The sequence below is a fragment of the Peromyscus eremicus genome, chromosome 2 (genome assembly GCF_949786415.1).
Source record: "Peromyscus eremicus chromosome 2, PerEre_H2_v1, whole genome shotgun sequence".
Classification (NCBI taxonomy): domain Eukaryota; kingdom Metazoa; phylum Chordata; class Mammalia; order Rodentia; family Cricetidae; genus Peromyscus; species Peromyscus eremicus.
The window spans coordinates 104360609-104432379 of NC_081417.1; the positions used below are offsets into that span (position 1 = coordinate 104360609).

A 71771-nucleotide genomic window follows, 5' to 3' on the forward strand; every position below is an offset into this window, starting at 1 on the left:
TTTCCTCAGCGACAGATGTGAATGGTATTTGTTGAAAGGAAAGGATTCCACAGGATATAGATTTATTGCCTTGTAAAAAATATGAACCCAATTTTGTATTTCATTCTTTATTTTAGCATTTTTTTTCTGCTCATTTTTTCAGCTTATTATATTTCCTTCATTCTGATTATTTTTATCATTCAAGCATATTTCTTACAAGGCTGGAGTGGGTTTGTTAGAATATTGTGGTTTGGTTTCTCTTTTTTTTCTTTTTTTTTTTTTTTTTTTTTTTTTTTTTGAGAGAGTCTTACTATGTAGCCCTGGCTGTCCTGGAACTCACTCTGTAGACCAGGCTGGCCTTAAACTCAGAGATCCACCTGCCACTGCCTCCCAAATGCTGGGATTAAAGGCATGCACCACCATCGCAATGCCAACACCACTGTTGTCCCTTTTCTGTTATGTACAAAGAGGGAAGCCGCGAGTCCCCTTGGTGGGTAGACTGACTTTTCTTGAACCACACACCCCCACACAGAACGAACAAACAGCACTTGACAACTTGTAAGGGGGTGCCTCATTTCTCAGAACAGTACAGAAAATGGTTTCAATTTTGCCTAGAAGTACACGTCTTCCCTGAAATGTAAGCTCTGTCACTGAGAAAACCTGAGCAGGCTAGGAACGAGTCCATCGTCTTCACAGACGTGCCCTGCTCATGACAAAGGGAGAGCCTGAAGGGCAGTCTAGTCCACCTCAAGCTTCTCCTCTGTCTAGGGATCTTTTATGTTTGTAGGATTCAACTTGTCTATGTAGAGCCTAGACCTGCTGCACAAATTTGTTAAGATCCCTGCTTGTCTATGGGCCATAAAGCTCACTGCATCCTGCATGCTCTGCAATGAGTCCACACTGAGTAGCAGCTTTCAATGGCCCAATAGATCCAACAGCAGGGATGGAAAACTACTTTCATCCATCAGCTATTCTCAGGCTCCCGACGTTTTTTCTATTTCTGAAGTAAGTTGATTTATTTATTGTGTGTGTGTGTACATGCCTTCAAGCATGTATGAGGAGGTCAGAGAACAGTCTGTAGGATTTGCTTCTCTCCTCCCACCTTGTGGGTTCTGATATCAAACTCAGGCCATCAGGCTTGGCAGCAAGCTCCTTTATCTACTGAGCCATCTCACCACCCCATCCTGACCCAATCTTTCATATTCCTTTTTCCATTATGTTTTAGTTTTTAGTTTCCGAGACAGTGCCCCACTATGCTCCGTTGGCCACTATGTGGCCTCATACTTACAATCCTCCTGCCTCTGAATGCTAGAATCACAGACCAGCACCAGAACACCCAGCTTCCATTGTATCTTATAGATAACCTAAAGTAGGATGGTTGTAACAGGGAAAAAAAAAAAAAAGCTTTATATTTTGAGAAAACTTAGACCCAGAGCAAATAATGATAAAGAGTCTATACAGCTTCCGGGAGCGTCCATGCTCACAGAAGATGGAGATACTGTGAATGGAATTGCACTGGTGTTGCCTTAATGACACAAACATTAGCTCTCACCTCAAAGGGAGTATGAGAATTTATTTTGGATCCAAGCACGAGTGGCCATGGCAGGGAACCAGATTTAGTTTAACCCACATATCGTATTCCAGGACAGTGACAGTTTCGCTAAGTTTTCCTAGGGGCAGAACAAAGAAAATCATAAAGGAAAACACTGAACACATTTGTGAAAACATCACATAGGTGAGTGGAAGTCTGAACATGCTAGTTGATGATTCTCAGCTTTGGGGATGGGTGGGACTAGCTTTGTACATTCCAAAAAGATGGACCCCACATAGGCACAGGGTGTTAAGGCACACAGAAAGTTAGGCAACAAATACTACTTAAGTGGATCAAGACAGCCCAAAATAATTTGGCTCTGAGCCTGCAACTTTCCAACTCTCCACAGTCACAGAAGTTCTGATTAGTCAATCAGCCTTGTAGAATGTTATGTAGGCGGTACTTTTTCTCTGGAACTTCAGTGAACACTGGTGAAAGGAAGAAGAGTGTATTTCCTTCCTTGACTCCCATCCCCACCACAGAGTAATTTGTAGTATTTCTATATCTCAGGAACCACCCTTAAGATAGCTGTCAGATGAATTGCTAAATGGTCTTATTAATAAAAAAAAAAAAATGGAGCCAGATATTGGGGTTAAAACTGAGAGATCAGGGGAATAGGACAAGCCATAGCCAACCTCACCTTACTGACTCCTCAGCCTCCAGAGACCTACTTCCTGTATACCCACACTATATGCCTTTCTGTTCTGCCATCTCACTTCCTCTCAGCCCAGATACATCACCCAGGGTTGGAGAGATAGTTCAGGGGTTAAGAGTATCTACTGCTCTTGCAGAGGTAAATTCTGTTTTCACTACTTATGTCAGATGGTCCAGTCACCTGTAACTCTGCAGATTCTGCAGACATACACATGCGCCGAGACACACACACACACACACACACACACACACACACACACACTTAAATAATGAAATTAAGCTTTAAAAAAAAAATGACAGCTGCCTCTCAGCACTTTGTTTAGGGCAGTTTATTCCATCAAAGGCTATGATGAATTATCCTAGTGGGAAAGGGATGGGGCCTCTGAGAATGAGTGAGTATCCAGGGAAAAGGTCCCTGAGGATCAGAGTGGGTCCTCCTAGTATTGCATCATGGAGACCCAGGTTCTGATTCTGAATCCTGCTGTATTGTATGCTGCCCTGGCATAGGAAGACTTATTTTGATTTTCTGTTTGTTATATTGGGCTGAGGACTGAAGCTAGGACCTCCTTGGATGCTAGATAAACACTCTAGTACTGGGCTAAGTACCAAGCCCCCTTTTTACTTTTTGAGATAGGCTCTCAATATAGCTTAGGATGGCCTTGAACTTACTCTGTAGCCAACCCAGACCTTGAATTTGCCATACTCCTGCTCCGACCTCATGAGTGACCGAGATTACAAATCTGCACCACTAGGCATTGTAGGAAGTATTAAAAATGCCCCTTCTCTAGTAGTACCATGTTGGGTGTTGGGCAGAGTCGTGTCTCCTTAAAAGCTTCCCGCCAAACAGAAGATGGATAAACTAGTTTGTAAATCAGAGCGCAGGGGGCGGGAATCTCAGCTAGCACCCTTCAGCCTCCCTTCGCCCACCCAAAAGCCCGGCTGGAATGCGGCAGGGCCTGATGTTACAGCCCAGGCCACCGAGGCAACCAATTCGGTGCAGAGCTGGAAGTATTGCACCACTTCACTAAGTTCTTATGAAAGAGTTAAAAGACAAAGTGCCAAGCACGTCCTCGGTGGTTTCATTTCTACCTTGATCATGGACCCGCCATCACGCGGTAAGATAAGAGAAGCACCGAGAACCCGAAAAGTCCGCAAAAGGGTCGGGAGGCGGGAACCTGATTTGAGGAGGAGGGTACCAGGAGAGCAGCCAATCCCGCGCTCCCGGGGAGGAAGAGGAGGAGCCAGGGCCCGCGGGCCCCCCACTGCTCACTCCCGCGCTGCGCCGGCCCCGCAGTCTCCTCCCGGTCCAGCGCTCCGGCTCGCGGAGGACTCCTCTGGTGCAGACATGGCCTCGGGCGCCGCCTGCGCCGCGGTGAAGGTGAGATCACCCCACAGACTGCAGATGGGTCCGCCCTTTTGCCCCTCCGCAGAGGCCGCGCCTCGGGGCTGTGTCCCCAGCCCGGGACACCCCCATCCCCGGCACAGCGGAAAGGTGCAGGGGCGCGGCGCTCGCCCCCAGCCCACTCCCATGTCCCCAGCCTTTGGACTCATCTGCAACCCGGGCCCCACGGCGGTAGCCGGTGCTCTGGCGGGGGGCGATGGGTGAGCTGCTCCCCGCCGCCACCCTTCTTCAGTACCACTCCCCTCTGGAGATGCTCCAGGCGGGAGCTGACACGTGGCCCGGCTGCTGCGCTTGTCCCTCTAGCCTTGCGGGATTCGCGCTTCCGCTCTCTTGACTCGGCCCACGTGGGAGAGCTGTGCATTTGCTCTTTTGCCTGCTTCTGGTCTCCCCCCTACCCTCCCCGCGCGCGCGCCCCAAACTTAAATTTCCCTTAGCTTTGTTTTATCCAGCTAGTGTAGAGCTATGGTTGCTCCAAGACTTTTCTAAATACTGAAAAGGAGTGCAGACCTCGGGTTAGGGCCGCTCCCGCCTGGAGGCCTCTGTGTTTAAACGGCTTTGTAACCTTGAAAGTTAGAGCTATTTTCTCGGGCCTTGGGTCCCCAGAGAGCTCGACACAAGGGATTCTTGTACGCAGGGAACCGCTGGCCAGAAGAGAGCGTGAGTTCTGAGAGTTGCTTGTGAGCCTCCCCTGGGTCTTTTAAACACATCCTGATTGAAGGGTGGAGAGTGAAAGAGGAATCGCAGAGAACAGGAAAACTGGTGGAAAAAGGCTAAGTCCTTTCTAGGCTGTTTATTATTAGCCAAGAATCAGTTAACTTCATTCACTTTAGGAATTTCTGGCCGCTGGCACAGGAAGTGCACCGTTTTCTCCACCGCATCTGGTTGGATTCCCCGCAGCTCTGTTTGATTGCCTTGGAAGAGGCAAATCTCTGCAGTTAGTGTGCTGCCAACCTGGGCTTGTATGCTGGGGCCTGGCAGGGCTTCTCGAACCACTCAGGAGAGAGGATAAGGATGCTGCGCTCAGACTTACCGCCCAACTTTTTTTTTTTTTTTTTTTTTTTTTTTGCCATTTTGAAAAGGATTGTTTACATTTATAGAAAGCCTCCTGAAGTAGGGATTTTACTACAGTGTGGTCTGGGAAGGCTAGAATTATGTCTGGATTGGGCATCTTTGAATTTTTAGGAGTGGAGATCATTTTTCCAAAGGTATCATAAAACGTCAGCTTTATGCCTTTCCCTTAACACCATAGTAGGTGTGGGCCAGATATAATCATTTTACCTTGACTGAAGAATCTGTATCTTGGCATGTAGAATCCAAGAAACCTCCCCGGGGTATAGATTTTTTTTTTTTTTCATCTCTGACCCACAATGTGAGTAAAACCAGCATAGCTGGCTGGTACTTCTCACTCAGCCCAATCAGGATAATACTATCCATGCAAGGACCAGCGTATCTCAACAGAAAGAATTTGCTTTAATCTGGTTAATATTCTGCCTGACACACCGTTTCCCTGTAAAATGAATGTGGTACACTTAAGAGCAGAAAGAGCTATGTAAATATTGAATGATATGTATTTTCTTTTATCTTGGCAAGCTTTTGAAATAAAGCTTAGAGATATAAGTGGTTCTGGCAATGCCTGCTGACTGCTCTCCCTGAGACTGGGGCAGGTGGGAGCATTGCTAGTGAGAATTCAGGATGCCTCCACCATAGTCCACAAACGGCTCAAGCAGTGCCTTATCTAGAAAATAGGAAGTACACACTGTTATGCCCAGATCTCGGGGACCCCCAAAAGACCACCATGGAGACCGAATCCTGTATGTAAAAGCAAAGAGCCTTTATTTCAAGCTCTGGAGCTTGGTCCCTCTGTCTGTCCGACACAGTGGTGAGAGCAGAGAGCCCTGAGCTCAGGTGGGGCAGAATTTTTATCATAGCCGAGGTTGGGGTGAGGGGATTTCCAGGGTCCAGGAACCTGATTGGCTGACAATTATCTAGGGGTATCTGTAAAACAAAAAATAGGTGTGTGCTAGACTCAAGGGCATCTGACTACCTTATCTAATGGTTGGAATGTTTGGGATGTCAGACACTTTCTCATCCCTGGGTGGATCCCTGGGTGGTGTCAGCTTAAGGCTTTTCCTGGATCTGGGTGTTGCCTGCCAGTAAGCCTGTCACAGAAGCTGTGTCTAGGCCGCTATGCCTGTCATGGCTGCTGTGTGGTCAAGCTATTTGGGGGCCCCTTCACACCCACATCCAGAGCAAAATAACCTATTCAAAAAAGTATATTGTAAGGCTGGAGAGTGGCGTGGGTCAGTCTCTATCTAGAGTGCTTGCTACCAAGTGATGAGAATGTGATTTTGGACCCTCAGCGCCCATATTGGGGGGGGGGGGCAAGACTGGTTACAGAAGCCAGCATCTACAATCCGGGCACTAGAGAGGCAGGCATGGGTAGGTTCTTGGAGCTTGAAGACTGGCTGGTCTAGCCAAATTGATGAGCTCCCGATTCAGTGAGAATGCCTGACTCACTGAAAAATAGATTTCCATTAACTGAGGGAGACACTTGATGTCAACCTCTGGCCTGTACACACACACACACTTGAATATGTGCACAACACCCTCGCAAACTATTTTCTCTGCATATCATCCGGTAATAGTGTTCTTACAGATGTGAAGCTGAGGCCCAGAAAGGTGAACTAAAGTTTCCCATATAAACAAACCCTGCCTTTTTCTGCTGATACAGCAGCTGCACCTGAATCTACTGCTGTTTCCGCCAGTAATTGTGACTCTGCAGTCACTGGCCGGCCCCAGAGATCCGCCTCCTGCTGCTGCCACCAAATGTAGTTTTTAACTAAATCTCTATCGTTCTATTTACCGATAGTACTCACCTCAGTAGTCGGAGGTGGGGTGAAAACCTGCTAGCTCAGAGAAGTTGAAGAGCGACTATCTGTCTGACCTTCCCGCTGAAAGCACGTCCTTCCTCTCCATCAAACCAAAAAAACGGCCACACTCCAAGTCCCTCCCTACTACTTCCTGTGCGCCTCTATCCTTCCAGACTCCCTCTGACTCTGACTACCTTCTGTCAACCAGTTGCTGGCTCTGCCTCCTGACCCAAGGTTGATTTTATTCAGTTAACACAAATGCATACTCAGGGTTCTCAGTGTGATCGAATGTCCCGTGACAAAATCTAGATAATGACAGACCTAAAACCTGGCCTTCCCGTTAAGTAGATGTGAGACATTTCTCAGACCTGACACGCGGTCTCTGCTTTACTGTCTGAGTGAAGAAGGCATCCTACCGTAGGACATAGGCTGGCCACCTCTGCCAAAACCACTGGGCGTTTTCCAAGTGTGGGTGTAGGAGGCACATTTGTGTCTGGCCGGAAAGGTCTGCACCATTTCATCTGGTACTGAGAAGCAACAGTTTGATTAGGTACAGCAGTAGGACTATTCCCACATTGGTGTTGGGGGCCCAAACTCCGGGGCTGGAGAGTCCTGGCCTCCTATTGTAATGCCCCCACCTTTCTGTCAGCGGTGTACGCTCAGGGCTAATCACGCCTACTTGGAGAGTCGTTAGATTTAAACACAATCACACGTTGCACACCCAGCTCGGTTCTTGTCCCATTAATGCCAGCCCTGGTACCGTCCTTTGTAAGATGGAAATATTACCAGGGGCTCGAGCTTCAAGTTGATACCCTAGGTTTAAGAGATACAAATAGTGTTCAGATGAAAAGCCTCTGGTTTTATGTGGACAGTATGATGTTCGGCATCTCAATGCAACCTAGCTGTCTACTGTCTACTGGTAGAATCCTACCCAAAAGTACTTAGCTGAAAACGTGCCAAGCTCTGGGAATACATATAGGAGTGAAACAATGTCTCTGTTTAAGTTTATCTTGCATTGGGGCTGAAAGATTAATATGAGTGAATTAGTAAGAGTTATGGAAGGGGGCCAAAAAGGCCTTTAGGCGGTGGTTTTTAAGCTGTGCCACCAATATGGTTGTTGGAGGAGATGGGGAGGTTGGAGGTGATCAAGTCATAATCCTAGAGCTTCCATGGTGGCAACAGCATCAATCCGGCCTTGAGCGTCACATGGTTTGCCATGTAAGAGACCATCTGTGAACCAAAGAGCAGGCTCTCCCAGACACTGAATTGGCCTTCGGGCCTGCAGATTGTGAGAAATGAGCTTGTAAGTCTGATTTTTATTATAGCAGCTTGAGCACATTGAAGACAGGCTTAGAGTTGAACTGGTGATAAAGAACCTGAGGTTACAGTGGCCAGCTAGGGCTTAGGAAGGTCTGGGGAAGAACTGAGCATGATGGCCTTGAAATAGAAACCTCTATGCTTGTGATTACGAGAATTAGCTGGGTGTGGGCCTTCAGGATATAAACCAAGATAGAGAAGTTGGATTTGCACACGCCTTTAAACCCAGCACCCGGGGCTGGAGAGATGGCTCAGGGGTTAGGAGCACCAACTGCTCTTCCAGAGGTCCTGAGTTCAGTTCCCAGCAACCACATGGTGGCTCACAACCACCTGTAATGAGATCTGGTGCCCTCGTCTGGCCTGCAGGGATATAAGCAGGCAGAACACTGTATAAATAAATAAATAAATAAAAGTACCGATATTATTAAACCCAGCACCCTAGAGGCAGGCACAGGCAAATCTGAGTTTGAAGCCAGCCTGGTCTGCATGATGAGTTCCTGGTCAACTATGGCTGCATATTAAGACCCTATTCCAAAAAGAAAAAAAAAAAAAAAAGATTTTAGATTTGACTCTAAATGCTGTGGAAGCCATTTAAGGATTCTGAATAGAGAGGTGGCATCTGATTTATATTTTTAAGTGATTGTATGGCTGCCCTGTACAGAATGGCCTGTACTGGGTGAAGGACTACATCTGGCCAGAAGCCATGGCACTTGTGGTCCAGTCTAGGCTGGCAGCCATAGAAGCAGTGAGGCTCTGCAGGCAGAATAGAGGCAAGATGTGGGCAGTATAGCAAGAGAGAAAGGGGCGTTTCTGTGCTGACTTCCAACCCCAAAGGTGCTGAGGAATCCTTTTCCGAACAAAAGCAGGAAGGCTAAATAAGAGATCCCTTCTGCTGAGATCCCTTCTGCTGATCGGGGGGCTAAAGCATGGGGTGTGAGGGGCCTCTTTACTGTGGCAGGAGGGTAGCTGCTGAGTACATCCATGTTCTGGGAGGGTGGAAGATAATGGAGACAGTCTTAATGGTTCCTGCATTTGTGCATGCCCCATGAAGCAGCCATGGGGGGAGGCAGGCCATAGATTAGTAGCTGGCATTGTCCAGGAAGACTTCAGGGAAACATTGTCTAGCTTCAGCCATGGGCTGGTGTTGCCCTTGACCATACAGAGGGCAAAGCAAACCTTTGACATCCAGAGAGGGGGTATTTGGAGAGCTGCTTCGGTGATCTGTAATGCCTCTGGCTAGTTTCTGCTCAGGGAGATTAGCAAGTAATGTTAGTCATGTTAGCGTGATCGAGAGGGAATAGGGCCCCACTGTAGGTCGCTGGAGACTTCAGACAGTGGTGTAAGGGAGATGACAAGTCAGAGTGTCCTGGTTTGGAAGACGGCCTTTAAACCTCTCCTTCAGGCTTTCTCAAGCATGGGTGGCACAGGTCTTCTGTAGGATTGTCCTAAGCTTTACAGCACACAGAATGCAACCCCATCCCTCCCCAGAGTGCCAACAGGCCCTCCTCCCTGTCACTGTGGCAGCCAGACTCTCAGGCGCCCCCAGGAAACCTGTTTCATACTTGGTTAAAAGACCCCTGGGCTACTGATAAGGAGAGGTAAAACATACCCCACACACACACTGGGAGTGGGGAGGCTTGTACCTGCCTATGTAAAGAAAAGCGGGCCTAAGTTGCCTTGAGGAAGTTACTTTGGGTGTGTTTTGCTGTGAGTGATAGAATATGGAATAGGAATTATTCTCTTTTTTTTTTTTTTTTTTTTGTTTGTTTGTTTGTTTTTTTGGGGTGTTTTTTTTTTTTTTTTTTTTCCGAGACAGGGTTTCTCTGTGTAGCTTTGCGCCTTTCCTGGGACTCACTTGGTAGTCCAGGCTGGCCTCGAACTCACAGAGATCCGCCTGGCTCTGCCTCCCGAGTGCTGGGATTAAAGGCGTGCGCCACCACCGCCCGGCTTTTTTTGGTTTTTTGAGACAGGGTTTCTCTGTGTAGCTTTGCGCCTTTCCTGGAACTAGCTCTGTAAACCAGGCTGGCCTCAAACTCACAGAGATCCGCCTGCCTCTGCCTCCCGAGTGCTGGGATTAAAGGCGTGCACCGCCACCGCCCGGCTAGGAATTATTCTAATGCAGTAGTACATTTGATTTCCATGCTGGTTCTACATTCTAATTAAAAACTTGGCCCACATAGAAAAAGTTGAGTAAACGGACAACATAAATATTTATATGTGACGGTCCCTAGATCCTTAGCTGTGGTTTTCAAAGAATGCAGTGCATCCGCCTCATCTGGTACTTTGTTAGAAATGCAGTCCTGGGCCTCAGCCCAGTTCTACTGAACCATACATACATTTATGGTCCAGCATATTAAATGTGCACTGACTTTCAGCCCTGACGTCAGGAGCTTTGGGAAGTATGGACATGGTTCTTTCTCATGTTCTCTGTGGCTGCAACAGGATTAGTTCAAACTGAGTGCCTTCAAACGCCAATGTATTCTCATAGTCCAGGATCACAAGTCCAAAATGAGTCTTAGATCAAGAAGTCAGTAGGTCCGGCTTCTCTTGCAAGATCTCATGTAGGAAGAATCCATTGGCTTGACTCTGTAGCTTCTGGAGACAGTCTCATTCTTGTCTCCTAGCCCTACAGTCACACCCTCTATCATCACGTAACCTCTTGACGTCCTGTCGTCAGAACCCTGGAGTCCATTTAGGACCCATCCAGACAGTCCAGGGTAGTCTCCCATCTCATCTTAATTTATTTACATGGAATAACGTTTATGGGTTCTGAGTGTTGAGGTGTAAGTATGGGGCAGGGGTCTCATAGGTTCTGGGGGTTGAGGTGTAAGGATGGCGGCAAGGGTCTCATATCTCTTTAGAAACCTCATGTGTAGGGTTAGGTTTAGGCTTATGCTGTTCGGAGATGGAACGCATAGAAGGTTAGCCTTGTTCTGGAAGTTGAATCATGTTGTTTACGAGGGCATTGGAACTGCAGACCTTCCCGTTTTTTCTTCCTTGCTGCTGTGAGCAGTTTGACTCTGTCCTCTGCACCCAGATGCTCTCTGCCTCACCACAGGCTCAGCCATGGGGCCAACTGACCACAGACTAAAACTGGGAGCCAAAGAAAACATCTCCTCAAGGTTGGGTTTTCTCACGTGTGTTGTCTCTCAGTGCCAGAAAGCTGGCCAGCTAGCGAAGGGGTCATTATTATACAGCCTGCCACACTCAACTAGCTCATACTAGAAATTCGTGTTTGAAGCGGAGCCACATACTAGAATCAACCCACAAGCTTTGAATAACATCTATGCCTTGCCCCATAATCAGATCCTCTGCAGTTTGGGACCTGACTTTGGCATTTGGGGATACTGATAACCATCAGCTGAGTAGGGAGGAACTTAGGCCACACTATGCCCTTGTTCCGCAAGCAAGAGAGTTGGAGCGAATATGGTGAGCTTTGAGGAAAATGCTCCCCAGAAACTAATAATTGATTTCGGGTGTGAAATATATGTCGTCGTCGGGGTATCTAGAGGCTTGTACATTAAAGCCATGGCTGTCCTGATCTTCCAGGCCATCCATACTTCTCTGACTATAACACCTGCATTAGGTTACTAGGATGGCCTCAGCAGAGCTCGGTAGACCAGAAAGCCTGAGCAACAGACACTACCTCCCAGTACTGGAGGCTGCAGAAAGCCTGAGCAACAGACACTACCTCCCAGTACTGGAGGCTGCTTGTGACAGATAACATGCCAAGAAGGTTGGTTTTTGTTTTGTTTTCCTGTGGAAATCTTCCTTGGGTTTTGGATTTGGGATGGCCCACATTTTCCACATATTTTGACAAAAAATCCTCAAAGAGAATAAGAGATATTTGAGCCAAGATGAGTTATATTTACGTTGCCCTAAAGAAAACAGATAAATGGTTTCATGAAGTTTATTTCATTATAGACTGTAGTGAAGTCATAATGGAGGCATTTTTAAAATGCTTTGGTGGGAGCTCAGCTTAAGCAGCTTACAGCAGAGCAGGAAGTCTCTCAGATTCTATCTGACGTCCTTAGCTTCAAGCTGGTAGAACTTAGTGGTCTGCTGAATTAGTAGATTCCAGAAGGTCTGTCCTGCTGGTAGCTAGGGTGTCTGTTAGATAAGACACGGGTGGGCAAGAGGACCAAAGGTTCGGCCTGAGATTTGACTCAGGATCTGCAGTATCCCAACTTTTTACAGTCCAGAAGTTCTAATGATTCATCAGCTAGAGCTACCCGTGACATGATCCCTTTGGTTCATATTGCAGATTTTGTACAGACCTCCCAGGCTGAGGCATTTGGCCTCTTGGTCCCCATGAATCTGGGCTTCGTGGCTTCTATGGGATCTTAGAAGACCACACACATGTCCAGGTTGGCTTAGTGGTGAAGGCTTCGGTCAGCAGTGCCTGCCATATTTGTTGGTGGTAACCAAAGCTTCAGGCGTGAAATCCCAGATCCTGCCCTGGCTGTCTTTCCTCATCTTGAGCTTGAGGAACTCAGAAGCCTCCCATCTTCCTGACAGCTGTTCTGTCTGTGGTGTTGGAGAGTGCATCTGGGGACATCTGTGAGGCAGGACATCCAGGGCTCAGAAGGATGGCTCCTGAGACCAAGTGGGGTAGGTGAAGCCCCTGGTTTTTAGGTACCAGAGGAAGTGCATAGGGTAGGGAATAGCAGGCACCTTTCCCACCTTGACACAGATTGGATAGGAAACATTTCCTGTTTCAGATACAGGGAAGTAGCTGTAAGGTGCGGCCTAGCAGGCATCTCCAGCCTTGCTGGAAGCAGGCATTCTTTTTGAGGTGACTGTGCTGGAAAATTGGGGCAAATGACAAGCAGTGAGATGTATCCCTGTTTCAGAACCTTGTTTCTTTTTTTTTTAATTTTATAATTAATTTAATTTTACGTATCAGCCATGGATTCCCCTGTCCTTCCTCCTCCCACCTCCATCCCCGCCCTCGCCTCAATCCAGCCTCCATTCCCACCTCCTCCAAGGCAAGGACTCCTCTGGGGACAGAACCTTGTTTCTTGTAGTAAAGACTTCCTGGGTGTACAGAGTTGACCCATCAATTCTATCTCAGCACTTGAACCCATTTCTTAGGCTTTCTATCTAGAGTTGCCTGGACTTGGGACCTGGCAGGGTCTTACTGCTTCCTGAGTGTGGATGGAGCTATAAACAAGCTCCTTAGATCAGTGGTTCTCAACCTGTGGGTCACCACCCCTTGGGTTGCATATCAGATATTTATATTATGATTCAAAACAGTAGTAAAACTACAGTTATGAAGTAGCAAGGAAATAATTTTATGGTTGAGGGCCACCACCTGTATTAAAGGATTGCAGCATTAGGAAGGTTGAGAACCACTGCCTTAGACGCTCACCTGGCTATCCAGAGGCTCTGTATAATGTGGTCTGTAGCGTGTTCTCTCACCTTGGGCAAAAGCTTGACCTGACCAAGGAAACCAGTTTTTTTATATCATAGAGACAGTGACTCTTTCTAGTAGACTGAGCTCCAGGAAGACCCCAGGGGGATATTGGGAGTTTAGCACACGGTGCTTAAGTGGGAAAACAACAGTACATTTCTTTCATCATTTGTAAGTGGGGCTAATACCACATGGCCTGTCTAACAGTGGCAGTGAAAATCGGATAAGGGGAGCCCCGTGAAACACTCAGTCCTGGCCTGTGGTGTAGCACCACCTGTGTTTGGGAGCTCCATCAAGCTGTACTTTGCCTATACAACCAGCAGATGGTGACATTGGCCACATATTGCCACTGCAGGCCTCTCTCCTCAAGGTTCCGTTTCCTGGTGTAGCAGTCTATTCGATTGCTACTCTGGTTTCCTGTGAGGTGTGGGTTTCCAGTAACAATGTGAGGCAGCTGAATGACTGGGTGGGCTTGTCTGTAGACTGCTGTAGCTTCCTGGGCGATTTGCTTTCATTCAGGTACTGTCCACTCCTTGCTGACCGGCTGAATTGCCAACTACCTAAGGCAGGGCCCTCATGCAGCCAGGAGGGTTTGGACTGAAATTCAAGCTGGGAACTAAGGGAGCATGAGTTTCAGGAGCTAGCCTGTTCAGTTGCTGCTTTCATGCCGTACTAACTTGTCTTCATTCTGAGGGGGATTGCAAAACAAAACGAGATCTGTTTGGCCTTCGAGCCTGAAGGTTCAGGGTGGACTCCAAGTCTGAGATGCTGTGGCTCAGGGACCCTCTTGAAATGATGGAGCAAAGTGGTCTTAAGTGAAAGGTCTGAGGTGTTTTTACTTGTTTGATTTTGACTTTTGTTTCATGTTGTGTAGCTCAGGCTGGCCACAAACTCCCAAGAGAGCTGAAGACAACCTTGAACTTCTGGTCCTCCTGCCTTCCAGCCTTCTTTATGCATCAGGTAGCTAAATTCCCAGAGTCAGGTGATGGTCTTTTCACATGTTGCTCTTTCTGTTGCCCAGTGTGAGAACATGGGCTGGACGGTGTGTTAGCCAAGCTATGTGAAGTGGAGAGGCCACACCAGCCCAAGTGCTAGGGTTTTGTAAAGCAGAATGATTTGTGTGTGTGTGGTGTGTATACATTTGTTGAACTGAAGAATTTAAGTAACTTGCATGTTTTAAACAAATAAGTGTTGTTGATTTTTAAATGCCAGTGTTAAATTTTTACCTGTAGTGAGTGTTCAGTTGATATAAAGTACAAAACCTGTTGTAACTTCAAGAATGTACCACAAGGTGGCACCAACGTCAATTGTCTTAGCCACCAGGAAGTGTAATTCCGCCATTCTATAGCAGAATTTCACAAATTCTTTATTTTGGAACTTTATTCTCTGGAGTCAGGAACTTCTATTTTACTTTGTAGAAATTTGATTCAGTGACAATATGTTTGCGCCTTTTCATTTTAAAAAGTGCTGAGGTTTTCTCTGAGGTTTCTCCTAAAGCCTCACATCATAGCTGTCTATTGACCTGTTTAAATCCTGTTTTCTGTAGGGGGTACAAAAGAAAAATTTCCTAATGATAATGTTGCTTAATTTTTTTTAAAAGATTTATTTATTATGTATACAGTGTTGTGCCTGCATGCCAGAAGAGGGCACCAGATCTCGTTATAGATGGTTGTGAGCTACCGTGTGGTTGCTGGGAATTGAACTCAGGACCTCTGGAAGAGCAGCCAGTGCTCTTAACCTCTGAGCCATCTCTCCAACTTCATGTTGCTTAATTTGAATATTAAGACTTTACTGTTTGTCTTTGTGTTTGTTCTTGTTTGTTTCCTAAACTTCGAATTAGATCAACTCAGTTTTTTAAGATTTATTTTTTATGTGCGTTGGTGTTTTGCCTGCACATGTGTCTGTATACCACATATGTACATTGTCCTCAGAGGCCAAAAGAAGGTGTTGGATCTCCTGGAACTGGAGTTACAGATGGTTGTGAGGCACCATGGGATTGCTGGGAGTCCTCTTAACTGCTGAGTCATCTCTGCAACCCTAGATCAACTCTTAAAGAATTAGATTTCTTTCTCTACTTTTTCCAAGAACATGAATTTCTAGATAATCTCAGGAAACTGAAATAAAATGCTTGAACTTAAAACTACTTTTGAATTGCATATTTTTTGTTTGTTTGGTTGGTTGGTTGGGTTTTTTTTGTTTGTTTGTTTGTTTTTTGTTTTTTTTTTTTTTGGTTTTTCAAGATAGGGTTTCTCTGTAGCTTTGCACCTTTCCTGGAACTCACTCTGTAGCCCAGGCTGCCCTCGAACTCACAGAGATCCGCCTGCCTCTGCTTCCCAAATGCTGGGATTAAAGGCGTGCGCCACCGCCGCCTGGCTTGAATTGCGTGTATATATATATGTGTACATTGCTTATTTTTATGAATATTTGAATTATGCAGTATATGAAATACTGTCGCTGTATCTGTGGACACATGAATAGCAGTTTGGTTTAGTGAAAATATACATCAGGGAGGGCTTGTCATGTCACTCGTCTTTACCTGCATTCTCTCCTAGTTCTGTGAGTGGTGCCATAAAAAGAGAATTTCTTGCTTTGTATCCTGGTGAAATAAGAAGAAACCATCACCAAATAAACAGACCTAAGTTTTTATATCATGCTTTCTTTACTCTATAGTAAATGTGGTAAAGAAACAACCTTGGTCAGTCTTTCTACAACCACGTTTGGGCTCAATTTCCAACCTAAAAGTAATTCTGTCTGTAATTCAGTTGGGAGTAAATGTGATGCAGTGGAAAACAATGTCCAATATTTGGCTATTTATTTCTAGAGTATAGAAGACCATCAGGCTTCGTTGTTGTTATTTTGTTGGAGGTTTTTGATTTTGATTCTTTACTTCTCTTTTTAATAGCAGGCATTTAAATGTTTTCTGATCAGAGTCCCTTTTTTGTGGGGTTTGGTGGAGGTGGACAGGGCCTGTGACTGTGGATAACTGTATTTGCATAAGATGCAGCATGACCAGATGTGACGGCCTTCTTCCTTCTCCTTTCTCCCTTAGATTGGAATAATTGGTGGAACAGGCTTGGATGATCCAGAAATTTTAGAAGGAAGAACCGAGAAGTATGTGGATACTCCATTTGGCAAGGTGAGTGTCCGGCCAACAGTGTTGGCTTTGGCATTGCTAATTACTGGCTTGATTTTAAGTCAAGAAGAGTAGTTGGTTTTGTGTGGACATCCTAGAGACTGGTCCAGGCTGAGGGCCCCCAGTGCTGCCACTGGGTTTCATCAGCTGAGTTGCCCATAAGGGTGCACGAGGCTACTGTTTTAATGACATGGCTTTTGAACACACAAGGGGCTGGCTTCTCAGTTTGCATTACTAGAAATCAAGATGCTGGTTTTAAATTCAAATCTGTTTCTAATTTAGAGCCCAGGTCACACCACAGTAACTTAGCAGACAGGCTGGTGGCAGGTAGGATGAAGAGTCGTTATGAAGTGGTATCTTCTGGCCCAGATGAGTCCTGGGATCTGGAACACAATGTTAGGATTGGGAATAAATGGATTCTAGGGAAGGCTGGCTTATTTTCCGACCGGGGCCAGGTGAGGAGGTATCTACATTCCTAATTCCACATCGCCTCTTCCAAACAACACTGGCATTCCCCCCTCTGAGAAGGGCTTGCATCCTGGCCCAGCCCTCCTTTTCAGCTAAGTTCTTAGCCTGACCTGGGGTTTTCCAAGCCCTTTCCCATCTCACCCTTAGCCTCAGGGTTGGTTCTCGGGTTTTTCCCAGCATCTCTTCAAGGCATCTCATGGCCTTCTTTAGCCTGGTTGCCGCAGTAGGCCGTTCTATCGCTGAGCTCCTGGTGCCCCACAGTGACCTTTTAGCTTTTGACTCAACATTTCGTGAACCTTTCAAATGCCCTTGACACGTGTAAATTTGATTAGTCTACCATCAGAGTCTCCTGGAACACTTGCAACAAAGCCCCTGCAGCCTTTCATAGCCTGCGGAGTCCGTGCTGGCAGAGAGCTCAGTCAGTACTTGTGGATGATGATGCTGATCAATAAAACTTAAGCTCCTTTCCCTAAGCTGTATCTCCAAACTCCAGAATTCCACCAGTTTGTTGTGGTTTCAATGACTCAGATTTTTAAGAACTGTTTATACGTGTTTTAAAATTACTAAGCTGCGACTGTTTATTTTTTATTGCATGCAGCCATCTGATGCCTTAATTTTGGGGAAGATAAAAAACGTTGACTGTGTACTTCTTGCAAGGTAAAGTATTTTAAATTTGTTGTTGTTGTTGTTTAATATTACTACTTCAGAATTTAAAGCCCATAAACAGGTAATAATGTAGGTATGAGATAGGTGTCCTCAGAGTCAGACCATGTTGGTCCCTTCTGAGACAAGCTCGAATTATAAGCATTTAGGAAATCAAAGATCTCATTCCTCTCTTTGGTTTGGAAAATAGGTCAGTTGAGTGACACTGAACCTCCAGTTTCTGTTCTAACTACAAAAATATTTCCTTTGTTAATTTTCTTTCATTCCAATTATCAGATAAACAAGATGCTTTGTTCATGACATCCTTGTCTAGTGGCAGTTACATTTTGTGGGGAGGAGGTCTCAGTCCCTGAACTAACCTGGATGACTTCTTGTGCTTATACCTTTGTTCCCTAAACAGGGCTAGTGGTAGAAGCTGCCGCACAGAAAGCAGCAGGGTTAGGAATTCCCCTGACCCCGAGTGGCCTCCACTGCAGCTAATGCAATAGCAAGCAGGTTCTCGTGCCCACAAGGTGGCACCTAGTCACAGGAGTGCCTTCTAGAAGCTATCCTTAGCTTAATGTTGGGGAGCAAGTCTCAGGCGGAGCCACACAAGATGTGTGGACTCTATAGGACATGAAAGGGGGACCTAACAAAGCTTCGTCCACCACGGTGATGTGGAAAGTAGGTTCTTGGGAGCCAGCAAAACGAAAATGTAGTTTTAAGTGGTCCCCTGCTGTGCGTTTCTTACAAGTCTCCTTTCTTAGTCATTACTGGAGAAATGCCTGCTTTTCTTTTCTTTTCTAAAGCTCAGGGAGGAAACAGTTGTTTAAATTACACAAATGTCCAATTTCTTCTGAAAAATCTGCTGAGAGCTTTGGAGGCCAGGCCCTGAAAAATATATGTATCTCTGAATGGTGAGGGCTCCTACTTTCTTAGAGGCTGTCTATGAACTCAGGGTGGAAACCTGAGGTGCTGGGTTAGTCCGAGGTTTGTTAGTTATCAAGAGAAGACATCAAAAATTCTTTTTCAGTACAAAGAGGATGATAGTGAGGTGTTATTTAACAACTCTGTAGAGCAGGTAGATATTTCATTATGTTTTATTAATGGGGGAAAAAATCCTGGCTCCGAGTGGGTTGGGTGACTTTGGAAGGTCACAGGGGAAGTAAATGAGAGAGCTTTGAGCCAAAATGGTTGCACTCCAAAGCCCAAAGTTTTTACTTAAATGCTTGGATGTATTTCCACTCTTGTAAATGTGACTACTTGAATAAATATTAATAATACGTGTATAGGTGGGTATTCAAATACATATGCATATAGAATAGATTTTAAGTGTTCTTTCCAAAACTAAGTAAATATGTAAATTATAAACAAACCTTTCAAACACTGAACAAAATAAAGCTCTGTGTTAACTTGCTTCCAATGTATTTCTGTCTTATCAAAGGTAAAGAAATAAACTCTGGACAAAGCCACTCTGTGATAGAACATCACGTGTCTTAGTTTTTCGGGAGGCCTAGATAGTTTTAGGCTTCTTTATGAAATATTGCTTATAAGAACATAAGAAAGTCATGTGACCAATGTGAATTTTAAAATTCATTTTAGAAATTGAGCTTTTTACAGCTGTTGACTGGAGTTCCCCTGTGGGTATGGATAAGCAGGCTCATGCTTATGTGTTTCTAGTTCTTGAATAACTTTAACAAATGCAAATAGTGCATTTGTTTGTCCAACAGGGTCAACTGCTTACATGGTGGGTGCTACTGAGGAAGACAGGCAAGGGTATCGCCCTTGGGACAAATTATAATTGTAGAGGTGGTCACCAAAGAGACATGTTCAGTTAGAGTAAGCATTAGTATAATAGGTAGACGTGCCGTAGATGCAGTGACGATGGCAGATGGGGTGACTGCATACAGTAGATGCTTCTTGGCCTTGGAGCTAAGCTCTAAAGAGGGTCAGAGTCCTGGGCAAGACTAAGCATGGAAGCAGAGAAGACTTTTTTGAGTAAAATAATGGTCTTTTTGGTTTTTTGAGACAGGGTTTCCCTGTGCAGCTCTGGCTGGCCTAGAACTCACTCTGTAGACCAGGCTGGTCTCAGACTCACATAGACCTACCTTCCTCTGCCTCCCAGTGCTGGGATTGAGGGCATGCACCACCACTGCCCGCCAGTTCCCTTTTTTATTCTTAACCCTCTTTGGCCGCTGTTGTTACAGCAGCACATACAGTACTGTCAGTACTGTACATACAGACGTGTCCCCATGTCTCCTTCCCCATTTCTCATTTCTACTAGCAGCTAAGAAATGTCCATGCCATTTTCCATATGGAAGCTGTGGGCCTTCTGGGCCTATGGTTTAAGTTGTCCTGCTTCTAGAAAGTTGTGCTTTTCCTTTCTATCCATGTACCACTTCCTGGAGAAAGTAGTAGCTCTCTGTAGCATTACCAAGTGTCAGCGGAACCAGATTTTTTTGCCATTAAAAACTGACACTGTATTGAACAATAAATTGAGAAATCAATCAAAATAAATTTTTCTTTCAAAAAAAAAAAAAGGCAAAGAACCCTATCTCCAAGTACAGCCACAGCCTGTGATCCAGGTTGGGCTTGGATCTACAGTTCAAGAACTTTGATTCAGGGCTGGGCCATGGTGGTGCTCGCCTTTAATCCCAGCACTTGGGATGAAGAACCAGGCAGATCTGTTGAGTTTGAGGCCAGCCTGATCTACAGGAGTTCCAGGACAGCCAGGGCTATACAGAAAAACCCTGTCTCAAAAAACAGAGAGAGAGAGAGAGAGAGAGAGAGAGAGAGAGAGAGAGAGAGAGAGAGAGAGCGCTTTGATTCAGTTAAGCCTGTAACAGTGGTCGTGAAAGAGCTGGTCTCTCATCCAAAGCCAGCAGGAGCTAATAGATTGAACAGTTTCCTAGTTTACTCAGTTCGACTGAAGGGGTGGGAGGGGTCTCTGTTTCCTTGTAACTGTCTGCCCTGATCGCTGATGTCCTACCTCAATCTCCTTCCTTAGACATGGGAGACAGCATACCATCATGCCTTCAAAAGTCAACTACCAGGCAAACATCTGGGCTTTGAAGGAAGAGGGTTGTACACATGTCATAGTGACCACAGCTTGTGGGTCCTTGAGAGAGGAGATCCAGCCTGGTGACATGGTCATCATCGATCAGTTCATTGACAGGTAAGGGGTAAGTGGTCTTGTAGCTCACCATTTTCATCTCTGGGGGATGATGTGTGGGAAACATGGGGGGGGGGGAGCGGGACACAGAATCACTGTAAGCTTTCCATTGTAGGGTTTGTTTGTTTTTTAACTGAACTGACAAATAGCAATTATATATTGGTGAACATAATTAATATATGTGGACATAGTGTGGTTCACCTATCACCTCACATATACACCTCACAAATCAGTTTGGATGCAAACATTGATTTTCACTATAAAATAGATATGCACATCACCATGCCATATAGGAGATCTCCAAAACTTACTCTTTCTGCTTAATTGAAAGTTGATATCCTTTGGCCAATTGTCTCCCAAGCTTCTGGTAAGCACCGCTTTATCCTCCGCTTCTGCGTCTGCGTTTTAGATTGTTCGTGTGAGTTCATGTGCATTGTCTTCCGGTGTCACCACACCAAATTCCCCCGGTTCACTCACTTTGCTGCAGTTGACCATTGTCTTTTTTCATGGTTGACTGTGTAGGTTGTCAGTATTTTACATTTTCCCCATCTGTGGATGGGCATCAGAGTTGATTCTCTGACGTGGCTATAGTCAGTGATAAAGCTGGGTGTGCCAGGGTCTCAGTAATATGCTGACTTAGATACTTCAGATGCCCGAGGACAGGTAGGTGGGTCTTGCTATTGTCGCTTTCTTTGAGGACCCTCCGGGCTGATTTTCATGTTGGCCGGACTGATTTACATTCCCACCAACAGTCAGGAAGGGCTTGTTTTCTCCCCTCTGCATGCATCTCTGCCAAGCTTTGTTGCCGGTTTTCTTGATGAGAGCCGTTCTGACTAAGGTAAGATGGAATCCCACTGTGCTTTTGATTGACATTTCCATAACGGCTAAAGATGTTGAACGTGTGTTTATTAGGTGTTTCTACTTGAGAGATGTGTCCAAGCAGTTGGCTTCCCCATTTATGGATTGGATTATTTATTATTTTAATTTTTTAAGTTTTTTGTCTATTTTCATTTTTAGTTCCTTGCCAGATGAATGGCTGGCAAAGATTTTCTCCCAATTTGTGAGCACTTTCGGATAGTTTGACTGTTGTATGTGTGCTTTTTTTTTTAGCTGGATGTGGTCCTGTTGGCCCGTTGCTATGACTTTCTGAGTCCTGCTGAAGGAAGTCCTTGCCTTGCCCAGGCCTCTATCTCTCAAAGTGTTCTTCCTCTGCTTTCCTCCAGCACTTTCAAGGTTGCGGGTCTGATATTGAGGTCTTAGATCCATTTTGAATGGAGTGTGTGTGTGTGTGTGTGTGCGCGCGCGCGTGCGTGCGTGCGCAGGAAGAGAAAGCGGGCTCTAGTTTCTGTCTTCTGTGTGGTTACATGTGACTGTCTCATTTTCTCTGCACTATTAGAAATTGTCTTTTCCATCATCACATTTTGGGCCCCTTCCTCAGGAATCGGGTGACTGTTTCCTCTGATCTTTGTTATTCCTTCCTTCTACTATTTTGGGTTTGCCTTACTCTCGTTTTTTTCTAAGACACTGGTGTGTAATTGGGTTATTTACTTGATATCTTTCTTAATTTTTAATACAGGCATTCATGACTACAAACCCCTTCTTAGAACTTTCTCTGCTGAATCCCACAGGTTCTAGTAAGTTGTGTTTATATTTGAGTGTAGGAAATTTTCAATTCCTTTCATGATCCCCATAATGAACAACTGATTGTTGAAAAGTACGTTGTTCCATCTTTATGTGGGTAGTGTTTCAGCATTTTCTTTTGTTGGTTTCTAATATTTTTTCCATTATGAGCTGATAAGATACAAAGAATTAGTTTACTTTCTTGGTATTTGGGGAACAATTGCTCTGTGGCTTGAAATGTGGTTCTTGGGGAAACAATTCCAAGAAGAATGTGCATTCCTCAGCTGTTGGATCGGATGTCCTGCAGTTCCCTATAAAGTCTGTTTGATCCATAGCATAATTAGCTCTGAGGTTTCTTGGCTGATTTTTTTTTTTTTTTTTTAAGGGGTTAGGGGCCTGGATGATGTCTGTTGATAAAACTGTTCACACCATCTGCTGTTTATGTATCTGGATCTGTCTGTCTTTTATGTGCAGTGAGTGTTTGTGCTATGCAGTTCGATATACCAGCACTCAATGCATATGCATTCACGATATTTTCTTCATGGGTTGTTTCCTTTGTCAACATGTAGTGAGCTTCTGGTAAACGCATTTTATCCTCTGTTTCTGAGTCTGCGTTATATATTGCACGTGTGAGTTTATCTAGTCAATGTTTGCTATCTGTTGGGAAAGGCCTGTCTGCTTGGTAGAGTTCTCCATGAACAGTCATCTGTGCAGTGCTCAGTATCTAGTTTGATTCAGTGGCGAGAAAAACCATTTGAACGATATTAAAACAAAGACACATGTATCTGCAGCAAAGGAAAAAAATAATTTATAGGGCATACTAAGGAAATAAAACTTAGTAAGGTTAAAGTATATGGGAAGGAGAAGTGAAGAAAAACAGGACAGGAAGAAAAGGAAAACACGAGGCTAAAAATAAAAGAATAACCAGGTCATGATGTGGTGGTGCTCACCTTTAATCTCAGCAGCTGGGAGGCCAGCCAGGACTACGTAGTGAGACCCTGTCTCAAAAAAAGGCAGCAGGTGGGATTAGGGGGACACACAATAGAACAGATCCAAGGAAAGGGTTTGAGGGTGAGGGGGAAGTGGGTACTACTTACATTCAGATTGTGCGGGGGATATGGAGGCTGAGCCTACTCCACCTTGCCTACCAGCGTGAGCTCAGGGAATGTGGATGCAGGTCTCTATTCACACCAGTCACCTTGGTGTGTGGACCCTGCAAAGTAGACTGCAGTCCTTCCGCCTTGCCACAAGTGTGGGCTGCTCGGGTGGGTTGCTCCTCATATTCAAGGTGCCCTTTTCAGTGGACCTGTGTGTATGAGAAACCAGTGCATGTACACAGCCCTGAGCTTGTGTGTGTGAGGATAGTGACCAGACCAAGGTATCCTGCACTGAGCAGGCAAGTCCTTACAGGCAAGGCATTGACTGCTTTGCCAGCCCTGGCCACACTAGTCTCTGCCTAATGCACACATGAATGAGTCTTGACACAGTTCATCTCATGCCCAAAGGTTCAACACTGTTTTTGAGTAGAATTGCTTTCCACTTCCCTGTGCAGTGAAGATCATGCCTTACATCGGTAGCTAACATTGGGGAGTATAATTTACCATAAAGTCTCAACTTATGTTGCTTATATATTAGTGACTAAAATTACAGATATTAAGTTTATATGTCTACAAACTTATGCAAGTCACGGCCAGTTTCCTGGATCTGTACACACTTCCAGGGGCTGGCTACCTGCTGAGCCATTGACAAGAAGCCTGAGAACTTGAGGTATAAAATGAAGGAGCTTTTGGTGTGCTTAGCCTTAAAGACAGCAACCCCCTCTCAAGGTGTCTCCCCATCGTGGTACCTCGAACCATGCTGGGAAGTGCTGACCACTCCTCCAGTGCCGCCTTGCAGGGCAGAGCACAGGTGGCCTGCCCTGCACTGTACTATTGCAAGGTGCTAGATTCCATGCCTTGGAGCTCCCGTGGTCTTCCCTTCTGGAAGACCCTCCCTCCTCCCACCATACAGCCGCACACTCTGATCTTGGGCTCCTGGTTTCTCCCACCATTTTAAAGTCCAATATTTCTGAGTGTCTCATGGCCCCTGACTTCACAGCTGCATTGCCGTGCCTTTCCACAACACTGTACTTCTCTTTGCAGTTACATGCCTGTGGTTGTGTTTCAACCCCGTGGCACAGTGCAGGCAAGTGCTGAGAGTCTTTAATAACTGCCCTCCAGTCTCTGCATCCATTTGTTAAGAAGGGAGAATATTGGTAAAGGAATCTAGCGAGCATCAGAGGCTGATTTACAGTGAAATCTCAAGTGATTAAAATTTTAAATCTATTAAGTTTGATAAGGCTTTCTTTCTCTTTTTTTAATTTGGCCACTGGAAATTTCCGAATTACATTTGAGAATCACATCTGCCTTCTGTGAACCAGCTACACCCATATCCTCAATTTGTCAGAACTACCTAGTGGGTTCTGGAAATGTAGGGTATGGGCAGGAGCTCGCTTGGGGCAAGGGAAGAATCAGGAAACTTGCCTTCGACTTCACTTCCAAACATGGGAAATAAGGAGAGAATGAGTTTCTTTGGTATTAAAGTTCTAGACAAATATTTTGCTTTCTGTGATCACCTTAGTGACATCTGAAGGGTGATTGTGTTCTCTTTAAATGCCTAAAGCACCTCCTCGGGTCCTGGAAGAAACCTGGGCCGATCACATAATCCAAGCACACCCCGGTTCTCATGCTCTTCTCCCTTCCCCAGTACAGTCTTACCCGGGCCTCCCTTTTCTCCTCCCAGATTTGACTCTGTGGGTTGAAATGTTATATGTGAGGGTGGGAAAAGAGTTTTGGAAAAGAATGACCCATTTTCTGACAGGGGCTCCTAACCTGTCAATCTCTTTCAAGGATGTGTATTTTCTTCTTAGAGCAGAAATCTAATGCTTTTAAGAGGGGCTCACAGTCAAAGTCAGCCTCACGCCTTCGTGTCCATGTCCTCTAAGGCACACATGGCACAGCTCCTGTGAAATGTTCCTCAAAAGCCAAAGACTGAAAACAGGGATTCATACTGATTGTATTAAGAACCCAAATGAGTCTTGTCCCCAGTAGATCTCCATGGTGACAGCTTCCTGCTGTCTTCAGTTTGATGAATCCATTTCCTCTGCCTTGTAGAAAGTCCACATTGTCAGAACCACAAGTCATTAGACCATTGAAAACAGAATCTGGTTCAAGCTGGGGCTTGTTCTATATCTTCCTTCCTTCCTCCCTCCCTCCCTTTCTTTTCTTCTTTCTTTCTTTGTTTTTAACACAACAGAACATTTAATTGTATCCGGTTCCCTTCAAGCCGTCAAAGACAATTGATTGTATTGGTTATTCCCACCAGTTGGAGTTGGGCTTTTCCGCTCGAGGCTCCCATGACCTCTTATTGTAAGTTTTTTTTTTTTTTTACCAGACTCCTTGTTTAACCAAGCTGGCACTGGTGGCCTTGGTTTTTAACATCTGGTTCTGCTCTGAGCATGCCCAGCTTCTTCTCATTTATAATCTGTTCTAGATGATGGATTTTTAGGGAGTTGATCAAGAACATCAGAGGTTTTGTGTACAATATTGGCAGCCTGTGTCATGGAGTGTTGTGTATAGCTGGTCCCACCAGACCAGTGATCGTCTCCAGCATACCCACTGTGCTGTTTTCTTTTTCTTGGTAGTCTAATAAGCAGTCCATTTGAAAGGGAAAAGAATAGGGCCTTTTACTTGGTCTAAGAAAATCTTGTCAGGCATTTCTGTTTTTTGGGGTTTTTTTTAAGATTTATTTATTTGTTTGTTTGTTTATTTATTATGTATACAGCATGTATGACTACAGGCCAGAAGAGGGCACCAGATCCCATTACAGATGGTTGTGAGCTGTCATGTGGTTGCTGGGAATTGAACTCAGGACCTCTGGAAGAGCAGTCAGTGCTCTTAACCTCTGAGCCATCTCTCCAGCCCGCATTTCTGTTTTAAAAGGACCTTACAGGGCATCCAACACCTATAATTCGAGGTTTGTCTCGTATGGTGCACACCCTCATGTGTGGGTGGGGAGTGGCCTTTATCCTGCCACCTGTGGGGAGCCAAAGCAGCCTGTTGTGTAAGTGGGGGTGCGGGTAGGTGGGTAGCTGTCACACGGGAGTCAGCGGGCCTTCCCTCCTCCGACTCTGGCTTTGCCATGCGGAGAAAGATGGCTCAGCTGTTCTCAAAGGCTCCATTTGGGCTTTTAGATGCTGTTTCGTCCTTGAATTTCATGTATGCTTTCATCCCAGCGTCTTCTGATCTTTAGTGTCACTTTGGCAAAGTTGTATGAACCCCACTTGCTAGCTGAAGGGTCTGCAGCTACTTTCTCACTACATAGTAACCATTCCTTTTTTCTTTTTACTTTATTTTTTTTTTTATTCTATATGCATTGGTGTCTTGCCTGCGTGTATGTCTGTGTGAGGGTGTCAGATCTTGGAGTTACAGTTGTAAGGTGCCATGTGGGTTCATGGGAATTGAACCCGGGTCCTCTGGAAGAGCAGTCAGTGCTCTGAACCACTGAGCCATCTCTCCAGTCCTGGTAAGAGTTCTTTTCACACATATCTTTGGAAATGCCGTGTCCTGAGCTCACCAGTGTCTGTGATGGGGCCTCTCATGAAGTCCGACACGTGATGGTACCCCTCCTCCCTACCTGGGGCTTGGCAAGGGCCTTGTGTAAACAAGGCAGATTTCTCCGAAGAGACTTGGACGGATGTAGAGACCTAGCTGTGCAGTTACTCAGCCCTTCTGTTGTTGTTTAGTCCCCGGCACAGCTTTCATCAAAGCCTGAGGCATTCTGTTGTCTCTTCCTGTGTCACTTGTGACGTTCATTCCCTCTATTTTCTACACTAATCACTATTAGATACTATTACAGATCCTGCTGTCTGGGTAGAAGAAATATCATACAGTCCTGCCATTCAAGAGTTCAAGAGGCCCCAGGGATGGGGACTTCCAGCAATTTCTTTTTTTCTTTTGTTTTGTTTTTCGAGACAGGGTTTCTCTATAGCTTTGGAGCCTGTCCTGGACTAGCTCTGTAGACCAGGCTGGTCTCGAACTCACAGAGATCCACCTGCCTCTGCCTCCAGCAATTTCTATATGTATCTTTTCTTCCCTGTGCCATCAACTTCTGTGACTCCAAATACCAGCTGAAACAAGAGTGCCAGTGAGAAGGAAAATGAGGTGGTTTTCTTTTGTTTTTTTTTTAATACTTGACTTTATCAGGAATGTTTTGCACTTGACGGTTTGTTTTGTTTTACAATGAAAAAAAAATAACGCAGCCCCAGACCCCAAAGATCAAAGAAAGTAAATCGTGATTTGCAGTGCCGCATGGTTTCTTTGAAGTGTGGTTAGCATGTTGGCCAATAGGACCTCTGGACCCTGATTAGGTACTACTTAAAGAATGCAAAGAGCTGCCCAGCGAGCCGAGAAGACGCCCAGCTTTTTGCTGGCTCTTCCCTCAGATGCCTTTGTCCCTCAGTATCCTCATCCCCTTCAGAATTCTAAGGGTGTTGGGTTTTGTGTGCTCTCGAGATTTTTTTTCCAGCTTATCCTCTTCTTGCAGGAAGAATAGGAGAGGCCTGGGTTTGCCATTGCACTCTGACTCATCAGGAAAGTCCCGCAGTAGACAAATGGGCTGATAGATTATGCCTGTTTATTTCCCCCTCCCAGAGATGCAGCCCTGCCTTGGGCTTCCCCCATGATGTCACAGGTTAAGGCTATGGTCCTTTGGGAGTATGCTCTGGTGTCCGTTCCTGGTCAGGCCTCTTTTCATGAGAAGTGTAGATAGTTTCTGTGATTAGAAACAGAGACTCCCGAGTTGAGCATTGCAACTTGCACATGTGACCACAACCCTCAAGAGTTGGAAGATGATGAGTATGGTCTGGATACCTGGGTTACATAGTGAGACAGACCCTGTCTGAAACGAAAAAGGAAGGAATGGAGATGCATGAAGCAGAGTTCCTCAGGGAACCCTTGCGTTGCTCTGTCCCACTCAGGCAAGGGCAGACGGGACCATCTTGTCCCTGCTGCTTCTTGTGTGTCTTCCTCACTCTGTGCTGAGACCGTCACCTTTGATTTTATAAGGAAGCGGATACTATTGAGCATACACTCACTCTCTGCCTTTCCACTCCCTTTCATCCGTAACATGTGTCCCATGTTCTCCTTTATCTAGATGTGCTTAAAGTGAGGTCAACAGCTCCCCGGAAGTAGTTTGTCTTTACTCTGCTCTGGGTCCTAGTTTATCTTTAGCTCTTCACAGTACTACCACATGTCCTGTTGTAAAAACAGCTGTCGAGCTCGGTGCTGTGGTCAGTCAGTTGCAGGCATGCAGTAATCCTTCTTCGCCCAGTTATGCTTGAGGAGACCTAGGTAAATAGATGCTGTTCCATGCTAGCAAGTGAACCCTGGGGGATTTGAACTCAGGTGACTCTCAAGTCTGTCAACCTCATCCACGTGTTTCCAGCTCTGCCCACCCCCCTGAGATAACGCAGATTTTGTGAATGTCTTCTGGCCCTTTGTTCATTGGTGGCACTCAGTGGTCCTTGCTGGGACCCTCTGTTACTCTTGTGTCGTTGAGTCTCTATGTCACAACATCTTGTCATCTCTGAGGGCTTGAGCACTCCCTCTCTCCTGCACCCTTTCTAGAGAGTACTCCCCTTCTCCGCCTGACAGCCCTCATGTATCTTTTCATGTATCTTCCTGTAAGTGTGGCATACGCCAAGAAGCAGCCACAAGCAGAACCTTCAGGGCTTTGAGCAGCAGAAGCTTCACCAGGAGAAATGGTGATGTTCCGATTAGCTATTTTCTTAGACCTTCTTGTCATTGGATGTGACTTGTTCCAGCTTGTGGGTCTGTGCTTCGTGATCTCTTGCACTTTTGCAGGAATGGTTTCTTCTATAAGTTTATCTTTACAGAGCCCTGAACCTCTGCTTGTTCCCCTCTTTCCAGAAGAATATCAATGATGATGATGTGATCACATCTTGTCTTTGAACAGCAAGTCAAGTTACCTGTGAGTAATTCCATATGAAAGAAAGGGTCACATCCTGCTCATAGGACCTGACAGTTACTTAAATATAATCCCTGCTGTTAGAAACAGACCTTTTAAAAAGGGCAATCTGACCCATTAGTAGAGTTTAAAATGCCAAAGCCTTTCCAGCCAGCTTTTTCCCGCTTTTACAGTTTGCAAATCCTAAGCATAACACGGAGTGGTGCTTTTTCCTGCAGAGTATGTGTGTGGCTGTTGTTTCTGAGTAAACAGCCCGGGGCAGGGATTACACAACCTGGTAAAATGCTTCCATTGACCTGGACCAAGTCTGGGACATTTAGGAAACAATAACAGTATTAGCAAATGAATTCCTCTCTCCTTATTGTCCTTTACAGATGTACAGATTAAGATTAAATCACTGTCTCTGTCAGAGCCTTGAGCAAAATCCTTGTTGCTGTGGTCTGTTCTTCTGTGACCCTCAGACTTTGTGTTGAAATCCTAACTTAAGGAGATGGTACCAGATTTCTTTTCACTACCCCATCAGAGTTAAGATGTTTGTTGTTGTTTTGAGGTTTTGGTTTTTGTTGTGTTTTTTTTTTTTAATTTATGTGTATGGATGTTTTGCCTGTGTGTCTGTGTGCACCATGTGCATGTCTTGTGCCCTCAGTGGTCAGAAGAAGGAGTTGGATCTCCTGGAACTGGAGTTGTAGGTGGTTGCAAGCCACCACGTGGGTGCTGGAAACCAAACCGGATCTTCCGTAAGTGCTCTTAACTGCCGAGTCATCTCTCCAGCCCCCTCCTCCCCAAAGTTAGAATTTTTATACTGATCTGTTGCTTAGTGAGCGAGATCTCCTAAGACATAACAGAATAAAGAGGAACCATTTGGTCCCTTTACTGAAGTCTCTCATCACTGAGGTGTAAGTATCCATTGGTTGTTTCTTCTTTCTTCCTTTTTTTGTTTTGTTCTTGTTGCTGCTGTTGTTATTACTATAATCAGTTAAGAATGCTCCTGAGACTGGAGCAGCGGGATCATCCTCATGAGCTGGGAGAATCCCTTCCCCAGAACCGGTCCTTGTTGCTTTGCAGCAAGTTAACTGACTCATGTGCACTGACTCGTGCTGGGGCTTGCTGGGCACAGAGGCTGTATTTGGAAACCACCACAGAGGTGTCTGTCCTAGAAGATGGGTGTTTTTCTTCAGTGTGTTTTTAACTCCACATTTCTTCAAGGGAGAGTATGATCTAACAAATATACCCTCAAGCCAATCCAAGGGTCTCTGCTTAAGAAATAGCCTACTGGTCAGTTTTTCTCTGGGTTTTTCTCCTGTTCTGCGTCTGAAAGACTACCTTGAGCTCATCTCTCTTGACAGTGCGAGCTTATTTGCCTCCTTCACTCTTTTAAAGAGATGCTTTGTTTGTGCGTTTTTGCTGTTGTTTTTAGCACCTGTGCTGGTTGGTTTAGTTTGAACGGTCAACACAGCTTAGAATCATCTGGGAAGGGAGTCTCAATGATGTATTATCAAGGTTAGGTTGGCCTGTGGCTGGTAGTCCTGATTGTTGATTTACATAGGGAGAGCTAGTCCACTGTGGGCAGCACCATTCCCTAGGCAGGGGTCCTGAATAATATGAGAGGGGAAAGCTGCCCAAGAGCAAGCTAGTAGGCATGCATTCTCTGCATCATTACGTGACTGTAATATGACCAGCTTTCCCAAGCCTCTGTCTCTGGGAATTCCCCACCGTGATGTATAACCTGGGATTATGAGCAAAATCCCTTTCTCTCCTAAGGTGCTTGTTGTCAGAGTATTTTGTCGGCAACAGAAACAAAGCCAGAATAGCATCTACCCCTTTCCGGCAGCCTCAGGGAGTTTCAGAGGTTTCCTTGATTTGAGGCCCATCAATGCCAGGTTCCCATGTTGGCAGAAGAGAGTGCAGAAGCAGGTGTTCCATGGGCAGCAGTGGCCAGTGCCAGCCACTGTGTTATCCCATTTTACCCTCACATTTGGGAGGAAGTGGCTTTGTCCCTACTTTTAAACATTGGAAGATCTAAGGGGCAGAGATCAGAATGTTTTGTTTTTTTTGTTTTGTTTTTCCAGAAGCAAGCAGCTAGTGAGTAGTAAAGCCAGCCTGGTGGTCATTCCCTAAAATCCATGTGTAGTCAGGAGGCAAAACTAATCTATTTCTTTGGTAGAGGGAGCAGACCTTCTACAGCAGTGCTTTACTGCTATAGAAGCCATACTGGGTTGATCTTCTATCAAACTACAGCTTATCAGTTTCCTATTGCTGCCGTAACAAATGAATTACAAACTGAGGGGCTCACCACAAGTGTGTCGTCTTGTTATTATTTGGTTAGTAGTTTACCATGAGTCTCACTTGGCAAGGCCATACTGCTTTCTGGGAGATGCTTAAGGTGGAGTCCCTGTCCTGACCCTTGGTCCCCTATACTCTTGGCTTATGGCCCACATCTATCCAGTGCCAGTGATGATGGATGAGGTTCTTGTCATCTCTGACATTTACACATCTGCTGCCCTCTTGTAGGACTTCTCTAATGATGGCATTGTTCCCACATAATTGATCCAGAATAATCTATTTTGAGGTCAGCTTCCTACTAGCCATCTGATACCTTTGTTGTCCTTTGCCATGTAGGGGTAAAATAATCATAACTTCTGGGGATAAGTGTGTGGGCATCTGGTAGGGTAGGCGTTACCCAAGTGTGATAGTGAGATGTGATTGCATCCGAGTTTATTGAGGGGTAGCCGCTGAAGTTTTTGCTGCTGTTGCCATGTGCAAGTATTTTAGTCTGTTTCAGCTGCTATCACAAAATACTGTAGACTAACTAGCTTCTAAACAACAGAAATTTCTTGGTTGGAAGGCTGAGAAGATGGGGGAAAGGTGTCAGAAGATCTGGTGTCTGAGAAGAGCTGGCTTTCTTGGCATCTTCTTGCTGTGTCCTTGTGTACTTAGTTCCCTGGATCCTCTTTTTTTTTTCTGAAAGGACCCTAGTACCAGTCCTGAGGGTGCTGTGTGCCTCCTGATAGTATGACCTTAAGAGGTAGGATTTCAACATAGAAGAAATCTAAAGGTTGTATGAGCCGTATATGTAGCTATGAGGATTTTGTTTTAAATGGACAGATAGAAATTGAGGTGTTAAGGACTTTGTACAAGACACATTTGGTTTTTAAAAAAAAAAAAAATTCAAACCATATCACTCAGCCAATGATTGAATGACACAGTTCAACTTTAATTTTGAATCTAGACGAGCTTGTTTGGTTGGAAATGGGAAGTGACCTTTCAGCTTTGTTAACAGTCTCTTTTTTCTGAGGCTGTCTGTGTCTGAAAGACTGTTCCAGACTTTGACTGAGTCCTAGAGATTCGGTTTCTCTGACAGGTTCTCACAGCAAGTCAGGGGTTCCACAGATGACACATATTTTGCTTTAAGATTTCCTTTGGGGGTGCCTTGCACATTTCCCAGCTGTGGTTTAGTGTAAACAATTGTATTTCTAGCAATTTAGGTTTTGATCATCAACCGTTCCACTGAACACAGTGACACATCTGTTAGTGGTGCGGATGCCACAAAAGGTGTGTCTTTGTTGGGAGGTGTTGATTTTATTACTGCTTTTCCTCTCTTCCATGATGTCTCTTGCAAGGTCAAATTCTCTGGGTCCTTGGCCTGCAGGTGACTTCTCAGATGTCTCTCCTCTGAGTTATCAGGGCATCTTGATTGACTTATTTCTCCTAATGCCTTTATAAATGAAAGAACGAGCACTATGGGTTGCTGGGGTTTTTTTGTTTTTGTTGTTGTTGGTGGTGGTGGTGGTGGTGGTGTGTGTGTGTGTGTTTGTATGTTTTGTTTTGTTTCTTTGAGACAGAGTCTCACTGTGAGGACCAGGTTGGCCTCGAACTCTCAGAGATCCACCTGCCTCTGCTTCCTGAATGCTGGAATCAAAGGCGTATGGCCCCAGGCCTGGCTAATACTATACTTTATTAGAAAATGGGAGAATCAAAAATATGCAGAATTAGCTATAACTATATAACTTGTTATTAGATACCTTCACATTTAGTAAGAAAATTGTAAACTGTTCCATTAGAAAGCGGTACTCAAGACCAGTCAACAAGTAGCAAGTAACATAGCATGATGTAGTGCATGTTCTTTCGTGTGTTTGCCACAAGGCAGAGATGGAGAGACAGAGAAGCAGTGGACACGTTGAAGAGATAGGTGTTCCTGCATGGACACCTGTTGCCTTAGCTACTGAAGGTTTTCGTGTCTCTGCTTCATAATCCCAGTTGCAAGTGGAGACATTGATACAACCTGACTCATCAAAGACTAAAACCAAGCAGATCGTGATGACGTAGCACTGTTTTGTTGGTCAGCCTTCAAGGAGAAACCCTGCTGAAGTAGGTTAGAGCTGTCATTTGGCCCAGTCTTCAGCCTCAGGTGGATTTGCTGTGGGGTTAACTCTTGACTTCTTCAAGCATATGAGAAAAACTCAAGAACTGTAGAGATGAGGTTTGCATTCTTCCACAGCGGTGAGGCTTCTTCATCTCCAAGAGAGGTGACTTGAGTGTCAGCTAGAGTTACTGAGTGTGACATAGACCGAGGAATAGTCAGTTGTGGACAGTAGATACACCAACTGTGTACATGGAAACCAGCAAACAAAAATTTCCATTCCACCCCACTGCCTGCCACCCCTGGAAAAAAGACCAGCTATCCTGCCTTCAGCTTTCCTGTGTTCCATCCCTCCCTCGTCTCCCCTTCTGTAGGAAGTAGCCGGGAGCGTCAGGGTGCAGTTTCCCTCAGTTACTAAGTAGTTCAAGTTTAGAAAAATCAATGCACATAAAAAGCAGTTTCTGTTTTTTTTTCTGAAAGCTTCCAGAAAAAAAGTTGAGTGAGCTGGTAGTGAATTCATCTTTGCCCGTCTTTTGTGAATTCCAAAAAAGATTTCTAGCCAGGAGGTGGTGGCGCACGCCTTTAATCCCAGCACTCGGGAGGCAGAGGCAGGCGGATCCTTGTGCATTCAAGTCCAGCCTGGTCTACAGAGTAAGATCCAGGAAAGGCGCAAAGCTACACAGAGAAACCCTGTCTCGAAAAACAAAAAGATTTCTAGCAAAACACTTGAAATAAAAAACTTGAGATCTTGTTAAAGTGGATTGAGAAGCAAGCCGAGCAAGGAGACAGGTTCCCCGTGGAGCAGGACAATCCAGCTGCTTTCTTCAGAGGATCAATGGCCTGGAAAAATGTGACTAGGGTCAAAGCAGGAATTATTTTTACCTTAAAGATATGACAGTCAAATGTGGGTTAGGACCTCGTGTGGACTGAAGCAAAGCAATTGCTTTAAAAAAATTTTTTTTGCCGGGCGGTGTTGGCGTATGCCTTTAATCCCAGCACTCGGGAGGCAGAGCCAGGCGGATCTCTGTGAGTTCGAGGCCAGCCTGGGCTACCAAGTGAGTTCCAGGAAAGGCGCAAAGCTACACAGAGAAACCCTGTCTCGAAAAAACCAAAAAAAAAAAATTTTTTTTTTTAAAGATTTTAGGGAGACCTGGGTGTGGTTTGAGTCAATGCTAACAATTTACATTTATGCAGAAGCTAACAAATAGAATGAGTCTGACACAGTTTGGGGAACTAGTGAGTCCAGGCAGCAGCACACTGAGCTCACTCTGCAGTCTTCTGCATGTGTTGTGGTGATGAAATGTTTCAGGTTGACTTTGGGTTTTACCCACCCTCCCCGAGGTCCCGATGAAGTGTACTTAACAGTCTCAAATGGGTACACTTTTGTTCCTGGTTAGGAGCGTGTTACAGCCTGCCCAAAGCTAAAAAGAGCCCAATTCAAACCTGAAAATGCTCTGTGACAATTACCTTCACTTATCTAGAGCTATTGGATGTGGAGTGACCCAGACACAGCGGAGTCACTCACCCTCAGAGGACAGAGACGGTACTGTGACAGAAGTCAAAACCTTACCACTTTCTCTTTCTAGGACATCCCTGAGGCCTCAGACCTTCTATGATGGAAGTCACTGCGGTGCCAGAGGAGTGTGCCACATCCCAATGGCTGAGCCATTTTGCCCCAAAACAAGAGAGGTTTGTAGTCTCTGACAGATAGACCAGAATGAAGTATAAGGTCTTGGCGTGCTATCCATCTGCTGTAGCTGGCCGAGTAGGAATTCCTCTTCCTCCCTCAGCTTTAGTTTTGAAATGCAGTGGCTTCACGGGGAGTTATTTCCCATTGCTAATAATACCTCCACTCTCAGTTATTTTAAGCAGAAACATACTATCTGCTGAGCCATCTCTCCAACCCCAGGAAGGTTTCTAGTGAAACTTTAATGTTTCTTTAAAAGAAAAAGAAAAAAAAAAAAAAAAAAAACCCTGTGTATGGCCTTATAATAACAAGTAATGAATGCCCAGATAAGTCGGTCTCTGGACAGAAAATTCAGGACAACCATTCTCATGTCACCATGTGGCCTTGGAGGGGCAGCAAGCTAAAGAAAAATGACTTTCTACAAAGCTTTCCAGAAGGCCACAGAGTCTGTGGCTATACAGCCCTGCACCTTGGAACCTGGCACCTGGCCCGGCACTTTGATCTGTGCGTGACAAGTGATACCTTAGCTGAGCAAGTGTGATGCAAATAGAAACCTATGACACACGTCCAGACTAAAGCCCTGGCTTAGCCTTTCTAAGTTCTTCAAAAGGAAATGAGATTCAAGTACATAAATCCAAATCTGCTGCTTTCTTTAAAAGCTATGAGCTATGTGTGCAGTGGACCTGGACAGTAGGAGTGTGTGGGTATGGAGCTAGACAGTATCTTTCCGTGATCTAGGTTTCCCCTAAGGACATTGTAGTAAGAGTCTGCTATAGGTGATTAGTTTGCTAAGCATCATAGAAAAATAAAATCTTTATACCACATGTAGGTTTGTGTGATTTGAGACTGGTTCTTCCTTTCTCAGGTCCTCATAGAAACAGCTAAGAAGCTTGGACTTCGATGCCATTCAAAGGGGACAATAGTCACAATTGAGGGACCTCGTTTTAGCTCTCGGGCAGAAAGCTTTGTATTCCGCACTTGGGGTGCAGATGTTATCAATATGACTACAGTTCCAGAGGTGGTGCTTGCTAAGGAGGCTGGAATTTGCTATGCAAGCATTGCCATGGCAACGGATTATGATTGTTGGAAGGAGCATGAAGAAGCGGTGAGTGGGAATCTCCTCTGACCATGTGTGGTATGGGCTTCTGGGTGCCATGAGTTGTTAAAAGAATGTCTCGTTGATTTTCTTTGGATTCATCTTGGGAAGGGCCTTTCTACAGCATTTTTAAGTTTTCGTTAGGCTTTATAAGATATTTCCTGTAGTTCCTATTAGAAGATAAGATCTTCCATGGGGGGAGGTAGGGGGGTGATTATCTGAGAATCAATCATGATTGACATTGTAGGTATGTAGATGTGTTGAGAATCATCGAGGCTTGGGCCTGCCTTTAAAGGTAAAGATGTACTTTGAGTGTGGTTTCCTTGTGCTGTTGTTTATTCTGCTTATTTTCATGGAGAAAGAACTCCTAGTAAGAAAACCCCGAGTCCATATCCTGTTCACTGTACTGTGGCTGGATGCAGTGCTCAGCCTGAGACTGTGCCAGCACATACATGTTCTTTAAGGAGCCAACGTCCTGTTTGTGGAAGATGGAGGTTATCTTAGTCAGTATATTCAGAGGTTTTGTCCATTGTCATCATGGTAGGGAGAATGGCAGCACACAGGTAGATACGACGCCGGCAGATAAATGCTGATCTCCAGGCAACAAGAAGAGAGCCACCGGGCTTGGGCTTCCGAAACCCCAAAGCCACCCCTAGTGGCACACTTCTTCTAACAAGGCCACACCTCCTAATCCCTCTCAAGTTCCACTCCCGGATGTCCAACCATTCAAATATCTGAGCCTGTATATATTCCTACTCAAACCACCACAGAGGCTAAGCAAAGGGTTATGAAGGAATAGTGCTGAGTTTTACCAGTTGCCTGGACCAAATATTTAAATTCTGTGAGTGCTGCTTGGAAGTGTGATGAGAAAGATGGGCAGGATTGAGAGGCACCCAGAGGAGGGAGAGGTGGGGAGAGGGCAGGATGAGCTGTGGCAGGGCCGTGGACTGTGGTAAGGATTGCAGACAGGTCGATGAGGGATACTGGACAGGGAGCAGCAGAGCAAGGCCCAGCCAGGACTTGAAGGTCCTAGAACTGATGTTGGGCCTCCCAAGACAGCATTTTCATCATGGAAAGCGTCAGCTTCAGTGAAGCGGTAACCCTGGTTTCACCAACCATGGCCACACATGGCTCTACCCACTCCTCCTTCCCCACCCTCTTCTGAAGGTAAACATTTCCTAAAAGGTCTCTTAATTCAAAAGCGAAAACATAACTGTACCACGATTTGTACAAAGAAGTGCTATTTTTTACTGAATCTCTAGACTATTGGCAGTTTTCTTTTTTTCTTCCTTTTTTTTTTTTTTCTGGTTTTTCTAGACAGGGTTTCTCTGTAGCTTTGGAGCTTGTCCTAGACTAGCTCTGTAGCCCAGGCTAGCCTGGAACTCACAGAGATCCGCCTGCCTCTGCCTCCCGAGTGCTGGGATTACAGGCGTGCGCCACCACCGGCCTATTGGCAGTTTTCTTGTCACATCATTTTTTTATCAGCTTGATCAAATCAAGATCTCTTGTTTTGTGTTGTGTGTCAATGATAGGCCTGTACAGTCTCCTTTATTAACTCTTTCCTCAGTACCGAGAATTGAGCCTAGGGCCTTGCATATGCTAAAGTACTCTATCACTGAGCCATGTTCTTAATCTGCTTTTTTATTTTGAGTCAGACTTTCACTAAGTCTCCCATCCTGGCTTGAACTTGGTACTCCCCCTGCTTCTGTCTCCCAAGTAGCTGGGATTACAGGCTCAAGTCACCAAGGCCCTGCCAGGCTTTTTAAAATGGAGAAGTTAAGAAAAACCATGAATTTTAGAAGTATAGAGGTGAGTGAGCACATTCATTTGGAGGTGTTGACTCTTCTAGAGGGCTGCTGTCTCAGAGAGCGCCTCTCTCTCCATCTAGTTATACACAAAACAGCGTCACATGGTCTTGTCATCTGTCTGCCCATGTGTGGGTGTTGGGCAGCATAAATGAGTCCCACTTCTTTGGTTTTATCACTGTGTATTTATAGGAGAGTTTTGAGGCTGACTGTGTCTGGCTTGGCAGCATTTCCAGTTACACCCAGCTTCATGATGTAGAGAAGCTGCTTCCAATTAATGGGGAACATTAGCTCCCATCACTTCCTGACAGCAAATTGCTTCCTGCCGGAAATGGTCTGCTCAGTCTCAAGTTAGACGCCTCCTCTAAGGTGGTTGTTATGCCAGCTGGGGGCTGGAAAGCAGAAGACTAAGTTCTGCATGTGGTAAGGACTAGTCATGTTGGGCGCCACAGGAAAGACACACACAAACATGGCATCCACTCAAATAGCCATCCATGTCATTGTGCTTTAAACAGATGTGCAGCCTGACATGACAGGGTTCCAGAGTGGTCTAAACTCACCTCAGTTTCCTTGTGATTTAACTTGATTTCTCTGAAATGAAGCCAGGACATGGAGCAGGGGGTTGGGAGTGATCTCGTTATGACTCTGACCTTGGACAGAAGGTTTCAGCTAGTTCGTGTGGCAGGGAAGACTGTCATAGCAGCTCCTATATCACACTCAGAGAGCAAAGAGAGCTAGAGTCAACAAGGACAGGGCAGTCCCTTTCCAGGACCCTCATCCCAGTTACCCATCAGGCAGCAACCTCCTAGAGCAGTGGTTCTCAACCAGCGGGTCGTAACCTTTCATCAGGGTTGCCTAAGACCATCAGAGAACACAGATGTTTACATTATGATTCATAACAGTAGCAAAGTTAACAGTTAAGAAGTAACAACGAAAATAGTTTCATGGTTGGGGGCCACCACAACATGAGAACAACTGTTCACACTGAGGAGGAGCAAGAATCCAAGAAGAGTCAGAATTCAGGGCCTGAGTACAACCTTCAAAAGCCCAATCCGCTAGCCACTTTTACAAAAGCCCAATCCGCTAGCTACAACCTGCCTCTTAAAGAGTCCACAGTCTCTCAAAACATGAGCCTGTGGGAGGCATGCCAGAGTCAGACCATAAGTGGTTAGGAGAGTGCTGATTCACAGGAGTGTGTTATCACAGTCACTCCATGGAGTGGGCGTGCAGAGAAAGTAACCTTGGCGGTTTGCGCTCCGCCTCTGTGTGAGGGTTAGGTTGTTGCTGTGAGTCACAGGGTCAATAGGAAGGGGATTTTGAATGGTGGAGCCCAGCAACAGGAACAAAGAAAAGAGAGGTCAGAGTCCCATGAAAAGTATTTGGAAACAAGTATAAATAAATGGTAAGTCTCTGGCTGCCATAAGCCCCTGCATCTAATGGCTCAACTTAAAATGCACCTTCCCATGTGTGCCACACTGTAGCAGAGCTTCTGTTCCTGTGGTACCCACATTTTCTCACCACATTCTTGGTGTTTGTAGAAGCCATCTGGATGAGGAGACACAAAGATGTAATCATGTGTCCCTGAATCTTGGCTTTCTTCTAAGTGGAATAAAGCAAAGCAAGGATTCTGGGCCTGATGGTCAGCTTCCCCTTTGGGAACCAGTCATTCATACACAAGGGTAGATAATAGCATGAGCACTTAGGAGCCCAGGCACCTTCTTCAGTCATCAGGCCAGTTTATGCCCAGTACTGTTCATCTGTGCTTCCATAATTTTAATTCAGAAACATTGCAGGAAGTAGTTAAGTAATTAAATTATAATTGTTATTTCATATGCGCGAGCAAAATTGTAGTTCCTAGTTAAATATCCTAAGTGACATGCTCATACACCACACACACACACACACACACACACACACACACACGAGTTTCTGAGATCCAATTTAGGGCCTAATTTATTCCGGGTTAGCATTCTCCCACTGAGCTGCGTCCCTAGTCCTCAACGTGATTTTTTTTCTTGTAAAGAAACTAAGATGCCAAGCATAGTTGGTACATGTCTGAATAGCAGTACCTGGCGGGGCAGAAGCAGGAGAATCATGAGTTTGAAACCAGTGGGAGCCTGCCTCATAAAATAAAATGAAGTTTTAAAGTTAAAACAAAACAAAACAAAACCAGGGCGAGGAAGAGGGAAAAGGAAGCCAGGAACCAAATCAGGGCCTTGTCCTGTTGGGTCTCCCACACTCTGGTTGCTTCAAGCTTCATCTTGATAGCGCGTGTCTCTGTCACATATTGGAAGCTGGGTCTAGACATGGAAGGGAAATTGAGCATCATGATACTATTTTGTGACAGGAAACACAGAATGGGTTGGAATTTTTTTCTGTCCTGGTGTGTTTTTTTCTTTGGGCTCTTGGGTTTAGTTTGTGGTGTTAACTGCCGGTTCATTAACTAGGAGTCATAAAAAGGATGATACCTTGATTCTTTTGATTTTTTTTTTTTCCTTAAAAATAAAAAAGTGCTCTTAGAATACTTAGCTCATGTTTGGTTATCCAGTACAGCAAGTTTTAGGCTGGAATTAGTTTTTCTATGTACCAGAAACAGATGTGGGGTGGGTGGGTGCTGCTGCTGCTCCTTGATATCTGTGATGTTTCCTCAGGCTTTTCGGAAATAGAGTTGAGATGCTCTAAGGCCTTTCCCCTAAGATGAAGAGCAGTGTTTGGTGGGCTCGGGGGACTGAATTTGGAGTGAGCAGACTTTACAGCACAGGTCTGTTTTTGTCTGTTCAGGTAACTATAAGAAAATCCCATTAAAAGTAGCTCTTAGACGGAAAAAAAAAAAAAAAAGCCTTGTTTTTATAGTTCTGCAGGTTAGGAACTCTAAGATCAAGACTGACTGGCTCTGTCTGGCGAGGACCCATTTTGTAGTCATATTCTCACTGAACCTCACATGACACATAATGTGTCTTAGTTACTTTTAAAATGCTGTGATAAGAACCATAATCAAGACATTTTATAGAAGAATTTACTGGATGTGTACACTTCAGAGGAGGAGTTGCTGTCCATCATGACAGGAAGTATGGGAGCAGGCGGGTAGTTATGGCCCTGGAACAGTAGCTGAGAACATACATCTTGGTCTGAAAGAGTAAGGCAGGGAGAGCTACAGTGCCCCCCAGTAACACACCTCCTCCAGCAAGGCCACACCTCCTTATCCTTCCCAAACAGTTCCACCAACTGGGGACCAAACATTCCCAATATATGGGCCTATGGGGGCATCCTCGTTTAAACCACAGCAGCTGGTGTGGGGGGCTCACTGTGATACCAGACCCCATTCCTAAGAGCACTGCTGGCCTGACCTAATCAAGTCCCGAGTCCCCCTTCCTGACACCCTCTCAAAGGAGGATTAGGTTCCTAAAGATGAGTTTGGAAGGGATGCAAACATTGACACCATAGCAAAACAGGGACTTAGTTGGGTAAGTTATTCTGTGAGAAGGAGTTCATGCGAATAAAATCCTGTGCTCTTCTTTCTCAAGGTGTCAGTGGATGGGGTTTTAAAGACCATGAAAGAAAATGCCAACAAAGCCAAAAGTTTACTCCTTACTACCATACCTCAAATAGGGTCAATGGAATGGTCAGAAACGCTCCATAACCTGAAGGTGAGTGGCCTCACACTCGTAAGCAGCCACGTCTGTGGCTTTCACCACGTTTTCTCTTGCTTTCACTTCAAATCTGGTCCCTCTCCTTGTGCAGTTTGTGCGAGTCAGCATTTTGTTGTTGTTTTCGGCAGTTTTTCATGCCTTGATTACTGCTCCCTCTACTGACAGAGAGTGCCTGCACCTGGGGTGAGAGGTTTGTTAGCTAGTGTCCCAGGTTCTGTACATTGTCCTGGAGTTATCTTTATGTCTTGGTTCAGAAGGCTGGTGTGCTCCATATATATGGCTCCCAGCATTTTCAGCTCTTTTCTCTTGGGTAGATTCGTACAGGGTGTAGACAGACAGGCCTTTGCTGCCAATACTTCTACTATATCAAACAAAACGGTAGCGGGAAATATGCTACATGAAACTAAGACAGTTAATAATGATAAGCAGATGACAAGTTGCAGATTGGTAGATTTTCAACTCCAGTATTCATCCTAAGGATATAATTTAAACTGACTGGGAAGCTTAGAAAGCGTCATTTTTATTTGGACGTTTTGTGATTCTTGATTAACCAGGGTAGCAAGGAGCCTCAAGCTTCAACTTCCCCTTATATCTAAAGAGGAAGTACCTCCAGGTGTCCTCAAACATATCTGTACTCTTAGATACCTTGACAGTCACTGACAGGGCATGGGACAGGTTGATAGAAGCTGTACCTGAATTACCACCTAAGAGCTCAGGAATGAGCCACAGTTTCAGTATGGTGGAAGCATTGTGCAGTGGTGAATGATTAATAGTGTTTTCTGTCTCGTGTGGAATGCTTCAGGGCAGCCAACATGAAGCCACCCCGGAGTTAGAAAGTGGCACCCGTGAACTGGCGCAAACAGGCTGCAGCACCCCGCTGTGACCATAGGGTCTCAGACTTTAGGACTGGGAAAGCCAAGAAGGTTATAATTCATAATGTCTTCCCTGAGAGGAGACACCCCTACCAGTTTCTACACTGGATACCTTGGAGATAAATGTTTATTTAATGAGTACATAAATTTCCTCCCATGAAGTATTCTGTCATGGCTGAGGTAGAAAATGACCTTGTAATTTTCCTAACTTGAGGCGGGGCACAAGATAAAAAATCTACCAATTACAAAATGATGGTTTGAACTACTAAACAGTTTCTTACAAACCAATGTCTGAGCGGCCTGACTTGAGTTCCTCTGTGGCCACTTCTGAGTCAGTGTTGGACTCACACGATAGGATCCAGTTTCGAACTTTGCCGTCTTCCTGCTGACCTTCCGCTCACTATGGTTTCACACACCAAGTCAGTTCCTTAAAAAGAAATCTGAGACATGCTCAGACATGTATAAATCTGTAAAACGAATCTTAAAAGGTCTTATTAATTGAAAACCTGGAGCCAGATGTTGGGGTAAATTCCAAAAGATCAGAGAATAAGCCACAGCCAACCTCACTTTACCAACTCCTCAGCTGATCCTGTCTCCTCAGACTGAAAGCCTCTGAGTCCTCATCCGCATAGATCTCAGCTGACCTGCTGCTGAAAGCCTCAAAGCCTAACAGCCTCTAGTTTCTGGTCCTCAGGTCTTATATACCTTTCTGCTTCCTACCATTGGTGTGTGTCCTTCCCAAACAAAACATGAGATCTCAAGTGCTGGGATTAAAGGTGTGAGTCACCATGCCTGGCTGTTTCCAGTGTGGCCTTGAACTCACAGAGATGCAGACAGATCTCTGCCTAACCTCTATGTTTAATGTAGTGGCTGTTCTGTTCTCTGACCCCCAGATAAGTTTATTGGGGTGCACACTATATCAACCACATAAATCAGTGATCTTTTTGAAGCTAATGTATGGTTTTGTAAGTATGCACTTTAAAGTGGGTTAATAGACAAAATTGAGTGCTGAGGTCTCCATTCTGGAATAATAAGGAAACCAGTACTAATAATTCTTGCCCTGAATCATGTTTTCAGTCACTAGTTCATTTCAGAAGCGCCCATTTACCTATTGTGTGTCGAGCTCCAGATGAGAACAAACCCCGGCTGTAGGGCATGGCAGTACATGCCTTTAATACCAGCAGAGGCAGGTAAATCTCTGTGAAGCCAGGGACAGCATAATGAGTTTCACGGCAGCCAGGGCACCATAGTGAAATCCTATCTCCAAAACTAAGAAAATGTAGAATACCCCAAGACTCCCAGTGATGATGAATTGCCAATTGAGACACAGTAACACTTCAGTGAGCTTACAGTGCTATAAGGATAAGGGGTAGGAGTTGTGTGAATGCTAATTCAGGCTGAGAGAGGGTGTATACAGTACTCCCTGATGCCTGTCAAAATGGAGGGACATGGGTGATTCTCAGAGCAGTTCCCTTAGATGAGCAGTACCGACCTCACTTGTCGGGAAGAAAAGGAAAAACCAAGAGTTAAAAGTTGCTCCTAAAGTCCCATGTCTGGTTAGTATTGTTGCTATTTTGTTTTGTTTCTCCGTCGACATTTTTAGAATTTATGTATGTATGTATGTATGTAGACGTTCATTCTATAATGAACATGTGGGGGTTAGAGAACAGCTTGTAGGAGCTGATTCTCTTTCCACTGTGTGGGTCCCGGTGATTGAGCTCAAGCCATTGGGCTTGGTGGCCAATACCTTTACCCCCGGAGCCATCTGGCCCGTCCTCATGAGTGGTTTTTAAATTTTGGTGAACACAGGAATTATCTGGAGAGTTTAATAAGTATATGCCCCATGAATCCTTACTCCACAAAAATCTCAATGTTTTTTCTTGTTGTTTTCACTTGTTGTTTCAACTTGTGTTGGGGTCGTTAGCACGCTCTCTGCAGCCTGTAGCTCTTCATCTCTACTTCCTTCCTTCCTTTCAGAACATGGCCCAGAGTTCTGTTTTACCGCCAAGACATTAAAACAGCATGGCCGCCACGAGGAGACTTACTACTTCTAGTCTTTGGGGGATTTTGCTTAAACAAAAACAGGGCAGCTATGTGGTCTTCATGCCTTTGCCTGGAAAGAAGAACATAGGAAGAGAGGCATTGCACTCCAAGATACCCACACCTCCAGAACCCAGAAGGAAGACAACGGCCTGCAGAAATGTAAGAGAACAAAGCAAGCCCAAACCTTGTCAATCATTTCTCCTGTTAAACTGACAACAGTGAAGTCTGGCGAGAACACCCATTTCCCTGCACTGCCGACGCAGGGATATGAGCTGGAATCCGGACTGTACGGTTGTAAATTGGCACCATCTTTTGGAAGGGCAGTTTGGTACAATGCATCTGAGGCTTAAACATACTTAATGCACTTTGGTACGCTAGGACTTTCTCTTTAAGGAGTTAGGGGAGATTTAAAGAATCACATGTAATGGCTGTTACCTGTCATCACAAGATACTCAAATGTTAGGTGGATGTAACATGTTTCCGTTATACTTAAGCTATGAAGCAATCAAGTGTTAATCATGTTTTCTCATGAAGAAATGGTCACTTCATGCTATGAAATGAGGAAAAAAGGTATAAGCATTTATTATTCTGTTTTTTTGTTTTAAATGGTGTGTAAATGTTCAAAAAAAAAGACTAGAAGGGAATATACATAACCCTGTTACTGTATTTGTGAAGAGATACTGAGTAATTCTTATTTTAATCTTTTTTCTCTACTTTTTTTAAAAGTAAGTGTAATCAAATAATAAAGTTGTAAAAATTAAAATGGACTTAGAGAAGTCAAATTCTTTGAAACTCTGGGTGGTGAAACAAAATGGCAATATAAAAGAAGCTCTGTGTGTGATTTAGGATATATAAGCCAAATCGCACACACGTGCACACACATGCACTTAAAAAACAAAGTGCTATGCGAGGAACTTATAGAAAGATCCTTGGGATTGTAACGGAGAAGGCGGGAGTTTAATGCTAAGGTGCATCAAACTTCTTCAAGGATTAAGTTAGTGTGGTTCGTTACCGTCTGTCAGATAAAGTTCCTACCGTTAGAAGTGCCCCGCGGTTCTTGTAAAGAGTCTGCAAAGTGAATGCGCTTGTGTCTGAAATTGACTTCAAGAAAGAAAGCTGCTGGTTATAGGCGATAAGTGAACCCGTTGCTCCAGCATTCACGTTTTGCTCCGGGATAAGCGCGACTGTAACCTCTGGCCATGTTGCAGAGCTTCCAGCTGGTGATTAGCAATCCATGGAGACTCCACGGGTCCTGACCAGGGCTCTTGGCTATTTTTACTTCACTGCAGTGTGGACACTTCTTTCCTTCACTCTTAGCTGTGATCTGAAAGTGTCACGTTGGGGAACGGGCATTTGTCTAGTTGCCTTTAGAAAATAAGGTTCTCTCCAATGTAGAAAAGGGATTTTCTTCAGTGACCTTTTCTTTTTTCTTTTTTGTTTTTTTTTGTTTTTTGGTTTTTTTTGTTGTTTTTGTTTTTTTGAGACAGGGTTTCTCTGTGTAGCTTTGCGCCTTTCCTGGAACTCACTTGGTAGCCCAAGCTGGCCTCGAACTCACAGAGATCCGCCTGGCTCTGCCTCCCAAGTGCTGGGATTAAAGGCGTGCGCCACCACCGCCCAGCTCAGTGACCTTTTCTAACATCGTCATAGCAGGCTCCTTTTCTTTTTCTTTAATCCTTCATTGTGATACAAATTGCATGTAATCACTTATAAGATCTACCTTCTTAGCTATTTTAAGTGGCATTAAAAATACATTCGTATTGTATTTTTTTCCTTGGTATGTATTCACTACGAAACAGTGGGTTTTATGCTGTCATTTCCATATACATATCATGTACATCATCATTTATCCCACATTATATTCTCTCGTGCTCTCCCACCCCCTTCCTCCTCCCAAATAATGCCCCCCCCCAACTTTAATGTCATCTAATCTATATTCTGTATATGAGAGAAATGTGTTTGCCTTTCTAAGTCTGGTTACTTAACATGGTGCTCTCCAGCTCCATCTATTTTCCAAAGACGATGTAATTCCACTTTTTTCTGACTAAATAAAATCCCATTGTGGCCGGGCAGTGGTGGCGCATGCCTTTAATCCCAGCACTTGGGAGGCAGAGGCAGGTGGATCTCTGAGAGTTCGAGGCCAGCCTGGGCTACAGAGTGAGTTCCAGGACAGGTTCCAAAGCTACACAGAGAAACCCTGTCTCAAAAACAAAAACAAAAAATCGCATTGTGTATACATACCAATTCTTTATCCATTCACTGTTGAGACACATGTAGATTCATTCCTTATTTTTTGGCTGTTCTGAATAGTGTTTCAATAAACATGTATTTGCAGACTCCTCTAATGACCAAAGTATGCTCGTGGTCTTGGGTTGCAGTCTTAATTATTGCTGTTAGTATAGAAACTACCTTGAGAACCGCTATCTGAACCATTTCTGTCTGGTTGTCCTTTAGACAGATTCCAGACCTCAGACCTAGTCAAGGACATTACTCAGTCCGTCGTGCTTTTATTTCAACTATTCCTTACTCTATATTAGGTCATTTCAGCACCCAGTTGCATCTACAGTGAAGAAGTGGAGTGATGAACGCTTGTGCTCAGCTCCTTTTATCATATTTATACCGCCCAGGATCCCAGCATAGGGATGGTGCCACCCACAATGGGTGGGTCTTTCCACTTCAGTAAATCTAATAATCGATGTAATCCTTAATAGGCATGCAAAGAGATCATCTCCTAGATGACTAGACCTTATCAGTTGACCACTGACATTAACCATCACAGCTGTATCTGTTCTGCATTCTTTCACTCAGTTCAGTTCAGATTTTGACACCATCCCACCTCTGACCGCCTTCCCCCCCTTCACCTGATCTGCTCACGGTCTGACAGCCCATCGTACTTCCCCAGCATTTTGTTCTCTTGCCACACAGTTGTCATTTCCTGTTTCATTGTCCGTTGGTGTGGCTGTGTTCACTTTTGTGCTCACAGGTTCTTGACACGGTGACTAACAGAGAAGAGGTACTGTTTGTACTTCATAAATAACTGCACAAGTCTAGGAAATTTCAGCCTATTCATATTTCAGCCATGTTTCCATTTCCAGCTGGAATCACTGGTTCCATATAACCTTATTAAGTGCACCCAGAGTCCATCCTGTGAGTTTTCAGACCACCTAGAGTGTGTTACCCAAGGACCATTTGGCATAGTGTACAACATAAGGCTACGTACATGTTCTGTCTCCCAAATAGATAATGAAAAACAGGAATTCTGAAAAAGAAAATGGCTTAAGTGGTAGGTAATAAAAACCCAATGAGTTATTTAATGTATTGCTTGATTTGAGTTTTGTGCCTAATAATATTTTCCTGTGATAAATGAATGAAACATTTTCTTCCTTTTTAAACTATGATGTTTAAAGCTGTACTTAATCCTTTGGTTATATTTTTTAATCTTTTTTTTTTTAAAGAAAAACCCCACTTCTTGAAGGCCTTATTTGCCTTGTGTCCCCATAGTTGATCATCAGAATGTCATTTGTGTGTATGTAGAGGTAGTGATGTGTGATACAAGTGTTCTGTTTGGAACGAAGCACTCAACTGTCACTTATTCTCAGCACCTTGAGCCTGGCTCAGGTGATTAGTTCAAAGCTTATCGTCATACAGATGATTCTGGTTAAACTCAGTACCACTCAAAGCAAAAAAGAGACCACAGTGTGTGAAAGGGAATTATGGGGTGGAACTAAAGTCGGTGAGAGGCAGATTGCAGAGGTGGGGGGTACAGTCATCAGAATGTACTTTGTATGAAATTGCCAATAAGTTCAGTAAAGGTTATAACGGTGCCCTGGTATGGCAGAAACCAAAAATTCACCTTTTCCAATAAGGTAATGAATCTGTTCATTAACCAAGTGATTGTGTTGGTAGCTTAGTATTGCTAGAGCCCTGTTACAGTTTTTTTTTTTTTTTCAATTTGTGTCTTTCCACCTTAGCAGAAGTAAAGAGTGAAAAGGATATACTTGTGTTCATGAAGTACCCAGAACAGAAGAAACTGGGGCTTCTGGTTAGTAGATTTTGAGTTGTCTGACATATACCTAAAGGACAACTGTTTTGTTTTGAAAATAGGTCTTCCCCAAATTCACATATAGAAAGCTAATTCATTGTGCAGTAGTATCAAGGAATGGAGAGTTAGTAGGTCATGAAGGTCCTTAGATGCCCCCTGGGAAGTAGCAGGAGCCTTGATATCGGACTTAACCTCTCCATAACTATGAGCAATATGTTTTTGTGTTTTCCCATGTAAAATATTTTGTTATAACAGCCCAAATGGACAAATTCACTGGCCAACAAAAAAGCTGCACGTCAGTTTAAACTGAACAGCCATGAAAAGAAATAGAACCACAGTTATATTTTCCCATTTCACAGAATTCAACAGGGAACTGAAAAAGAGACTTGATAGGTTTTTGTTGTTGTTGTTGTTTGTCTTTTGTTGTTATTTTTCCGAACAGAGTTTCTTTGTGTAACAGCCCTGACTGTCCTGGAAGTCACTCCGTAGACCAGGCTGGCCTTGAACTCACAGATCTCTGCCTATCTCTCTAACTTTGGAGTACTAGGATTAAAGGCGTGTGCCACCACACCCCAGCCACTAGTTTGAGCATTTTAGTGCAGAGCTTTTTTTCTTTACCAGAATTAAAAAAAAAAAGAAAAAGAAAGAAAGAAAAGAAAAAAATAAACAAACAAAACATGATTTAATTTCATCTGGAGAAATTTAAAAGAAAAATATGCCAGTGTTTTCCAACTCTGCCCTCGGTTTTGTGAATGATTCAGTCTGTAAGTCTTCACATCAGTATGTGATGATGTATTTGTTGGTTGTTCTCTTTGTAACTCCACTTTAGTTTAGAAACTCATTCCCTGTGAAAATCAGGATCCCAAAGCTAAAGCAGTAATAGGAACTTCAGATATTTATAAAAATTTCAAGACTGCTGTGCCAAATCCCAACTGTGCTGGTCAACTTGACACAAACCTAGACTTCTGGGAAGAGGAAATGCCTCCACAGGACTGGCCTGTAGGCAAGCCTGTAGGACATTTTCTTGATTGATGATTGCTGTGAGAGGGCCCAGCCCACTGGATGGTACGGGCCCTGGATGAGTTGCTGGAGAACAGCCAGTAAGCAGCACTTTCCCTGGCCTCTCCTTCACTTCCTACTTCTTCCCCTCGGTGATGGAGTGTGGCCTGCGGGTTAAAGCCTGAAGAAGAAAATCCTTTCCTCCCCAAGTTGTTTTTGGTCCTGGTGTTTTATCACAGCAACAAAAGAGTAAGGAAGATACCAACCCATTGCCCAGTTTGTTACATTCATTCATTTGTTTGGGAGGAAGAGAGGCATATGAAACTCAGGACAACTTTCAGGAGTGGATTTTCTCTTTCTTCCATGCCGATCCCAGGGATTGGTCTTAGGCTGTCAGACTGAGGCCTCTCGTCATCCCTCATCACCCTGTTTCAGAAATTATAACTTCATAATCTATAATCCCACCTATCACCCACTTCTATGTTAATTTGAGGTATTTTCATATGTTACATCTTTGAGGATTTCAATGCTACTTCTAAAGGACACATTTTTAAGGTAGTCATGGTAACACTAGCATAGAAATGTGAATTATAATTCTTTAGTCTCAGCAATTGTGGGGAAACCCTGTCTCAGAACAACAAACAACAGAAAGACCCAATAAGGACTGACTGGGCATGTAGCCCAGTGATAATACTGCTTGTGTGGCATATACAAAACCCTGAGTTCACTACCAGGACCCCCTAAATCTAATTAAATCCCACGAATTTCAGTTGGCCAACAGGTGTTTTGTTATTCTATCAATCTAGATTCTCTCTTCCCTCTGTTACATTAATTGTCTCTTTGCTGTTATCAGAGAAGCTTCTTATAGTAGGTGGCAGTTAACAGAAAACAAGTCAAGGGGCAGAGACTAAGACTGGAGTGCCCAGCTCATCATATATGGGACATCTCTGACACACGCATGCACCCCAATCCTCAGAATATGGTATTTGGGACAACCTGCATCCATGTTCCTGGACTGTGCTCATTTTTATTTGACTGCAGGATAAAATATCTCATGTTCTTTATGATACAGTAGAGTTCAGATGGCACTGAGATAATCCGTTCAGTACTCAATGAAAGATTGTTAGCTAAGATAAGATTCCTGTGTTCAGCTAATCTTCCTTGTGAAAAATTAAAGATATTCTGAGATAAAAACAGAAATTGTATTGCTTACTGATGAGCCTCCTTATAAGACATTCTAAATCAACATCCTTCAGGTTGAAGGTCAGTGAGTGACCCAGAAAGTAATTCACCCTACCCTCTACTAAACACTGGTGAAGATAATCATAGAATTATAAAACAGCATAAAATGCAGCCAATTTTAAATGAACAGCAGGAAAAGTATGGTGTATTGTATTCTTGGTCCTGTGCCACATAGAAATATCATTTATTTACTGATAACATAAAACAGCAGGAATAAAGTTCTGTGCACTTAGGACTGCTTCTGATGCTAACCCATATCCATAAGAACAAATGAAGACCACAGAAATGAGAAACACGAAGGTTAATACCACAAAAAGTGTAAATGTAAACGTCCTTTCCTCATGGCCAGCTTAAAAGATGTACCATAAATAGCCGGGCGGTGGTGGCGCACGCCTTTAATCCCAGCACTCGGGAGGCAGAGCCAGGCGGATCTCTGTGAGTTCGAGGCCAGCCTGGGCTACCAAGTGAGTTCCAGGAAAGGCGCAAAGCTACACAGAGAGACCCTGTCTCGAAAAACCAAAAAAAAAAAAAAAAAAAAAAAAAAAAAAAAAAAAAAAAAGATGTACCATAAATAGTTCTAAAAATGTGCTGTTTAATTTGTAACATTCATTTCCCTATAAAACATCACATCTGTGTTGAAGATTTGTGAACCAGTTGACTGATGAGAACTTCACGACTGGAAAACTGAAATGGTACAGATAATTATCAGATAGTGCCTGAAACCTGTAGCATAAATTTCCCTGCCGCCTGTGACCTGCCCAGTGATGTGCCCGCTATTGTGTTTGGTAAATGCCTTAGCATATGACTTTTTTTTCTGACACTATAAAGGTTCATGTATCCTCTCCCACAGTTGAGCCATGACATTCAAGGTAACCAGAATCCATGTTCCTAGGCCATGGCCATGATCACTCATATTTGCCTTAAACCACTGATTCTCAACCTTCCTTATGCTGTGACCCTTTTAATACAGTTCCTCATGTTGTGGTGACCCCAACCACAAAATTATTTTTGTTGCTACTTCATAACTAATTTTGATACTATTATGAATCATAATACAAATATCTGATATGCAGGTGTTGCTTGAGTTTTCTTGCCTGGCCCACGGTCAGGGCAAATCTCTCTCACCTGCCAGTCCCACAGCCTCAGACCCAATCAAGTAAACACAGAGACTTATATTGGTTACAAACTGTATGGCTGTGGCAGGCTTCTTGCTAACTGCTCCTACAGCTTAAATTAATCCATTTCCTTTAATCTATACTTTGCCACATGGCTCGTGGTTTACCGGCATCTTCACAAGCTGTTTCTCATCGTGGTGGCTGGCAGTGTCTCTCTGACTCAGCCTTCCACTTCCCAGCTTTATTCTCCTCCTTGTCCCGCCTATATTTCCTCCTGCCTGACTACTGGCCAATCAGTGTTTTATTTACTAACCAATCAGAGTAACACATTTGCCACACAGAACATCCCACAGCACTTCCCCTTTTCTTTTTTCTTTTTTTTTCAAAAAGGAAGGTTTTAACCTTAAAGTAAAATTACATATAATTTGGGAATTTGGGCATAGCTTCTCTTACTACTTCCTGCTGGAGGGGGCGCTGTATCTTATGGGGATACAAAGAAAATTTTAGGATTATGGAATAGTCCATGAGGGTGTGTCTTCTGAGCCAGTTGCCTTCAAATCGTTCTGGATGTTGGATCATCTGGGCCATGGTGTCATCGGAGACCTTTCAGGGGGTCTTGGCTGGTCAAACCTGATGTATCTTAATCTTGAACAAATCCATAGCCTCTGGCTTTCTGTGGGAACAAAAGCAGAGTCTCCTTTCCAAAACAATATATCCTTATATCCAAATTTTGAAGTCAAGGTACCTTTAAAATATACATTTTGGCATAACTCAACAGCTTTTACAATCAAATGTTTTTCTGCAGTTAAAAATCCCAAAGACAACACAATCCAGATTCTCTGTGTAATATCCATTTTTACGTGGCTTATTTTTTATACTACCTTTACTGTCTCTTTAAAGACTTTATTTTTAAAAGCTATTTATTTCTTTATATAACTGTATATATTCCTTTTTTTGTCTCTTTCAAGCCTACGTATCTTTTACACACATTGTAAACTATTACATCTGAATCTGTCTTATTGTGAATCTCTTGCTTTAAACTGCAGCAGCTGTGGCTGCTGGCTCCACCCACCTCAGCTTCCCAACATGGCTACATTTACCACCAGCTCTGGGAGCTATCGTGGGGTGGGTCTATGCTTTTATCCAAGCAGCATGTAGTCCAAAAAACCTCTTTTTTTGTTTTGTACCTGCAAAGGCTAAATCCACCATGCAGCTTAATGTGCCACTTGCAGAGGCCTCATTCCCACCATACTGCAGGTCGAGCGCACACACTAGGAACCTGCCAGTAGCTCAAACCAGCAGCTGCCGCTCATTTGAGAGAGACAATTAGGAAGCTGTTTTTAGCTCCGTTTTAGAATCTTTTTTCTCAGTTTTTTAGGTGGAAACTCTTGCCACCACGTTGGACGCCATGCAGGTTATCTGATGTGGCCCCTGTGAAAGGGTTGTTTGACTCCCTCCAAAGGGGTCGTGACCTGCTGGTTGAGAACTGCTGCTTTAAACTTCCTTTTGAGGAAGAGCTGTGTCTTGTAATCAGTATGTTTAACATATATAATGATAATGAATGACCAAAAACTGGAGTAGAGTGATGTAAGAGTAATGTTTTGGCTATTTTATTTGGTTGGTTGGCTTTTTAAACAACCCAGGACCACCTGCCTCATTAACCAAGAAAGACTTGCCTACAGGCCAAACTGATGGAGGCATTTTCTCAGTTGAGATTTCCTCTTCCCAAATAACCTTATCTAGTGTTAGGTTGACAAAAGATTAAACTAAGTCCAGCATTATTCTTACTGGGAAACTGAAAAATCATCCCTGTCTTGAATAAGGCAGCCTGAGGTTCTGGATTCCTTCCCTAAAGTATCTTTTCCCAAGAATGAGGCAGAGGCCAGAAGTATAGATAAGCAGATTTTTGATAAAGTAGCATTAGAAAGATAACAGACTGGAGAGTCAAGGTCAGCACATCAGGAAAACTACAGAAATCAAAAAAATTGTGGTAATAGCATGAATGATCCTCAACAAGGGTGTCAAGACACTCCAAAGTCTCTTCAATAAATGGTGTTGAAAAAAAAAAAGGATGTCCACACTCAAAATGATGAAATTGGACCCTTATACCATAAACAAAAAGTTTTTAAAATTCATAAAATTCAAAGTTTTTAAAAAGTAAACAGTAATACCACTCTATAACAGGGTACAGCATCTCTTCTGGACACCGTAGGCTGTCGAACAAGATCAGGTTTGTGCAACCTCTTCCCATACACCTCTCCCCACCAAACACGCCTGTAGAGACTTTTCTTTATTACTGTCTATGGTAGGGAGCCCATCCTACTGTGGGTACTGCTGGGCCTGGCCTATATAAGAAAAGTAGCTGAGCCAGCCATGGGGAATCAAGGAAGCAAGCAATGTTTCTCGATGGTCCCTGCTTCAGTTCCTGACTCGAAGTTCCTGCTTGAATTCCTACCCTGATTTCCCTCCATGATGACTGTGATGTGAAAGTGTAAGCCAAATAAACCCTTTCCTTCCCCAGTTGCATTTAATCAGTGTTCTATCACAGCAACAGGAAAGAAAACTAATATAGCCCATTATTAAATATATGGTTTACAAATGTTCAACCTCTGTCTCTGAGTTTGGGTTACCAAATTTAATATAATCTTTTCTAGGTCCATCTGTTTACCTGAAATTGGTTTCATTTTTATCTACAGCTGAATAGTATTCCATGGTGTACGTGTGGGGACAGGGGACGGACCTCTCCCATGAGAAGTGGGGCCAGCTCTCGTTACAGTGTCCGGCGACAGGCAGGGCCAGCCATCCCAGGGCCAGTGAAGGGCAGGGTGGCTAAGCACGGCCCTCAGATTTCAACATGCATGGTTCCTATGGCCCCCTGGGTAACACGAGCCATGGATATCAACACAGACCGCAGCTACAGTAGAACCACAGACCCAGACATGGCCCTCAGCTGCAGCCCAGGCCTGGATGGCACCATGGCACCTTGTAGCAGTGCAGGCCACTCAGATCTGTATGGTCTCAGCTGCAGCATGACCCTCAGACAGCCATCTGGCCTCAGGTGACTGCCCAGATCCCAGGTATTTGCACAGCCCTTGGTGATAACAGGAGTCACATACATCAACTCAGACATGGCCTTAGCAGCAGCTCAGGCGCTGATGTCATCAAGGCCCTTGGTGACAGCACAGGCCACTCATAGCATGGCCCTGGGACACCAACATGGCCACAGACAAGTAGCAGCCCAGACCCCAGGCATCCTTGTGGTCTTTGGTGGCAACATGGGTCATGGATGTCAACATAGACCCTGGCTGCAGCAGGACCATAGACCCAGACATGACCTTCAGCTGGAGCCCGGGACTGGATGTCACACTGGCCTCAGATGGCAAGGCTGCCACTCACTTCAGCCCGTTCCTCACCACCCAAGCTTCTTCAGTTCTGCCTCTCACCACAGCACATGTATTGTTCTGCTTCTCTGTCTCTCCTATTTGTTCACCATAAATTTTCTCATCATAATGGCACCTACCCACCCAGTATCACAAGGTGCTGGGCAGGGCCTGTGGATGCCTTCAGACAGTGAGGACAGTGAGGACCCAGGCTGGCTTGAGGGTGTCTTTCACCTGCCAGAGCCGAGTGGCACCAGGAGGGCCCCTACAGCCATTACCACCAGATCTTATGGAGGTGTTTTCTCAATTGAGGTTTTCTCCTCTCAGACGAGACATGGTTCTCTCCTCCTACAGGTTGTGTCAAATTGACACTGAACTAGCCAGCACAGTGGAAAGATTGTAAGAGCCAGAATGCCAGAAAGTCTGCTGTGAAGCAGTCTCTCCTAAAACAAAGTAAAAATAAAACAATGGCAACATCAACAGAAATATTAACGTAGAAGGAAGAAAATCTGTGGAGGGGTCCCAGCCCCAGACAAAGAACTACAGGCAACTAGTGACTGCTGAGGGTGGAAGAATTGCCTCTTGCAGGGATGAGCCTCCTTATTGACTGTCCAATACAGAGTGGGGAGCCCTGAAACTATACCTACAAACAACAAAAATGGACTCAACAGGCTGTATTTATATATACTTGTGCATACACACACATATAGACGTGTAAATGTATGTAAGGACAATAATAAAAGGAAAGGAGGCGATCAACTTGAGAATCGGAGACATGGGAAGGTTGGAGGATGGACACCTAGGAGGGACTGGAGAGAGAAAAAGGAAGAGAGAAAAGTGTAATTCTGTTTTTCTTTTTTTTCCTATTTTAATTAAAAACATTTAAAAGGGGGGGGTCATATAATGGGGCTGGAGAAATGCCTCAGTAGTTAAGAGTTTGATTCCCAGCATACAAATCAGGTGGCTCACAACCTCCTGTAACTCTACTTCCAGGGGATCTGACACCCTCTTGTGGCCTTTATGGATACCTGCCCATGTATGGTATACACTCATACAGATATATAAATAAAAATATATCTTTTATTTAAAAGATAGTGTGATGGTTAATCTTGGTTTGATTTTTAACATCCTAGGATATTAGTTGTCTTAGGATTTATATTGCTGTGAAAAAAACATCATGACCATAAAGCAAGTTAAGGAGGAAAGGGTTTACACTATCACATTGCTGTTTACTACTGAAGGAAGTCAGGACAGGATCTCAAACAGGGCAGGAACTTTGCAGGCAGGAGCTGATGCAGAGGCCATGGAGGGAGAGGCTTACTGGCTCACTTGTTCAGCATTCTTTCTTATAGAACCCAGGACCACCAGCCCAGGAATAGCTCCACCCACAAAGGGCTGGGCCCTCTCCCATTGATCACTAATTTAAAAAATGCCTTACAGCTGGATGTCATGGAGGCTTTTTCTCAAATGAGGCTCCTTCCTCTCTGATGACTATCTTGGGTCAAATTGACACACAAAACCAGCCAGTAGTTGCTGTGGGATGTTCTTTATGGCAAATGTGTTACTCTGATTGGTTAGTAAATAAAACACTGATTGGCCAGTAGTCAGGCAGGAGGAAGTATAGGCGGGACAAGGAAGAGAATAAAGCTGGGAAGTGGAAGGCTGAGTCAGAGACACTGCCAGCCGCCACAATGACAAACAGCATGTGAAGATGCCGGTAAGCCACAAGCCACGTGGCAAGGTATAGATTTATAGAAATGGATTAATTTAAGCTGTAAGAACAGTTAGCAAGAAGCCTGCCATACAGTTTGTAACCAATATAAGTCTCTGTGTTTACTTGATTGGGTCTGAGCGGCTGTGGGACTGGCAGGTGGGAGAGATTTGTCCTGACTGTGGGCCAGACAGGAAAACTCTAGCTACAAATGGCACCCAACATGTTGGCAAGAGTTTCCACCTAAAACCTGAGAAAAGATTCTAAAACAGAACCAAAAACAGCTTCCTAATTGTCTCTCTCAAATGAGCGGCAGCTGCCGATTTGAGCTACTGGTGGGTTCCTAGCGTGCACGCTCAACCTGCCGCCATATGGCAGGAATGAGGCTTCTGCAAGTGGCACATTAAGCTGCGTGGTGGATTTAGCCTTTGCCAGTACAAAACAAAAAAAGAGGTTTCTGGGCTACATGCTGTTTGGATAAAAGCATAGACCCACGATAGCTCCCAGAGCCATGCTGGGAAGCTGAGGTGGGCGGAGGCAGCAGCCACAGTGCCCTTACAGTCTTACAAATGCTGCAGTTTAAAACAATAGATTCACAAAAAGACAGATTCAGATGTAATAGTTTACAATGTGTGTAAAAGATACGTAGGCTTGAAAGAGACAAAAAAGGTGATATATACAGTTATAGAAACAAATACATAGTTTTAAAAAATAAAGTTTTTAAAGAGACAGTAAAATTAATATAAAAAATAAGCCACATGAAGATGAATATTACACAGAGAATCTGGATTGTGTTGTCTTTGGGATTTTTAACTGCAGAAAAACATTTGATTGTAAAAGCTGTTGAGTTATGCCAAAATGTATATTTTAAAGGTACCTTGACTTCAAAATTTGGATATAAGGATATGTTGCTTTGGAAAAGAGTATCTGCTTTTGTTTCCACAGAAAGCAAGAGGCTATGGATTTGTTCCAGATTAAGATACATCAGGTTTGACCAGCCAAGACCCCCTGAAAGGTCTCTGATGACACCATGGCCCAGATGATCCAACATCCAGAATGGTTTGAAGGCATCTGGCTCAGACAATACAGCCTCAAGGACTATTCCATAATTCTAAAATTTTCTTTGTGTCCCCATAAGATATAGTGCCCCCCCTCCAGCAGGAAGTAGTAAGAGAAGCTATGCCCAAATTCCCAAATTATATGTAATTTTACTTTGTTAAGGTTAAAACCTTCCTTTTTGAAAAAAAAAGAAAAAAGAAAAGGGGAAGTGCTGTGGGATGTTCTGTGTGGCAAATGTGTTACTCTGATTGGTTAGTAAATAAAACACTGATTGGCCAGTAGTCAGGCAGGAGGAAATATAGGCGGGACAAGGAGGAGAATAAAGCTGGGAAGTGGAAGGCTGAGTCAGAGACACTGCCAGCCGCCACAATGACAAACAGCATGTGAAGATGCCGGTAAGCCACGAGCCACATGGCAAGGTATAGATTTATAGAAATGGATTAATTTAAGCTGTAAGAACAGTTAGCAAGAAGCCTGCCACGGCCATACAGTTTGTAACCAATATAAGTCTCCCTGTTTACTTGATTGGGTCTGAGCGGCTGTGGGACTGGCAGGTGAGAGAGATTTGTCCTGACTGTGGGCCAGACAGGAAAACTCTAGCTACAAGTAGTACATTAGTTAATCACACTTCTGGGTGTGACTGTGTGTGGTGATATATTATATACCCTAATAAACTTGCCTAAGGATCAGAGGACAGAGCCAGCCACTAGATTAGACATAGAGGTCAGGCAATGGTAGCACACACCTTTAGTCCTATCACTCCAGAGGCAGAGATCCATCTGGATCTTTGAGTTATTGGCCACGCTGGGTTACATGAGATTGATCCAGTACAGGAGAGAAACAGAGCCAAGCAGTGGTGGCCCACACCTTTAATCCCAGCACTTGAGATCTCATGATTTTGCCTGAGAAGCACACACACACCTTTGATCCCAGGAGGTAATATGGCAGGGCAGAGAAAGGTATATAAGGTGTGAGGAAACAGGAACTCACTCTCTTTCGGCTGAGGATTTCGTAGAGGTAAGAACTAGTGGCTGGCTGTTCTGCTTCTCTGATATTTGACCTTTCACCCTGATATCTGACTCTGGGTTTTTTATTAAAAGACCATTTAAGATTCGAACAATAATTGTGAAGATGCTTATAGAAACAACTATATCAAGAGGGCTTTGGACTAATCAATGGATTGATTCCTTGATGGATTCATAATATGGTAACATTATTTGAAAAAAGAAAAAAAATACTGTGTTATTTCACTTAAATGAGGTAGCTGAAGTATTATAGCCAGATTTACAAGACACTCTGGAGAAAGGTTTGTAACACAGTGTATCAGTTACATTTCTCATTGATGTGAACAATACCTGACAAGAAACAGCCTGAGGGAGGATTCATTTTGCCACCTGGCTTGAGAATACAGTCCGTCATGGTAGGGAAGGTTTGTCAGTATGAGGATGAGGCTGCTTTCACCTGGTGGAGCAGCAAAGAGAAAGAGCTGAGTTTGGATGCTCAGATGCCTTTGTTCTTCTTATACAACTGAGCAATCTAGCCCATAGAATGATGCAGGCCACATTCAGGGGTGTCTTCCCCTCTCAGTTAATCTTTCTGGAAATATATCACAGATATACCAAAGGTTTTGTCTAGTCATCCTTTAATCCAATCAAGATGATAATCTAAATTAACCATCGCAAGTTCACCCTTGTGATAAAGGGTGGCTATGATGAAGGCAAATTTACTCCCAAACACGTCACTTTTGAGAAATAACACACAACAGTGTACAATAGTTAGATCTGTTAAATTGAATATGGTTAAGTGGTTCAGGGATAGAGCACTTGCCTAGCCTATGTTGTTAAAGCCCCACAAATGACCATCATTCACGTACGCAATCAGCAAGAACAATTATTATCTCAAGAAAATTTCCCACATGCTGGGGCCTGTTATCCCACACAAAGGCAAGATAGCAAAGACCCCGAGAAGGAAATGAGGGCTCCTTATAAGCCTAACTAAGAGAAGTGTCCAAGGAAGTTGGCTCATCTTAGATATAATTGGCTTAAGCAAGTGGCTAGTCAGGGGCTGATCAGGGCTATAGTTTTCCATTTTGGAGCAGACCTGGGCAAGTCCCAGGCTTTGTCCTTAGTTGGTTATCACCTTGAGTTGCTTATGGCTCATGCCTAGATTGCATGTACCAGGCCTCCTCGTCCTTGCTGTTGGGGGTGTTAGATTGATTGTCCTTTGTTCATGGTACTCTTCAGAAATTGCCTGCTTGGTTTCAAAAAGCAGGGACTGAGGCCTAGTTCTTAACTGAGTTATTAGGGAAGGATGTCATGATACTTGCCTGGCCCTATCATGTATAAAACCTTAGGCTCAAGCCACAGGACTGAAAATATATGAAATTTGCACTGTGTGGGTTTGTCACAACTTGTGTCATATTTTCTATATAATAATTAGGAAATATCCATTCTTTTCAAACACATATGCATGTTATGCCCAACAAATTTTAAAGTAATTATAGTTGAGGCTTTATCTTCTAACCACAATACAAACTAAACTTTAAAAATGAAAAAAAAAGTGGGTAAATCTTATCACTTGAAATTGTACAGAATCCACAAGGAGAAATACATACAGCCTCAAGGCTAAGCCACTGGGGAAATTCACTGAACCCTGTTTCAGAGTTGGTCTTGAGATAAAATTAGTCCCTCTGGTACTAACAGAAACTGCCATTCCCACTGCAATAACTGATATTCTTTCAAATTCTTTTTCATGTTGCTGAACAGTCAAATCCCACCTGGCAGTTTCTTAGGAGACATGGATGTTTTTGGCTTACATTTCCGAGGGGATAGAGTTTATTATGGTGCCACTGTGGAAGGCAGGCATAGTGGTAAGAGCAGGAAGCTGACTGGTCACATTTTATTCACACTCAAGGTGTGGTGATATTGTGTCCCCCAATATATCGTGCCCCCTAATAAACTTATCTGGGGTCAGAGAAGAGAACAACCAATAGACATAGAGGTCAGAAAATGGTGGCACACACACCTTTAATCCTAGCCTTCTGGATCTCTGTGAGTTCAAAGCCACATTGGAAACAACCAGGCATGGTGACACACACCTTTAATCCCAGCACTTGAGATCTCATGTCTTGCTTGGGAAAGACACATGCCTTTAATCCCAGGAAGTGATGGCAGGAAGCAGAAAGGTACATAAGGTGTGAGGACCAGGAACTAGAAGCTGTTAAGCTTTTAGGCTTTTAGCAGCAGTTCAGCTGAGATTCATTCGGATGAGGACACAGAGGCTTCCAGTTTGAGAAAACGAGATCACCTGAGGCACTGGCGAGATGAGGTAGCTGTGGCCGGTTCTGTTTCTCTGATCTTTCAGTGTTCACCCCAATATATGGCTCCCGGTTTTGTTTTTATTAATAAGAACTTTTAAGGTTCATGCTACACTCAGGAAGCAGAAAGTGAACTGGTAACGGACTCTAAAGCCTCAAGACCCACTCCCAGTGACTCACTTCTTCCTGTTAGACTCCACACCTAAAGATGCCACAATCTTCCCAAATAGCACCATCAGCTGGGACCAAATGTCCAACACCAAAGCTTAGCAGAAAAGCTGTTATGGCAGATAATCCACCCCTACTATACACAACAATATTCATAAGATTACAAGTTTAACTAATTTGTCTAAGGTCTGAATGCACCTGGCCTCATCTGATCTCAAAAGCTAGTCAGGGTCAGACCTGGATAGTACCCCACTCTGAGAAATTTTCCAGAGATGTAATGTAGTTATTGTGGAATGGTCAAATGCATGACAAATGTCCTGATAATCACCATACATACATACATAATTTACTTCTATGTTTGCTATATAATTAATGAAGTAAATTGAGATTGCAAATTGTTACTTGCACAAATATGGACTTTTGAACCTTTATATTTCATCTAACCACATATTAATAACCTTGTATTAATAACCTTGTATTTGTCTAATCGTTTTAGTAAGAGCATTTAAAACAGGTTTCTGGGATCAATTTAACTTCATCAGTAATAAAAGCCTAAATGCTTCCATGAGTGGATAGAGTAAAAATCCTTTCTGAATTCACCATCTAGAACAACAAATGATTAGGGCTAAGAAAATAAACATAACACACCCTACTTACTTTAAAATAAATTATTACCTGAGTACAAATTTAAATTCCCACTAAAAGTATTTCTTAATCTTTGTTTTATGTATATGGGTATTGTGGTGTTTTGAAAATAGGCCCCATGGATCCATAGGGAGTGGCACTATTAGGAAGTGTGGCCTTGTTGAAGTAGGTGTGGCTTTGTTGGAGGAAATGTGTCACTATGGGGTGACTTTGAGATCCCAGAAGCTCAAGCCAGGCCTAGTGGCTGTCTCTTTCTGCTGCCTTCAGATCTAGATGAAGAACTTTCAGTTCCTTCTCCAGCACCATGTCTGCCTGCATACCACCATGTTTCCCACCTTGACAATAATGGACTAAATGTCTAAACTGTAAACCAGACCCAATTAAATGTTTTCCTTTATAAGAATTGCTGTGGTCATGTTGTCTCTTCACAGCAATAAAACTCTAACTAAGACAGATGTTTTGCCTGCATGTATGACTATGCACCATGTATATGCTTGATGTCCACAGAGGCCAGAAGCAGGCACTGGAAACCCTGGAACTGGAGTTAGAGACTGTTGTTAGTCACCATGTGATTGCTGGGAATCTAACTGGGATGCCTGGAAGAGCAGTTGGGGTTCTTAACTGCTGAGTCATCTCTCAGGCCCCCAAAAACATAAAAATCTAAATGATAAAAGTGCATATGGAAAAATAATTAAAATGGTAAACTCCAAACATGAGGATTAATTCACTGAAACATACAAATGTCCTCAGACAGGATTCTGCTACTTTCTCCCCAAGTACAGTGTTTTGTAAATTGTTGTTCAAGAGGCCTTGGCAGGTTTGAGCCAAGGTGCCCGGTGGGTGAGGGAGACACACCATGTGGGTGGTGGCCAAGGGGGCATGGCAGAAAGTTACTCACACCATGCAGACATGGCATCCAGATGGAAAGTTTTATTATTAAAAGGAGAGAGGAGAGAGGAGAGAGAGAGAGAGAGAGAGAGAGAGAGAGAGAGAGAGAGAGAGAAAGAGAAAGAGAGGGAAAAGTGGAGGTGTGCACTACCTCATGGGGAGAAAGAGAGCAAGGAAGAAGAAGGTAAAGAGGGGAGGGATTTTCACTTAAAGGGGACTTTACATAAGATGACATCAGGATGCTGGGCAGGTCCCCAAGAGTGGGCCAGAATGCTAACATTCCCCCCTTTTTGATTATTATAGAAAGGTGAGTTATGGATAGCAAGTGATGGGGGGATGAGGGTGCTGAATTCTCAAGAGACTACTTTCTGCTGATTTGGGGGCAAAGTGGGGAGGGAGAAGTTGGGAGTCAGGGTCACACACAGTGGGAGGTGCAAATGAAGAAGCATTCAGTTAGTTAGCTGTCATCCTGGAGACCCCTTCAGGGAGCTGAGAAGGCAGATTACTAGGGAAAAAATAGATTGTTATCATTGGCTTCAGGAGTGGAGCTAGCCATGGGAAGAGTGATAACTGCCAGAAAGAACAGGACAGAGAAGGGCCCTGGTTGTACAGAAGAGGCAAGAGTGGATGAGCCAGATGAAAGAGCAGATATGCCATTGAATCTAAAGTGGTGGTACCAGCAGTGATATTCCAGGAGCTTGGGGGAACAGCATGCCAAATCAGGAGTACAGGAGCCATCACATCTGCTGTTTCTCTGGAGGTGGGAAATGCCTCTACCCATCCTGTATACGTGTCAACGAATTAGGAGATAGTGGAGTCTTTATGAGTGGGCATGTGGTGAAGTTAACCTGCCAGTATTTGCCTGATTGGTGTCTTTGGTTGGTGCAGCAGCTGGTGGTACATCTGGAGGGCCTTTGAGGGTCTGGCCTTGGCACATGCCTAGCAGGAGGGGTGGATCTGTGCAGGAATCTGTGTCTATAAAACAACTGGAACAGACTTACATCTTGGTGTCATAGCAAAAGGTATGACTTTGGGTTAAAAGGTATGAACATTTTCTAGGGCCTGGTTTCAGCCCAATGAAACACATCTTTAAATCTATAACCAGAGGAAATTTACTGAATGGAAGTGGTTGAGTGAGTGAAGGAGGAGGAGGGAGGCTTCCTTACCCTCTCTAATGCTAACCTGTCTCTAAAAGCTGGGATCAGTAAAATCCACAGAAATTTAAGGACTCCCAAGACTGTCTGCAGTCAGTACTCTATAAGTTTATTAAAACTGCATTTATCAATGTTAAAACTCTGAACCTGTGAAGTTACATCTGTGTGGGATGACTCAGCCCTACCTAACAGGCCTGAGGGCCAGCCAGCCAGCCCAGACCGGTAATGAGAGCATGCTCATAAGACACTTCCTGAAAGTCATCTGGGTCTGCCTAAGGGCCTTAGCAACAGCTGCTGAACCATAATCTGATGACCTGGACCAATAAGAGGCAGCCATGTCACATCAGCAGATGCATATTCATCAGACCTTCCCCGAGGGCGGGATGAAGGGTATTTAACGCTTGCCTCTTCCTGAATAAACTGAGCTTGTTGTTTTCAGCCATCTTTCCAGAGTCTATGTTGCTGATTCTGTGCCTACTCGACCCCTCCCCCAAAGGGAACAGCACAGGACCCTACAACTTCAGGCACCCAAACAGGGTTCTGCTCATCTCCCTTTCCTCATTCACAGCACTAGTCAAGCGCCCCCTTGAACAGAGCATTTCACTGAGTAGGCCCCTCCATGGTCATTGTTTTCAGTCCTGGTGACTTGGTAACTGCCGAGATCCCCTCTCCTCTCCTTGTTGCTTGTCTTGTTTGTGAGTCTGTCTGTAAGGTAGGATGGCACATACTTTTGTTTCCCCTCAGGAAACACAGCCACTGTCTGACTCCCGACAGTAGACCCTTGTTCGGAGACTCTTGGGTCCAGCACACACTTTCACTTTCTCTGTTGTCTATCACACTTTCTACTGCTGTGGGTAATCTCCTCACTCACTGAAAAGAGGCCCCTATTGGAACCCTCAAGGTCCTCCAGCCAGCCAAGGGCTCTGGGTTACAGCACCAGAACTAGAAAGATTTTGGATGGAGGCTGTGGTGCTTGTCCCATGGATCTCTCCAGAGAACATGTGGGAACCTGATCTTTGGATGAGAGTTTTGTTCTTGGCTAGAAAAAGGGAAGTGGCCTCAGAAGTAATCCTCCAATTGTCTTTTATGCCCGTTTTGTTGGCTATAATTGCTAGGCTAAAGTCGTCCTCTACTGAGGAGGCCATTGAGACCCACAATAAGCACTGCCAGGAACGATGTAACATCAACTTATCTATTACCTACCTTCCGTCCATGATTGATATTTTCTCCACCTCTGATGACAAGGAGATGGAGGAGAAAAGGCGTACCCGACACGTGAAAGTAAAGGAAAAGGAAAGAAAGAGAGAGGAAACGATTGCAGTGACTCACAAGCCTACACCGGCAGCCCCTCTCTCTGCTCCTCCCATGCTGTGGGTGGCTCCCCCCACACACACACTGCAGTATCCATGGAGTGATTTGTCTTGCTGTCTGCCTGCTGAGCCAGCTGCTCTGTGCACCCTCCAGCCTATTCCATCTACGGTGCTATGCATGCCCACCATGGCATTTCCAGTTAATCTGGGCCCCAATGTGGCTAACCAGCCATGGATACCCACCACTTTTACAGACCTGTCCTTGGTCCATAAGGCCGCTAATGAATTGGGTCCTGACTCACCATATTTTGAGCAAGTCCTGTGGCAATGGGCAATGCATTTTCAGACCTATTATGATTGATACCATTTGATGAAGGCTGTGTTGGAGTGCTGCCTATGATGACTAGGCTGAGGCCCAGGCTCCTCTTAATACACAGTACCATATCACTGTTTCTCTTGAGATGCTCATGGGCCAAGGACCATATGTTAACCCTGTCACACAAGCCCATATTGGACAACATGCTTATTTTCAACAGGTCTCGGAACTGGTCTTCAGGACACTTAAGTCTTGCACTCCCCGTGACCCATCTGTATACTTTTGCAACTTCATCCAGCAGCCAGAGGAGTTGTTTTTTGACTTCCTCATGAAGCGGTGGAGCAGAGGGTGGAACCTGGCCCTACTCGGGAGATGCTGATTAAACAATTGACATGGGAAAGGCTTAATTCCCTCACCCGCAATGCTGTAGCTGCCATCCACAATGAGGATATTCATAGATGGGTGATAGCTACTAGAGATCTTGATCCCAACAGCAGCTCCATTGCTGCCCTCACAGACTCCCTTAATACCCTCCTTGCTGATAAACAGAATAGGGAAGAGACTCAAGTCACCCCCACTGAAAGAACATTGCTGGGGATGTGGCAGGCCCGGTCATCTTAGGAGGAACTGCCCCCAGGCTAAGCCTAAGACTAGATGCCCAAAATGAAATAAAGGGTCCCATTGGGCCAAGGACTGCTGTTCCCAACTGGCCAAGGTTTTTTTAAACTCCAGGTGGGACACTCCTCAGCCCTGCAAGTAAGAGGAGGCTCTGCAAACCTGAAGATCTTCTGGATGCTGCCCATCTTCCCTCACTCTCCTATGATGACCATCTTCTTCCATGGGCAGCCTATTAAAGGGATACAAGTGTGGGTACTGGTGTGGACACCATCATTTTAACTGAGGCAGAGGCACTCTGTTTCCCACATTGGAAATTTAAACCTGGCCCCCGAAAGATTCCAAGATAACCACCCACCTGGTCCATTGGAAGGACCTTGATGACAATCAAGGAGCCATTCACCCTATCAGCTCTACTGTCCCTAGAAACTTGTGGTGCAGGGATATCTTGGAGGATATGAGGGCTGTCCTTACAACAGATGATGGAGCCTTCTTTGATGATATTGCTGTCCATGAAAAAAATGGGCCTTACTGGCCAAGACCTGGAACAGCATCCCCAATTCTAAGGGCTACTGTCCCGCAAAGTCCAGCGCTACTAAACAATCAGATCCTATTCCAATTGATTGGCTTTCTAACCAAGATGTATGGGTGGAACAGTGGCCTATTATTGAGCCTAAATTATCAATATTAACTAGTGGAGGAACAATTATTTGTTGGACATATAGAACTGTCCACCAGCAGGCATAATACTCCAATATTTATTATTCCAAAAAAGTCAGGAAAGCATCTATTGCAAGACTTGTTCAGTCAATGATGTTCGCCCCTTGTCCTTCAAATTAGATATAGAAAAATAAATACTCCCTTTCAGAACTAAAACAGTTATGTGGGAAAATAAATTGGCTTAAACCCTCCCTACCTATTCTGGAATAGGAAATGAGGGAACTGTTCTCAATTTTAGAGGGTCCGACATGTCCTTCACAGAATGTCAAGCTCACTACCAGGGCAAAAAATGTGCTAGAAAAGACTCTTACTATACTATCCACTGCCAGCTTGTAGCACCATAAGTCTGAGTCGCCCTTGTTGGCTATAATCCTGCAGGCACCTAGAGGATTCCTGGGGACACTCTGGTAGGCTGGTCCATTAATGTGGATTCACCAGGCATACTCAGACATTCATAAAGTTACCCGCAAGTTTGTTCAGACATTTAAAATGGGGCTAAAGACACAAATACTAGCTCGAAGGACTTATGGAAGAGAACCTGATAAGTTAATTTTCCCATTTTCTTTAAAAAATACACAGGCTCTCTGGGCAGATTCCATTTCCTTTCAAGAGGTGGTTACAGGGTTTACTGAAACAATTGACAACCATCTGCCAAAAGGTCCAGTATTAGTGGAGCTTCCCATGCTCCCAATAGAGATATCAGTACCATCATCTAAGCTCATTCCTCATGCAACCATAGCCTTCTCAGATGCCAATAAGACTAAATATGGAGTATTGACTCAGAGAAAGAGAAAAGAAGACAAATTATATGTTGTTTCAAATCCTGGTTCTGTACAGCTGGGAGAATTATTGGCACTTTTCAAAATCCTAGTGGAGTGTCAAAATGAACCTGTTAACATCTTTTCTGATAGTCAGTATCCTGTACAGGCGACAAGAATGTTGGCATTCACAGGGTTAAAGATGCTCTAAATCCAGTAGCCAATACAATGCTCTTAATATAAGATGTATTGAATCAAAGAATTAAGCCATGGTATTTATCACATATTCGCTCACATTTCAAAATACCAGGAATCTTGGCCAAGGAGAATGAGATAACTGATACCATCATTTTTACAGCAGCTATAGATGTATTAGAACAAGCCAGAGCACTACACCAATAATTTCGTTTGTCACCACATAGCCTGCACAAATTGCTCCTAGAATTGCCAATTTCTCAATGCAACCATCTATCTAGGGCCTGTGGTACTTGTGTGCCACTTGCCCCTTTAGAGCCTCTCCAAAGAGCAGGGGTAAATCCCCATGGCTTATTGCCCAATGCTACATGACAAATGGATGTTACCCATTATGCACCCTTTGACAATTTAAGATATGTACATGTAATAGTAGATTCCTGCTGCTGTGGGATAATGCTTTTGCATACTGGTTTAATAAAACACTGACTGGCCAGTAGCCAGGCAGAAAATATAGGCAGAATAAGCAGACAAGGAAAATTCTGGGAAGAGGGAGGCTGAGTGAGGAGATGCCAGCCTGCTATCCAGGGACACACAGGTAAAGCCACAGAACACGTGGCAACATATAGATCAACAGAAATGGGATGAGATTAAGTGTAGGAGCTAGTCAGTAGTGAGCCTGAATTAATGGTCGAGCAGTTTTAATTAATATAAGCCTGTGTGTGTTTATTTGGGTCTGAGTGGCTGGGGGACCCACGGGTGAGAGAGATTTGTCCTGACTGCAGGGCCTGGGCAGGACTGGAGAAACTTCCAACTACAAATGGCGCCCAGCGTGGTGGCAAGAATTTCCACCTAAAACCTGAGAAAACTTTAAAAAAGGATTCTAAAATGGAGCCAAGAGCAACTTCCTAGTTGTGTCTCTCAGGAAAGCTGTGATACAGAGATGTGGAGGCTTGCGGGCTTGGGCTACAGTATGGCAGGTTTGTGGCGCGTGGGCTTGAGTGCAGCATGGCAGGTTCCTGCCACTGTACACAGTGGCGTCTGCAAGCTACGCAGCATGGTGTGTGGTGGATATAGCTTTTGCTAGTATAGACAAAAAAAAAATAAGGAAAGAAAGAAAAGGTTTCTGGGCTATATGTTGCTCTGATAGAGACATAGACCCACTGACTCCCAGAGTCCAGCAATGAGCATGGTTCCCCCAAAAGCTGGTGGTAGATGTAGTTCCTCCATGTTGGAAAGATGAGGTGGGCGGAGCCAGCAGCCAGAGTTTCAGTGCTAGCCACTGCAGTTTAAAGCTAGATTCACAGTAAGTCAGATTCAGATTAAATAAACCTCTAAATGGTTTACGGTATGTATAAAGTGTACATAGGTTTGGAAGAGAAAAAAATATAGACAGTTACATAAAGAAATAGTTTTTTTTAAAAAAATAGAGTCTTTAAAGAGACAATAAATGCAATATAAAAAATAAGCCATGTAAAGATGGATATTACAGAGAATCTGGATTGTATTGTCTGTGGGATTTTTAACTGCAGAGAAACATTTGATTGTAAAAACTGCTGAGTTAAATCAATATGTATATTTTAAAGATATCTTGATTTCAAAATCTATGTTTAAGGATATTTTGCTTTGGAAGAGAGGTTCTGCTTTTGTTTCCACAGAAGATAAGAACCTGTGGATTGCTTCCAGCTAATATGGTTTGACCAGCCAAGACCTCCTGAAAGGTTTCCAGTGACACCATGGCCCAGATGATCCAACATCCAGAACAGTTTCAAGGCACTGGGCTCAGACAATGCAGCCTCACAGACTATTCCAGTCAGGACTTGACTATGGTTCTTGATTTTCTCAGGATCCCCATTAGATTGTCAGTGCCCTCATACAGCAGGAAGTAGTATGAGAAGCTAAGCCCATATTCCCAAAATATTGTTTATGAATGTTTATTTTTATTTAAAGGGGTTTGATTATAAATGCAATCTCTTTCTAAAGAAGAAAAAAGAATAGTATAGATATAACAGGATGAAAGGGTAGATTATTGAATCCACTTTAAAGAGCAGCAACTTGTTCAAAATTAACTTTAAATTTGTATCAATAAACTAAAATCCATAGCAATGTAAAACATTTTAAACTTTGAAAACATATATAAGTTAAATCTTGCTACGGGCTGCAGGAAAATATTGTAAGAACTCAGCTGGTTATGGCAAAACCACTACCTGTAGGGATCAAGGAATTCCTTCAGAGGAAGCCAAATTCCAAGGAGCTTTTGGTATTATTTGGCTTGTTATGTATCAGCTGTCTTCTGTTATGAAAATCATGTGTGCCTTTCATAGTTTTCCCAATTGATTTTTCCTTAAGAAGTGCTAACAGTGTGGACTGATCACTCTCTGGACATATACATTCAAGGTATTTGGAGAACAGCCTCAGGAAGGGCTTCCTTCCCTCCAGCTCATCCATTTCTCCCCTTTCAGCACTGGAATCAGATATTTCCCTTAGCCACATTCTAGAACTAACAGAAATAAAAGTCCAGATCACCACAAGCTAGTCTCCCGATTTAAGGTAAATTCCACAAGGAGACACCGCCTAGGTCAGGTGGACCTTAAATAATAGCTTTACACAATTTAGCTCGGACCCTCCTTTCTTACAGCCTTACTAACTTTATAGACCTCTAACTTCTTTCCTAACCACTTCTCAGAATGTAGACTGAGCATATGGCCCCCTTTTTCATATACTAACCGGTCATTAGCACTCAGTCGACCTCCTCTTTCATCACTCCTATTTTGGATTGTAAAAGAAAGTCTACTGGTTGGGGATTTAGCTCAGTGGTAGAGCATTTGCCTAGCAAGCACAAGGCCCTGGGTTTGGTCCTCAGCTCGGGGGGGGGGGGGGGGGGGGGGGGGGGGGGGGGGACGACGACAAAAACAAACAAACAAAAAGAGAAAGCCTGGCGGTCACTGCCTGAGGAAAATTCTTACCTACCTTTATGACCCCATAGAATTCAGGCCTGGTGACCTGGCTGGAGAGGAGGATTGTGATTGTTTGGGTATATAACTGTAAAGCTAGAGGAATTAAAGTGAATGGACTAAAGAGACCAGTGTGCTGAGATTCTATTTTCTCGAAAATAGTCCTCACTGTTCCTAGTTTCTCTCTTGAGCCCCTGGGATGTATAATATTAAGGCTGGTCCCTCTAATATTATACAAGAAAATCTGGATATACAGTTTTCCCAATTTGTTACCGCTTACCAATGGTAGGAAAACCAAGAAGATTCAGTCTCTAGTTTTCAGTTGTGGTCCTAAGACCACATATAAGGCAAACTCAAGTTTTAACATTGCAAACAACTCAGTTTTAATAT

The 71771-nt window shown here is 44.1% G+C and overlaps 1 protein-coding gene across 2 annotated transcripts; it reads left to right on the plus strand.

The window, feature by feature from the left end:
* Positions 1–3487: 3487 nt before the first annotated feature.
* On the plus strand, positions 3488–45251 carry Mtap (methylthioadenosine phosphorylase). 2 transcript variants are annotated; one of them, XM_059254516.1, is made up of 8 exons: positions 3488–3602; positions 16276–16362; positions 17426–17484; positions 20477–20644; positions 35234–35336; positions 36200–36439; positions 41760–41882; positions 44735–45251. In XM_059254516.1, the coding sequence occupies exons 1-8, from the start codon at positions 3570–3572 to the stop codon at positions 44771–44773; spliced, it is 852 nt and encodes a 283-aa protein (XP_059110499.1). In that variant the 5' UTR covers positions 3488–3569; the 3' UTR covers positions 44774–45251. The 2 variants fall into 2 exon arrangements, with proteins under 2 accessions (XP_059110499.1, XP_059110500.1); XM_059254517.1 differs by lacking the exon at positions 44735–45251 and having other exon boundaries at positions 36200–36469; positions 41760–41870.
* The last annotated feature ends 26520 nt before the right edge of the window (positions 45252–71771 follow it).

Bases quoted from the DNA above. Each gene is read 5' to 3' on its own strand.
- Mtap (XM_059254516.1), top strand. From the start codon at position 3,570: ATGGCCTCGGGCGCCGCCTGCGCCGCGGTGAAG. The intron at 17,485-20,476 runs GTAAAGTATTTT...CTCCTTCCTTAG, and splicing joins GACTGTGTACTTCTTGCAAG to ACATGGGAGACAGCATACCA. The intron at 20,645-35,233 runs GTAAGGGGTAAG...TTCTCTTTCTAG, and splicing joins ATCGATCAGTTCATTGACAG to GACATCCCTGAGGCCTCAGA.